Source organism: Osmia bicornis, unplaced genomic scaffold, assembly GCF_907164935.1.
Source record: "Osmia bicornis bicornis unplaced genomic scaffold, iOsmBic2.1, whole genome shotgun sequence".
Lineage (NCBI taxonomy): Eukaryota > Metazoa > Arthropoda > Insecta > Hymenoptera > Megachilidae > Osmia > Osmia bicornis.
In genome coordinates, this window is record NW_025791245.1 from 18,241 (window position 1) to 90,329 (window position 72,089).

General features: G+C 33.9%; 2 protein-coding genes across 2 annotated transcripts; both read left to right on the forward strand.

The window, feature by feature from the left end:
- Positions 1-19,123: 19,123 nt before the first annotated feature.
- On the forward strand, positions 19,124-19,873 carry LOC123988897 (secreted RxLR effector protein 161-like). Its single transcript, XM_046289655.1, has one exon. The coding sequence runs from the start codon at positions 19,124-19,126 to the stop codon at positions 19,871-19,873; it is 750 nt and encodes a 249-aa protein (XP_046145611.1).
- Positions 19,874-25,936: 6,063 nt separating this feature from the next.
- Positions 25,937-52,269, forward strand: LOC123988898. The gene is made up of 2 exons (XM_046289656.1): positions 25,937-27,280; positions 52,105-52,269. The coding sequence occupies exons 1-2, from the start codon at positions 25,937-25,939 to the stop codon at positions 52,267-52,269; spliced, it is 1,509 nt and encodes a 502-aa protein (XP_046145612.1).
- Positions 52,270-72,089: the final 19,820 nt, after the last annotated feature.

Genomic DNA, 72,089 nt, shown 5'->3' on the forward strand with positions numbered 1-72,089 from the left:
GCTTAAGCTCGGAAATTCGGTCCATGTAGGCCTGCACATTCAGTCTTTTGTTTTCGAACCGCTCATCGAGAAGCTTCCAAGCCTTTTGGAAGGCCTCGTTTGTAGCGGGTAAATGCGCGATCACGTGGGCTGCGTTGCCTGATACCGCTCCTTTCAAATAATGGAGCTTGTCAACGTCGGCGAGGTCGTCGCGCTCCAAGATCACCGACGTAAACGCCGACTTGAAGGCCTGCCATTTATTGTACTCCCCTTCGAATTTTGGGAGTGCAATTTCCGGCAAGCGTGATCGCTTGGTCGAGGTTGACTGCGTGGACGTCGTGGGCTGCGTGGGCGCGCTTGGCGCGAGACGGTGTTCCAGCTGCGCTATTAATTTTCGAGCGGTCAACACCACCTTCTCCTCTTGCGAAGCCACCTTGCCCTTGTAGTAGCCGTGCTCGAGCTGGGACACCGGCCAGAGACGGCTAAGAGCCTGGTGTTCTTGATGGAAAAGAAGGTGCATTTCCATCAGCGTGGTCTTTGTGATCTCGACCTCGGAGGCGAGGATCGAGAGCGGCTCCTTTGCAGCGCAGGCCTGAAGGTCTTCGACAATGGACAACATCGTGTCCAGGCGCTCCTCCTACACCTTCGCACGAACCTGAACCTCAGAGGAGAGGCGTGCTGGTGAGCGTGGGCGTGTGGTCTGCGAGGACTGCGTCGTCTCTTCCGGGACTTCTAGAAGCGGGAGCGCCGTGGTCGTTTCCTCGTCCGCCTTGCTGGAGCGGGCCGAGCTGTCGCGCGAGGCCAGTGAGGTGTCCCGCGATTTCGGCATGTTGTTCGTCGAAACTCACTGCGTGGTCACTACACGAAAGCAAACGTTTCAGAAACTTGACTGAGTCACTGCAATCCAGTCACACGTCACTCACAGTGGCACTGCGTGTTCGTTGAACGGGCGTGGCCGTTACGCGTAATGGCGGCTTCGACCGTTACACGTTTCTTCGAAACCGAGTGTGCCTCGTATCCGGCTCGAAGGACCAAAAAATGTTTGCGAGTTCACGTGGGCAGCGAGGACAGAAATGAATGAGGCACACTTGCAGCAAACACAAAGCGTTTATTGCGCGTCAAAATAGTCAAACACTTATCAACGTTTAACAAACAACGTGAAACGATCACACCGCGTGGTCACGAACAAGTTTACAATAAATGATGCGTGGACGAAGCGCGGTCAAACGTACACAAATAACGCGTGGTCGATATAAACTTTACACAAGTAAAGGCGTGGACAATGCGTGGTCAAAGCTTGTTATATTAACAACGGAGACTGTAGCTTGATCTAAGCGTGAGCGTGAGCGTACGAAAAACACGTGCGAGTACTCTGAGCGTTCGATCAAGAAGGAGGAAATCGATCATGGCGTCGATCGTGCCGGTTCCGGCGTGGAAGGGGAACCGTGTGGACAAAGGGGGCCCGTGAGGTGCTGCCGCTATCGGTAACGACGCACCAACGAATTACTTTCGCTGCCAACTTCGTCACGCTGCGTGTACGTAGGGAATTTCGCCAACAGTAATATACTGATTTTTTCCCACAGACCAATGTACATTTAATAACAATATCATTATTACTATATCTACATTGGATACAATGTAATATACTGATACCTTCCCACAGATCAATGTACATATAATAGCAGTTTCGTTATTACTATATCTACAATAGATATAATGTAATATACTGATACCTTCCCACAGATCAATATACATATAATAACAGTATTGTTATTACTATATCTACATTAGATATGTAATATACATTTAATAACAATATCATTATTACTATATCTACATTAGATATAATGTAATATAATGATCCCTTCCCACCGATCAATGTACATATAATGGCAATATCCTTATTACTATATCTGCATTCGATCTGCTGCAGTATACTGATTCCTTCCCACAGATCAATGTACATTGAATAACGGTATCATTTATACTATATCTACATTGGATATAATGTAATATACTGATGCCTTCCCACAGATCAATGTAATTTTGTTAACAACATCATTATTACTATATCTACATTAGATATAATGTAATATACTGATCCCTACCCAGAGATCCATGTACATATAATAACAGTTTCGTTATTACTATATCCACAATAGATATAATGTAATACACTGATACCTTCCCACAGATCAATGTACATATAATAACAGTATCGTTACTACTATATCTGCATTTGATATGTAATATACATTTAATAACAATATCATTATTACTATATCTACATTAGATATAATGTAATATAATGATCCCTTCCCACCGATGAATGTACATATAATGGCAGTATCGTTATTACTATATCTGAATTAGATCTCCTGCAATATACTGATCCCTTCCCACAGATCAATGTACATTGAATAACAGTATCATTTATACTATATCGACATTGGATATAATGTAATATACTGATGCCTTCCCACAGATCAATTTACATATAATAACAGTATCGTTATTACTATATCTACATTAGATATGTAATATACATTTAATAACAATATCATTATTAATATATCTACATCAGATGAAATTTAATATACTGATTTAATCCCACAGACCAATGTACATTTAATAACAATATCATTATTAATATATCTACATCAGATGAAATTCAATATACTGATTTAATCCCACAGACCAATGTACATTCAATAACAATATCATTATTACTATATCTACATGGAATACAATGTAATATGCTGATACCTTTCCACAGATCAATGTACATATAATAACAGTATCGTTATTACTATATCTACATTAGATATGTAATATACATTTATTACTATATCTACATCAGATGAAATTTAATATACTGATTTAATCCCACAGACCAATGTACATTTAATAACAATACCATAATTACTGTATCTACATTAGATATAATGTAATATACTGATCCCTACCCACAGATCAATGTACATATAATAACAGTTTCGTTATTACTATATCTACATTAGATATAACGTAATATACTGATCCCTACCCACAGATCAATGTACATATAATAACAGTTTCGATATTACTATATCTACATCAGATGAAATGTAATATACTGATTTAATCCCACAGATCAATGTACATTTAAGAACAATATCATTATTACTATATCTACATTAGATATAATGTAATATACTGATCCCTTCCCACAGATCAATGTACATTTAATAACAATATCATTATTACTATATCTACATTAGATATAATGTAATATAATGGTCCCTTCCCACCGATCAATGTACATATAATGGCAGTATCGTTATTACTATATCTGCATTCGATCTGCTGCAGTATACTGATGCCTTCCCACAGATCAATGTAATTTTGGTAACAACATCATTATTACTATATCTACATTAGATATAATGTAATATACTGATCCCTACCCACAGATCAATGTACATATAATAACAGTATCGTTACTACTATATCTGCATTTGATATGTAATATACATTTAATAACAATATCATTATTAATATATCTACGTCAGATGTAATGTAATATACTGATTTATTCCCACAGACCAATGTACATTTAATAACAATATCATTATTACTATATCTACATTGGATACAATGTAATATACTGACACCTTCCCACAGATCAATGTACATATAGTAACAGTTTCGTAGTTACTATATCTACAATAGATATAATGTAATATACTGATACCTTCCCACAGATCAATATACATATAATAACAGTATCGTTATTACTATATCCACATTAGATATAATGTAATATACTGGTACCTTCCCACACCTCAATGTACATATAATAACAGTATCGTTATTACTATATCTACATTAGATATGTAACATACATTTTTTACTATATCTACATCAGATGAAATTTAATATACTGATTTAATCCCACAGACCAATGTACATTTAATAGCAATACCATTATTACTATATCTCCATAGATATAATGTAATATACTGATCCCTACCCACAGATCAATGTACATATAATAACAGTTTGGTTATTACTATATCTACAAGAGATATAATGTAATATACTGATACCTTCCCACAGAATAATGTACATACAATAACAGTATCGTTATTACTATATCCACATTAGATATGTAATATACATTTAATAACAATATCATTATTACTATATCTACATCAGATGAAATGTAATATACTGATTTAATCCCACAGACCAATGTACACTTAATAACAATATCATTATTACTGTATCTACATTAGATATAATGTAATATAATGATCCCTTCCCACCGATCAATGTACATATAATGGCAGTATCATTATTACTATATCTCCATTTGATATGTAATGTACATTTAATAACAATATCATTATTAATATATCTACATCAGATTAAATTTAATATACTGATTTAATCCCACAGACCAATGTACAATCAATAACAATATCATTATTACTATATCTAGATGGGATACAATGTAATATACTGATACCTTCCCACAGATCAATGTACATATAATAACAGTATCGTTGTTACTGTATCTACATTAGATATGTAATATACATTTATTACTATATCTACATCAGATGAAATTTAATATACTGATATAATCCCACAGACCAATGTACATTTAATAACAATATCATTATTACTATATCTACATCAGATGAAATTTAATATACTGATATATTCCCACAGACCAATGTACATTTAATAACAATATCATTATTACTATATCTACATCAGATGTAATATAATATACTGATTTAATCCCACAGATCAATGTACATATAATAACAATATCATTATTACAATATCTACATCAGATGTAATTTAATATACTGATTTAATCCCACAGATCAATGTATATATAATAACAGTTTCGTTGTTACTATATCTACATTAGATGTAATGTAATATACTGATACCTCCCCACAGATCAATGTACATATAATAACAGTATCGTTATTACTATATCTATATTAGATATGTAATATACATTTAATAACAATATCATTATTACTATATCTACATCAGATGAAATTTAATATACGGATTTATTCCCACAGACCAATGTACATTTAATAACAATATCATTGTTACTATATCTACATTGGATACAATGTAATATACTGACACCTTCCCACAGATCAATGTACATATAATAACAGTTTCGTTGTTACTACATCTACAATAGATATAATGTAATATACTGATACCTTCCCACAGATCAATATACATATAATAACAGTATCGTTATTACTATATCTACATTAGATATAATGTAATATACTGATACCTTCCCACAGATCAATGTACATATAATAACAGTATCGTTATTACTATATCTACATCAGATGAAATGTAATATACTTATTTAATCACACAGACCAATGTACATTTAATAACAATATCATTATTACTATATCTCCATTTGATATGTAATATACATTTAATAACAATATCATTATTAATATATCTACGTCAGATGTAATGTAATATACTGATTTATTCCCACAGACCAATGTACATTTAATAACAATATCATTATTACTATATCTACAGTGGATACAATGTAATATACTGACACCTTCCCACAGATCAATGTACATATAGTAACAGTTTCGTAGTTACTATATCTACAATAGATATAATGTAATATACTGATACCTTCCCACAGATCAATATACATATAATAACAGTATCGTTATTACTATATCTACATTAGATATAATGTAATATACTGATAACTTCCCACACCTCAATGTACATATAATAACAGTATCGTTATTACTATATCTACATTAGATATGTAATATACATTTTTTACTATATCTACATCAGATGAAATTTAATATACTGATTTAATCCCACAGACCAATGTACATTTAATAGCAATACCATTATTACTATATCTCCATAGATATAATGTAATATACTGATCCCTACCCACAGATCAATGTACATATAATAACAGTTTGGTTATTACTATATCTACAATAGACATAATGTAATATACTGATACCTTCCCACAGAATAATGTACATACAATAACAGTATCGTTATTACTATATCCACATTAGATATGTAATATACATTTAATAACAATATCATTATTACTATATCTACATCAGATGAAATGTAATATACTGATTTAATCCCACAGACCAATGTACACTTAATAACAATATCATTATTACTGTATCTACATTAGATATAATGTAATATAATGATCCCTTCCCACCGATCAATGTACATATAATGGCAGTATCGTTATTACTATATCTCCATTTGATATGTAATGTACATTTAATAACAATATCATTATTAATATATCTACATCAGATTAAATTTAATATACTGATTTAATCCCACAGACCAATGTACATTCAATAACAATATCATTATTACGATATCTAGATGGGATACAATGTAATATACTGATACCTTCCCACAGATCAATGTACATATAATAACAGTATCGTTGTTACTGTATCTACATTAGATATGTAATATACATTTATTACTATATCTACATCAGATGAAATTTAATATACTGATATAATCCCACAGACCAATGTACATTTAATAACAATATCATTATTACTATATCTACATCAGATGAAATTTAATATACTGATTTAATCCCACAGACCAATGTTCATTTAATAACAGTATCATTATTACTATATCTACATCAGATGTAATTTAATATACTGATTTAATCCCACAGACCAATGTACATTTAATAACGATACCATTATTACTATATCTACATTAGATATAATGTAATATACTGATCCCTACCCACAGATCAATGTACATATAATAACAGTTTCGTTATTACTATATCTACATTAGATGTAATGTAATATACTGATACCTTCCCACAGATCAATGTGCATATAATAACAGTATCGTTATTACTATATCTATATTAGATATGTAATATACATTTAATAACAATATCATTATTACTATATCTACATCAGATGAAACTTAATATACTGATTTATTCCCACAGACCAATGTACATTTAATAACAATATCATTATTACTATATCTACATTGGATACAATGTAATATACCGACCCCTACCCACAGATCAATGTACATATAATAACAGTTTGGTTATTACTATATCTACAATAGATATAATGTAAAATACTGATACCTTCCCACAGACCAATGTACATTTAATAACAATATCATTATTACTATATCTACATTGGATACAATGTAATATACTGATACCTTCCCACAGATCAATGTACAAATAATAACGGTATCGTTATTACTATATCTACATTAGATATAATGTAATATACTGATACGTTCCCACAGATCAATTTACATATAATAACAGTATCGTTATTACTATATCTACATTAGATATGTAATATACATTTAATAGCAATATCATTATTAATATATCTACATCAGATGTAATGTAATATACTGATTTTTTCCAACAGACCAATGTACATTTAATAACAATATCATTATTACTATATCTACATTGGATACAATGTAGTATACTGATCCCTTCCCACCGATGAATGTACATATAATGGCAGTATCGTTATTACTATATCTGAATTAGATCTCCTGCAATATACTGATCCCTTCCCACACATCAATGTACATTGAATAACAGTATCATTTATACTATATCGACATTGGATATAATGTAATATACTGATGCCTTCCCACAGATCAATGTAATTTTGGTAACAATATCATTATTACTATAGCTACATTAGATATAATGTAATATACTGATCCCTACACACAGATCCATGTACATATAATTACAGTTTCGTTATTACAATATCTACGATAGATATAATGTAATACACTGATACCTTCCCACAGATAAATGTACATAGAATAACAGTATCGTTATTACTATATCTACATTAGATATGTAATATTCATTTAATAAGAATATCATTATTACTATATCTACATCAGATGAAATTTAATATACTGATTTAATCCCACAGATCAATGTACATTTAATAACAATATCATTATTACTATATCTACATTAGATATAATGTAATATAATGATCCCTTCCCACCGATGAATGTACATATAATGGCAGTATCGTTATTACTATATCAGAATTAGATCTCCTGCAATATACTGATCCCTTCCCACAGACCAATGTACACTTAATAGATATAGTAATGACGAAACTGTTATTATATGTACATTGATCTGTGGGTAGGGATCAGTATATATCATTATATCTAATGCAGATATAGTAATAATGATATTGTTACCAAAATTACATTGATCTGTGGGAAGGCATCAGTATATTACATTATATCTATTGTAGATATAGTAACTACGAAACTGTTATTATATGTACATTGATCTGTGGGAAGGTATCAGTATATTACATTGTATCCAATGTAGATATAGTAATAATGATATTGTTATTAAATGTACATTGGTCTGTGGGAATAAATCAGTATGTTACATTACATCTGATGTAGATATAGTAATAATGATATTGTTATTAGATGTATATTACATATGTAATGTAGATATAGTAATAACGATACTGTTATTGTATGTACATTGATCTGTGGGAAGGTATCAGTATATTACATTATATCTATTGTAGATATAGTAATAACGAAACTGTTATTCAATGTACATTGATCTGTGGGAAGGGATCAGTATATTGCAGGAGATCTAATTCAGATATAGTAATAACGATACTGCCATTATATGTACATTCATCGGTGGGAAGGGATCATTATATTACATTATATCTAATGTAGATACAGTAATAACGAAACTGTTATTATATGTACATTGATCTGTGGGACTAAATCAGTATATTAAATTACATCTGATGTAGATATAGTAATAATGATATTGTTATTAAATGTACATTGGTCTGTGGGATTAAATCAGTTTATTAAATGTCATCTGATGTAGATATAGTAATAATGATATTGTTATTAAATGTATATTACATATCTAATGTAGATATAGTAATAACGATACTGTTATTATATGTATATTGATCTGTGGGAAGGTATCAGTATATTACATTATATCTATTTTAGATATAGTAACAACGAAACTGTTATTATATGTACATTGATCTGTGGGAAGGTATCAGTATATTACATTGTATCCAATGTAGATATAGTAATAATGATATTGTTATTAAATGTACATTGGTCTGTGGGAATAAATCAGTATATTACATTACATCTGATGTAGATATAGTAATAATGATATTGTTATTAGATGTATGTTACATATCTAATGTAGATATAGTAATAACGATACTGTTATTGTATGTACATTGATCTGTGGGAAGGTATCAGTATATTGCATTATATCTATTGTAGATATAGTAATAACGAAACTGTTATTCAATGTACACTGATCTGTGGGAAGGGATCAGTATATTGCAGGAGATCTAATTCAGATATAGTAATAACGATACTGCCATTATATGTACATTGATCGGCGGGAAGGGATCATTATATTACATTATATCTAATGTAGACATAGTAATAATGATATTGTTATTAAATGTACATTGGTCTGTGGGATTAAATCAGTATATTAAATTTCATCTGATGTAGATATAGTAATAATGATACTGTTATTAAATGTATATTACATATCTAATGTAGATATAGTAATAACGATACTGTTATTATATGTACATTGATCTGTGGGATTAAATCAGTATATTCAATTACATCTGATGTAGATATAGTAATAACGACATTGTTATTAAATGTACATTGGTCTGTGGGATTAAATCAGTATATTAAATTTCATCTGATGTAGATATAGTAATAATGATATTGTTATTAAATGTATATTAGATATCTAATGTAGATATAGTAATAACGATACTGTTATTCTATGTATATTGATCTGTGGAAAGGTATCAGTATATTACATTATATCTATTGTAGATATAGTAATAACGAAACTGCTATTATATGTACATTGATCTGTGGGTGGGGATCAGTATATTACATTATATCTAATGTAGATATAGTAATAATGATGTTGTTACCAAAATACATTGATCTGTGGGAAGGCATCAGTATATTATATTATATCCAATATCGATATAGTATAAATGATACTGTTATTCAATGTACATTGATCTGTGGGAAGGGATCAGTATATTGCACGAGATCTAATTCAGATATAGTAATAACGATACTGCCATTATATGTACATTCATCGGTGGGAAGGGATCATTATATTACATTATATCTAATGTAGATATAGTAATAATGATATTGTTATTAAATGTATATTACATATCTAATGTAGATATAGTAATTACGATACTGTTATTATATGTACATTGATCTGTGGGAAGGTATCAGTATATTACATTATATCTAATGTAGATATAGTAATAACGATACTGTTATTATATGTACATTGATCTGCGGCAAGGTATCAGTATATTACATTATATCTATTGTAGATATAGTAACTACGAAACTGTTATAATATGTACATTGATCTGTGGGAAGGTATTAGTATATTACATTGTATCCAATGTCGATATAGTAATAATGATATTGTTATTAAATGTACATTGGTCTGTGGGAATAAATCAGTATATTACATTACAGCTGATGTAGATATATTAATAATGGTATTGTTATTAAATGTATATTACATATCAAATGGAGATATAGTAATAACGATACTGCCATTATATGTACATTGATCGGTGGGAAGGGATCATTATATTACATTATATCTAATGTAGATATAGTAATAATGATATTGTTATTAAATGTGCATTGGTCTGTGGGATTAAATCAGTATATTACATTTCATCTGATGTAGATATAGTAATAATGATATTGTTATTAGATGTATATTACATGTCTAATGTAGATATAGTAATAACGATACTGTTATTGTATGTACATTGATCTGTGGGAAGGTATCAGTATATGTCATTATATCTAATGTAGATATAGTAATAATGATATTGTTAACAAAATTACATTGATCTGTGGTACGCAGCAGTATATTACATTATATCTATTGTAGATATAGTAACCACGAAACTGTTATTATATGTACATTGATCTGTGGGAAGGTATCAGTATATTACATTGTATCCAATGTAGATATAGTAATAATGATATTGTTATTATATGTACATTGGTCTGTGGGAATAAATCAGTATATTACATTACATCTGATGTAGATATAGTAATAATGATATCATTATTAGATGTATATTACATATCTAATGTAGATATAGTAATAACGATACTGTTATTGTATGTACATTGATCTGTGGGAAGGGGTCATTATATTACATTATATCTAATGTAGATATAGTAATAATGATATTGTTATTAAATGTATATTACATATCTAATGTAGATATAGTAATTACAATACTGTTATTATATATACATTGATCTGTGGGATGGTATCAGTATATTACATTATATCTAATGTAGATATAGTAATAACGATACTGTTATTATATGTACATTGATCTGTGGGAAGGTATCAGTTTATTACATTGTATCCCATGTAGATATAGTAATAATGATATTGTTATTGAGTGTACATTGGTCTGTGGGATTAAATCAGTATATTAAATATCATCTGAAGTAGATATATTAATAATGATATTGTTATTAAATATACATTGGTCTGTGGGATTAAATCAGTATATTAAATTTCATCTGATGTAGATATAGTAATAGTGATATTGTTATTAAATGTATATTACATATCTAATGTAGATATAGTAATAACGATACTCTTATTGTATGTACATTGATCTGTGGGAAGGTATCAGTATATTACATTATATCTATTGTAGATATAGTAATAACCAAACTGTTATTATATGTACATGGATCTGTGGGTAGGGATCAGTATATTACATTATATCTGATGTAGATATAGTAATAATGATATTGTTATTAAATGTACATTGGTCTGTGGGATTAAATCAGTATATTAAATTTCATCTGACGTAGATATAGTAATAATGATATTGTTATTAAATGTATATTACATATCTAATGTAGATATAGTAATAACGATACTGTTATAATATGTACATTGTTCTGTGGGAAGGTATCAGTATATTACATTATATCTAATGTATATATAGTAATAACGATACTGTTATTGTATGTACATTGACCTGTGGGCAGGTATCAGTATATTACATTATATCTATTGTAGATACATTTAATAACGGTATCACTTATACTATATCGACATTGGATATGATGTAATATAATGATCCCTTCCCACCGATCAATGTATATATAATGGCAGTATCGTTATTACTATATCTGCATTAGATCTCCGGCAATATACTGATTCCTTCACACAGATCAATGTATATTGAATAACAGTATCATTTATACTATATCTACATTGGATATAATGTAATATACTGATGCCTCCCGACAGATCAATGTAATTTTGGTAACAACATCATTAGCACTATATCTACAATAGATATAATGTAATATACTGATAGCTTCCCACAGATCAATATACATATAATAACACTATCGTTATTACTTTATGTACATTACATATGTAATATACATTTAATAACAATATCATTATTACTATATCTACATCAGATGAAATGTAATACACTGATTTAATCCCATAGATCAATGTACATTTAATAACAATATCATTATTACTATATCTACTTTAGATATAATGTAATATAATGATCACATCCCACCGATCAATGTACATAAAATGGCAGTATCGTTATTTCTATATCTACATTAGATATGTAATATTCATTTAATAACAATATCATTATTACTATATCTGCATCAGATGTAATTTAATATACTGATTTAATCCCACAGACCAATGTACATTTAATAACAATATCATTATTACTATATCCTCATTAGATATAATGTAATATACTGATCACTTCCCACAGATCAGTGCACAGATTGTAACATTATCGTCATTACTATATCTACATTAGATATGTAATAAATACTTAATAACAGTTTCGTTATTACTATATCTACAATAGATATAATGTAATATACTGATACCTTCCCACAGATCAATGTACATATAATAACAGTACCGTTAGTACTATATCTACATTAGATATGTAATATACATTTAATAACAATATCATTATTACTATATCTACATCAGATGAAATTTAATATACTGATTTAATCCCACAGACCAATGTACATTTAATAACAATATCATTATTACTATATCTGCATTAGATATAATGTAATATAATGATTTAATCCCACAGATCAATGTACATTTAATAACAATATCATTATTACTATATCTACATTCGATATAATGTAATAGAATGATCCCTTCCCACCGATCAATGTACCTATAATGGCAGTATCGTTAATACTATATCTACAATAGATATAATGTAATATACTGATACCTTCCCACACATCAATATACATAGAATAACAGTATCGTTATTAACATATCTACATTAGATATGTAATATACATTTAATAACAATATCATTATTACTATATCTACATCAGAGGTAATTTAATATACTGATTTAATCCCACAGACCAATGTACATTCAATAACAATATCATTATTACTATATCTTCATTAGATATAATGTAATATACTGATCACTTCCCACAGATCAATGCAAGATTGTAACAATATCGTCATTACTATATCTGCATTAGAGACGTAATAAACACTTTATAACAGTATCGTTATTACTATATCTACATTAGATCTACTGCAATATACTGATTCCTCCCCACAGATCAATGTACATTGAATACCAGTATCATTTATACTATATCTACATTGAATATAATGTAATATACTGATCCCTTCCCACAGATCAATGTACATATAATAACAGTATCGTTATTACTATATCTACATTAAATATGTAATATACATTTAATAACAATATCATTATTACTATATCTACATCAGATGAAATTTAACATACTGATTTAATCCCACAGACCAATGTACATTTAATAACAATATCATTATTGCTATATCTACATTAGATATAATGTAATATACTGATACCTTCCCACAGATCAATGTACGTATAATAACACTATCGTTATTACTATATCTACATTAGATATGTAATATACATTTAATAACAACATCATTATTACTATATCTACATCAGATGAAATTTAACATACTGATTTAATCCCACAGACCAATGTACATTTAATAACAATATCATTATTGCTATATCTACATTAGATATAATGTAATATACTGATACCTTCCCACAGATCAATGTACGTATAATAACACTATCGTTATTACTATATCTACATTAGATATGTAATATACATTTAATAACAATATCATTATTACTATATCTACATCAGATGAAATTTAACATACTGATTTAATCCCACATACCAATGTACATTTAATAGCAATATCATTATTACTATATCTACATTAGATATATTGTAATATAATTATCCCTTCCCACCGATCAATGTACATATAATGGCAGTATCGTTATTACTATATCTACATTAGATATGTAATATACATTCAATAACAATATCATTATTACTATATCTACATCAGATGTAATGTAATATACTGTTTTAATCCCACAGACGTATGTACATTTAACAACAATGTCATTATTACTATATCCTCATTAGATATAATGTAATATACTGACCACTTCCCACAGATCAATGCACAGATTGTAACATTATCGTCATTACTATATCTACATTGGATATGTAATAAACTCTTAATAACGGTATAGTTATTACTGTATCTACATTAGATCTACTGCAATATACTGATTCCTTCCCACAGATCAATGTACATTGAATAACAGTATCATTTACACTATATCTACATTGGATATGGTGTAATATACTGATGCCTTCCCACAAATCGATGTAATTTTGGTAACAATATCATTATTACTATATCAACATTAGATATAATGTAATATACTGATCCCTTCTCACAGATCAATGTACATATAATAACAGTTTCGTTATTACTATATCTACATTAGATATGTAATATACATTTAATAACAATATCATTATTACTATATCCACATCAGATGTAATGTAATATACTGTTTTATTTCCACAGACCAATGTACATTTAATAACAATATCATTATTACTATATCTACATTAGATATAATGTAATATAATGATCCCTTCCCACCGATCAATGTACATATAATGGCAGTATCGTCATTACTATATCTACGTTAGGTATGTAATATACATTTAATAACAATATCATTATTACTATATCTACATTAGATGTAATGTAATATACTGATTCATTCCCACAGACCAATGTACATTTAATAACAATATCTCTATTACTATATCTTCATTAGATATTATGTAATATACTGATCCCATCCCACAGATCAATGTACATATAATAACAGTTTCGTTATTACTATATTGTTAAGTATTTGCGCGATGCCGAGTTCGTATATGCCGCGGAAATGGTGTTATGCGTACGCAGTCACGTGACGATCGAGAGATCGCCACCTGTTCATCCTTGTTTACCTACGCAAAATCGTTTCGGCCGTCCATTACTACTAGATCTAGCGATAAGAGCGACCACGTGTTCGGCGAATCAAATACTAATTAAACGTATACCTAAATATAAGTAAATATATATATATATATACACCATTATTAGACAGTTGGTGTTATTCAAATCCTATCCCCAACACTGGTTATGGGCCCAGATTACGAAAATAAAGTGAAAAATTGAAATAAAGTGATCATTGAAAGCGAGTGTGCGCCTCGCACATAGTAAAACGTGAACTTCCTATTAGACTAAGAGTGCTACAAGTGCGCAAAAATGAGCGAATTAAAGGGTGAATTTCAAATTACCAAGCTGACAGATTCAAATTACCAGAACTGGAAAACAGAAATGTGCTGGTATCTCAGAGGAAAAGGCCTGCTCGACCACGTGCTGACGAAAAAAGTACCCCCCGAAAATACTACAGAAACGGAGGTAAGACACCATCAAACTAATGAAAATAAAGCGTTCGCGGCTATCGGCCTGCATATCGAAGCAGACCAACAAGTTCATATAGAGGATTGCGCCAACGCGTTTGAGGCATGGGAAACGTTAAAACAAATTCATCAGCCTAAGTCTAGAGTCCGTATCATGCAACTAAAAAAGGAATTTTATCATTTAAAGATGAAAGACGATGAAGGTATGTCCGCTTATGTATCTAGGGTTAAAATAAATGCGAGAAACCTAAGGGAGGCTGGATCAGAGGTCAAAGATGAGGACCTTGCATACACGATGCTAGCGGGACTCCCAGATAACTACGAAAATCTAAATATGGCTTTAGCTAGTCTTCCAGATGAAAAATTCACTTCGGCAGAGGTTAAACGGGTCCTACTAGAAGAATATGAGAGGAGGATGTCCAGGTCGGAAAAAAACGATGGAACACCCCAAGGGAGCTCTGCATGTAAGTAAGATAACTGAGAGGAAAGGGCCTAAGACACCGAGTGACGACGCCAGGCAACCAAGGACGTGTTATAATTGCAACAAAATCGGGCACATGGCAAGGGATTGCCGTATGAGAGTAAACAGAGGTAAAAGAGGACCCGAAATAAGACACAAAAGAAATTACGATGCATTCCTGGTAAGTTTGAACAATGTAGATTTAGACGACTCATGGCTCTTAGACAGCGGGTGTACGCACCACGTATGTAAAAGACGCGATTGGTTTGTAAAGTTCAGATCCATCGATACCGAAGTGGTTAACACGGCAGCTGATCCTGAAAAGGGGGGGAGTACGACCCTAAGAGCGCAAGGTATAGGAGATATAATTGTAAATATGATTGTAGGCAACAGACGGAAGACCGTTATATTGTACAATGTGTACTATGTACCTAACGTACGAAGAAACCTCATGTCGGTGTCTCAAATCGAACAAAAGGGAAAGGAGCTGCTGATAAAAGATGGCGTCATAAAAATACGAAATACCAGAACCAAAGATATTGTTGGCGTAGCATACAGGAGGAACGACCTGTATATAGTCAGGGCGGAAGTAAGTACAAACGCAAACTTACCAATGGAATCGCACGCAGCAAGCATAGAAACGGACCAAATATGGCATCAACGCTTCTGTCACGTGAGTAACGACATAATTAAAAAATTAATGGAAACGAACCGCGTAACCGGGCTAGACAATACTAAAACGAACAAATACACATGCGACGCATGCAGTGTAAGCAAGGCAACGAGAGTTGCCAGTAAGAAACTAAACTTTAAACAAACAAAAGGAATATGCGAGTTAGTTCACTCCGACGTATGCGGCCCTATACCGAATGATTCGATCGGCGGTAACAGATATTTCATAACATTCACAGATGATTTCTCTAGATACACCAAAGTTGTGTGCATTAAATCGAAGGACGAGGCAAAGAACTGCATCAAAGACTACATCGCCAGAGTTGAGCGCGAGAAGGGTAAGAAAATAAAAAGTTTCCGTACAGACAATGGTCTAGAATTCTGCAATAAGGAATTAGACACATACTTCAAGACTTTAGGGATCAAACACGAAAGGTCAAATGTAGATACACCGCAAATGAATGGAGTAGCGGAAAGAATCAATCGAACGCTTCTAGATTTAACAAGAGCAATGCTCAAATCAGCTCATTTGCCGCAAAGGTTCTGGGCAGAAGCTGTGACGACTGCAGCCTACATAAAGAATCGTGTTTGCCACGCCGCTATCAACGATGAAGTACCAATAGCTATATGGACTGAATGCACACCGAGCGTTCGACACCTAAAGGCATATGGATGTTTAGCCTACGCTCGTTTACCAGAACAGCGGAGAAAGAAGTTAGACGACCGAGCAATGGAATGCGTATTTGTTGGCTACGCAACCCAAACGAAAGGGTACCGGTTGTGGTGTCCCAAAACGAACGATATAATGATCACAAAACACGTTAAATTTGCAGAGGATAAAATAGGGTATGAGTGGATTCGTGGAAAGAGCAATGAAACTTGTAGTTATGCTGGGTGGTCGGATGATAACGAATCAGAAGCCGATACCTTAGATGAACCTGAAACAACTGCGCCACGTAATGAAGAGGTCCTTAGTCAAAAGGGGCGTACAAGATATGGATCAAGGAATCAATCGGATTCCGAGATAGTAGGGGCACCAAAACCCCAATCGGCCCCAAGATCTTCCGGTAGACCGAAGAGGGTTGTGCGAAACCCGTATGGGTGTAAGGGAAAGCCAAAAGGTCAAGTCCTAGACTATGAGGAAGACGGCAGTTCAACAACGGGAAGCGATGTAGAAGCAAATTTCTTAGAAATTATAGAACCGCAAAGTGTTGAAGAGGCATTAGCATCACCACAAGCGACGCAGTGGGAAAATGCGATCAAAGAAGAATTAGACAGCCTATCAGACAGAAACACGTGGGAAGTCACGAAATTACCCGAAGGACGAAAATGTAAGTGGGTATTTAAACTAAAAAAGGACGCGAGCGGGGAAGTGTCCAGATATAAGGCAAGATTAGTAGCGCAAGGATTCTCTCAAAAGAAAGGGATGGACTACGATCAAACGTTCTCTCCAGTAGCCAGCTTCTCAGTAATCAGACTGATGCTAGCAATAACAGTAGATTTCCAGTGGTATACAAGACATTTAGACATAAAATGTGCCTATCTCTACGGACAACTGGAAGAGGAGATATACATGAAGAAGGACAAGTGGCCAAACTACTCAAGCCGATTTACGGGCTGAAACAGTCTGGCAGGAATTGGAACAAGGAGTTAGACGATTTCCTAACAAAGCAAGAGTTTAGACGACTAAAATCCTCGAGCTGTGTATACGTAAATGGTTGTTGGACGGTCGTAATAATATATGTCGATGATATTTTTGTTTTTTCCAGAGATCAAGTCTCAATTACGGCTTTAGCCGAGCGTATCTGCCAGACCTACGAAGCAAAGGACCTAGGCGAAATAAACTATGCCCTAGGGGTGAAAGTGGATCGTCACGAGAACGGAGCCATATACTTGTCACAAAGAGCGTATGTAGAGAACATCCTAAAGGAGTACAATATGACAGAGTGTCGTGGCGCGGCAACTCCACTGGACCCGGGGACAAAAGTTTCAAAACGAGACAGTCCCAAATCAGAGGAGGCGAGAAAAAGAATGTCAAGGGTGCCATACAGAAACCTAATCGGGTCGTTAATGTACTTAGCACTGCATACAAGACCCGATCTGATATACGCCATAACGAAATTATCACAGTTCAACAGCGACCCAGGAGAAATTCACTGGCACCAAGCGAAACATGTGTTACGGTACTTACGCAAAACAAAGGGTTACAGATTGGCCTACGTAGCAAATGAGAAACCCTCTATAAGAATATACTGCGACGCAGACTGGGCAGGTGATGTCGACGACAGACACTCTTACTCAGGGATGGCTATGAAGATAGGAAATAATACCGTGCAATGGTACTCTTCCAAACAGAGATGCATAGCAACTTCTACAATGGAAGCCGAATACATATCGTTGTCTCGAGGTGTTAAGGAGGCGATTTGGGTAAGCATGCTACTAGACGAATTACAATTATCAGAATTTATAATTCCAGGAGGTATTGAAATCTACTCCGACAATCGAGCCGCCATAGACTATTCTAAGAACAGGGTGGAGAAAGCCAAAACCAAACACATAGACATTGCCTACCATATCGTAAGGGAAAAGGTCGAAGAAGGGTTGATAAAGATCGATTATGTCGCAACAGAGGAAAACCCAGCGGATATTCTAACAAAAGGGCTGAAATCTTTATCTCACGACCGTTGAACAAGAAATATAGGCATAGAACGCGCAAAAGTAGGGGATTGTTAAGTATTTGCGCGATGCCGAGTTCGTATATGCCGCGGAAATGGTGTTATGCGTACGCAGTCACGTGACGATCGAGAGATCGCCACCTGGTCATCCTTGTTTACCTACGCAAAATCGTTTCCGCCGTCCATTACTACTAGATCTAGCGATAAGAGCGACCACGTGTTCGGCGAAACAAATACTAATTAAACATACACCTAAATATAAGTAAATATATATATATATACACCACTATTAGACAGTTGGTGTTATTCAAATCCTATCCCCAACATATATCTACATTAGATATGTAATATACATTTAATAACAATATCATTATTACTATATCTACCTCAGATGAAATTTAATATACTGATTTAATCCCACAGACCAATATACATTGAATAACAATATCATTATTACTATATCTACATCAGATGTAATGTAATATACTGATTTATTCCCACAGACCAATGTACATTTAATAACAAAATCATTATTACTATATCTTCATTAGATATAATGTAATATACTGATCACTTCCCACAGATCAATGCACAAATTGTAACATTATCGTCAATACTATATCTACATTAGATACGTAATATACACTTAATGACAGTATCGTTATTACTTTATCTACATTAGACCTACTGCAATATACTGATTCCTTCCCACAGATCAATGTACATTGAATAACAGTATCATTTACACTATATCTACATTGGATATGGTGTAATATACTGATGCCTTCCCACAAATCGATGTAATTTTGGTAACAATATCATTATTACTATATCAACATTAGATATAATGTAATGTACTGATCCCTTCTCACAGGTCAATGTACATATAATAACAGTTTCGTTATTACTATATCTACATTAGATATGTAATATACATTTAATAACAATATCATTATTACTATATCTACATCAGATGAAATTTAATATACTGATTTAATCCCACAGATCAATGTACATATAATAACAGCTTCGTTATTACTATATCTACATTAGATATGTAATATACATTTAATAACAATATCATTATTACTATATCTACATCAGATGAAATTTAATATACTGATTTAATCCCACTGGCCAATGTACATTTAATAACAATACCATTATTACCATATCTATATCAGATGTAATGCAGTATACTGATCCCTTCCCACAGATCAATGTACATATAATAACAGTTTCGTTATTACTATATCTACATTAGATATAATGCAATATACTGATCCCTTCCCACAGATCATTGTACATATAATAACAGTATCGTTATTACTATATCAACATTAAATATGTAATATACATTTAATAACAATATCATTATTACTATATCTACATCAGATGTAATGTAATATACTGATTTAATCCCACAGATCAATGTACATCGAATAACAATATCATTATTACTATATCTACATCAGATGTAATGTAATATACTGATTTATTCCCACAGACCAATGTACATTTAAAAACAATATCACTAATACTATATGTTCATTAGATATAATGTAATATACTGATCACTTCCCACAGATCAATGTAATTTTGGTAACAATATGATTATTACCATATCTAGAATAGATATAATGTAATATACTGATACCTTCCCACAGATCAATGTACATATAATAACAGTTTCGTTATTACTATATCTACAATACATATAATGTAATATACTGATACCTTCCCACAGATCAATGTACATATAGTAACAGTACCGTTATTACTATATCTATATTAGATATGTAATATACATTTAATAACAATATCATTATTACTATATCTACTATAGATATAATGTAATATACTGATACCTTCACACAGATCAATGTAATTTTGGTAACAATATGATTATTACTATATCTACTATAGATATAATGTAATATACTGATACCTTCACACAGATCAATGTACATATAATAAAAGTTTCGTTATTACTATATCTACAATAGATATAATGTTATATACTGATACCTTCCCACAGATCAATGTACATATAATAAAAGTTTCGTTATTACTATATCTACAATAGATATAATGTTATATACTGATACCTTCCCACAGATCAATGTACATATAATAACAGTACCGTTATTACTATATCTACATTAGATATGTAGTATACATTTAACAACAATATCCTTATTACTATATCTACATCAGATGAAATTTAATATACTGATTTAATCCCACAGTCCAATGTACACTTAATAACAATATCATTATTACTATATCTACATTAGATATAATGTAATATAATGATCCCTTCCCACAGATCAATGTAATTTTGGTAACAATATCATTATTACTATATCTACAATAGATATAATGTAATATACTGATCCCTTCCCACAGATCAATGTACAGGGTGTAAAAAAATTAAATGTCACGACCTATATGGGGTGATTCTACACCTCTGGATCGGTGGAGATCTGTCAAAGAACGCGACCGCAAAATTGACCTTGACTCCTAATTTCAAGGTCAAACTTTTCTATTGGCTTATCGTATAGTGCTCATCGAGGGGATAAAAAGTCTGAAAGGAACCATGTGCCGGAAATCAACCCTTCTCCTAGAAAAAAGCCGTCAAACTTTCCATATACGTTAATGCATTAAACGTTGAGTCGCCCGGTACCCCTCTTCAGTGATCTTGGCGCGTCAGTCTCGTGTATCGCTCGAATTTCATGGTATAGCACAATTCTTGAATTTCAATCACAATGCCAGCATATAGGAAGGGTAAATTCTAAGAGAGCATATTTAAAAAGACAAAATAACTACTGCGTGTAAAAGAACATAAAAATGAATTTAATTCACTGAAGTTTTGCACTTCGAATATAAGCGCAAGATAAATGTTTAGTTTTATCATTTCACAGTTCGTTAACACATCGCAGATGTGCAGTTAATGCATCAGTTAGTTATTACGCAAAGGACTGCATCAAATATTTATTATTATATTACTTGTTATTATTATTATCTTATATTATATATTATTTTATATAATTATTTTATATTATATTTTTATTTGTTGCGTGAACGCGCGTATAAAGGGTCTCCTCGTTACGCGGGGCCCGTCCGAGAGGTGCTGCCGCCTCGCGTTCTTTTTCGGGAAGTAAATTCCTCGTGCGAACGTCGCGTTCCGCGTAGCCATATTGTCTTTTGTAACCACCACGCGAACATAGAGCTCCGTACAGAATTCAAAGGTTTTGTGGGTTTGCAAGAGAATTGGTGCTATTGTAGATACAGTTTGGCTTTCCTCGACACCTCTTGTGTATTGAAAAACGGATTCCTCGGAAAAGTCGGTGTTGTGTGAATAACGGCGGTTTTCTCACCGGCTTCGTCGACAGCGCCACGTGTTCGCACAGGGCTAACGGACGCCACGGTTTTGCGACCATCGGACTCCTCAAACCTGTTGGTCGCCTCGGTTCGAAACGGAATAATTGTGTGGATACCTCGTGGGACTGGCCGAAACCTATTATTGTACAATTTAGTGATCGCGCGAACCTCGCACGGTGTAACGGCCTCCGCACACCTCCTGTGTTTTTTTTGTTTACCTCGAGACTCTACATTTTAATAAACTGACAAAAATTCGACAACCTCGTGCATTTTTTTTTGTGTTTAATTTTCTGTGTCCGGCCCCCCTCGTTCCCCTCGAAACAAACTGGTCCTTCGAGCCGGATTCGGTGATAACGGTTGTACGTGAGTGAGCCCTCGTGTCGAAAAGTGAAAATGGCCACCTCTAACCTCGAGGGAAAGTTCGACTTGCAAGTGTCGCGGTTCAATGTGATCAAATCAATGGCAAAGGCCGCCCGGGAAGGCGCCTACGAAGACTATTGCCTCTCCGCTTTAATTCAGAAGGAGGAATTCCTTGACGTCTACCTCGCAAAATTCGAGACGCTTCACGAGCGGCTTTGTGAAGCGAAGGTTGAGGGCCTCACGGACTACCCCTACTTTAAGGAGCAGACATACGTGGCCGCCGTCGAAGCCTACGCCGCCGCCAAGTCCATCATCACCACCTTACGGGAAAAACGGGAGGAGAGTTCCCCTCATAAAGCGGATCGCCTCGGCCAGAGCTCCCTCATGCTCTCCTCAGGAGGGGCGCGGCGCTCCCTCCCAAAGATCCAGCTGCCGACGTTTTCGGGAAGTTATAAGGAATGGCGGCCCTACTCGGATCTCTTCTCGTCGATGGTGGGTGAGTGCCCGGACATCGACCCGGTGGAGAAGATGTATTACCTCAAGGCCAGCCTCTCCGGAGAAGCGGCGGGCCTCGTGGCCAATATCCCAGTGAGCAGTGAGGCCTTCTCCCGCGCCTGGGCGACCCTCACGCGGCGATACGAGAATCGGAGGCTCCTCATTTCGGCATAGGTGGACCGGCTGGTCAACAGCACCCCTCTCCCTCCTCGCTCGTCGCAGGCTCTGAACGGTCTCCTCTCCGAGGTTATGGAGTCCTTGGAGGCCCTCAAGGGTCTCGCCGTTCCCCTCGAAAATTGGGACGTTATTTTGGTTCACCTCGTTGTGCGCCGCCTGGATACCATTACCCGCGAGGCTTGGGAAAACCACCTCGGCCACCAGCCTGAGCATCCCTCCTGGAAGGACCTCCAGGAGTTCCTCATGGGACGAGCCCGAGCACGGGAGAACCTCGAGCTCTCCAGGGAAGAAGCGCCAACCTCGAAGGCGCCTATCACCTCAGGACGTCAGCCGGCCGCCTCCAGGCCCCCTCTTGCCTCCGCACGGACTCCCTCACGTCCAACTACCGCTCCAGCCGTCAGGGCTCTTCACACCTCCGAGCTCCCTCCTAATTACAAGGATGGATTGTGTGACATGTGTGGGAAGCGACACTATATAACTGACTGCCCGGACTTCCTCGGCCTCCCGGTGATGGAACGCCGCAAGGTGGCCGTTCAATATCGCCTCTGTTATAACTGTCTCGGTCGGCACGGTACTCTGAACTGCCGCAGCGAACGTCGGTGCCGCACGTGTGGTAACAAGCACCACACCCTTATCCATATCCCTGTTCACCCTATGGAAGACCGCCCAAAGGACAGTGGGTGGCCTGGGATTCCCTCCGGTACTCCGGTTCCGGCTGTCCCGCGGGCCACGGCCCACCACGCTGCCGTGGACACCTCGGCGAAGGAAGCCTCAGTGGAAGATCCAGGCTCCTCGGCGGATCACCATCTGGATGAGGCCTCCCCACCGCACTCTGAAAGACTCCTCCAGGACGAACAACCGCCATCGGCACTCCTCCAATCAACGGTACTCCTCGCCACCTCCAGGGCTCTCCTCGTCGCACCTCATGGCCGGACGCATCCGGTTAGGATGCTCCTGGACTCCGGTTCGGAGCTTTCATTCATCTCGGAAAGGACTGCAACTTTCTGATCCGGACTTCCTCGTTCCCGGTCCCATCGATATCATTCTGGGAGCCGATGTGTTCGGCCAGCTCCTCTTGCCGGAAATGGTCAAGGTTGACCAGACCGCACCAATCGCCCTCGCTACCATCTTCGGATGGGTAATTCTCGGACCCCTCGTCACCGGATCGCCTCCCGGAGAGAAGGTCGCTCTCCATGCAGCAGCTGATCATGAGCTCCACGAACTCCTCACTAAATTTTGGACTCAAGAAGAGGTTCCTTCGAAACCCTCGCAAGCCCTTACTCCGGAAGAGCAAGAATGCGAGGCACACTTCTCTCGCACCCATTCTCGAGACTCCTCCGGTCGCTACGTGGTGCGACTCCCTCTCCTGGGACCTCGGACTAACCTCGGGGACTCTTACGAGACGGCTCTTCGAGGTCTTCGACGGATTCAACGGCGCTGCACGGCCAATCAGGCGTTCGGACGCCTCTACAAGGAGTTTCTGCAGGAGTACGAAGACCTCGGACATATGCAACCAGCCCCGGAATCCTCCTTGGGCACCTCCACGATCTTTTACCTCCCACATCACGGGGTTTTAACCTCTAAGGGTTCGTAGCCGAAACTGATTGTCGTATTCAACGGCTCCAGTGCCACCTCAACCGGGACTTCTCTCAACGACCTCATGCATACGGGTGCGAAACTGCAATTGGAGATTTCGGACGTCCTCTTGCGGTTTAGACGGTTCCGGTATGTGTTCACCACGGACATCGTAAAGATTTTTCGGCAGGTTGCTGTACATCCAGCTGATTGGGACCTCCAACGTATCCTCTGGTCGGACCCTCAAGGGAAGACGGTCAGCTACCAATTGACCACGGTCACCTATGGTACGCGATCAGCTCCATTCTTGGCGGCAAGGGCGCTGCTGCAACTCGTGCACGATGAAGGTCACCGGTACCCCCTCGCTGTGCCTCCACTCCTCAAGGGACGCTACGTGGATGACATCCTCGGTGGAGGCGACACAGCCAAGGAAGCGGAAGCAGTCGCGGTTCAGCTGACTCAGCTCTGCATGGCGGGCGGGTTCCCGCTTCAAAAATGGACCAGCAATTGTCCAGAGCTCCTCAAGGTCCTCTCCGAAGACGGCGACGCTCCTCACTCGACATTGGACTTCTCCGACATCGCCACCAAGATTCTGGGTTTATCTTGGCAACCTCGGGCGGACCACTTCTGGTTCTCCGCTGCACGGACCTTTCGGGATACGGTAACCAAACGAGCCATCCTCTCGGAAGTCGCACGCCTGTTCGATCCTCTCGGATTCCTCGCACCCCTCACAATACGAGCGAAGATTCTCCTCCAGGAGCTGTGGCTGGAACAGCTCGGATGGGACGAACCACTTCCTCCCTCCACGGCTCTCCGCTGGACAACCTTCAGAACCGAACTACAGGACCTGTCGGACCTCCACATTCCTCGTTGGCTCAACCTCACCCCGGAAGTTCGAGTTGAGATACACGGTTTCTCGGACGCCTCACAACATGCGTTGGCCGCAGTTGTATACCTTCGGATTTCGTCCTCCACATCGCCGACGGTCCTATCACTAGTCTGCGCCAAGACCAAGGTGGCGCCCCTCAAGAGGCTTACCATCCCTCGGTTAGAGTTGACGGCCGCTCTCCTCCTCGCAAGACTTGCGAGGTATGTACGGGATACCCTCGAGTTTTCCTCGGCACCGGTACACCTCTGGATGGACTCGGCTGTCGCGCTGACTTGGATCAGCCATCATCCCTCGAGATGGAAGGAGTTTGTGCGAAATAGAGTCGGGGCAATTCAAGACGCCTTACCCGGCGCTCACTGGAAATTCATCTCAGGGCGAGATAATCCTGCAGACTGCGCACCTCGAGGTCTGACACCGACCCAACTGAAGACGCATACTCTGTGGTGGACTGGACCGGAATGGTTACGGGCACCTCCTCATGAGTGGCCGACGGGACAGCCTATTCCTCATCCAGATGCAGCCATGGAAGAAAGACCGAAGGTACTCCACGCTGCCACCGTGGAACAACATCCGTTCCTCCTGCGGCTTCTTGAACGGTGCTCCCCCCTCCCTCGACTCCTCAGGGTTGTTGCAACGTGCCACAGGGCAGCCGCGCGCTTCCGGCGATTACCGAATTCCTCACTGAACAATCCTCTCTCTCCGAAGGACCTCGCACGTGCACAGTTTTCCCTCACGCGAGCCACTCAAGGCTTTCACTTCTCCTCTGAGCTACGGACTCTCCTCAAAGGCGGAACCCTCCCTCGAGCTCATCCCCTCTCTCGATTGACCGCCTTTGTTGACCATGATGGCATCCTCCCAGTTGGCGGCCGACTTCAGCAAGCACCTCTGGACTCTGACGCTCGACATCCGGCGATCCTTCCCCGGGAATCAATCTTGGCGGACCTCCTCATCAAGGACGCTCACCTGCGTACCCTTCACGGCGGTACGCAAGTTACACTGGCCCACCTCAGGCGATCCTACTGAACCCTCTCTCGCCTCTCTAGCCTCCTCCTGGTTATCTCGCTGGCAGCTTATCCAGCAGAAGGTGCAGCATTTTTGGACGCGCTGGGCGGCTGAGTGTCTCCACAATTATCAGACCATCTCTAAGTGGCATCATCCCTCGCATGAGCTGAAGGTGGGCTCGCTGGTGCTCCTCACGGATGAGAGGTTACCGCCATCGAAGTGGCCCCTCGCCAGGATTCTCCAGCTACACCCAGGGAAGGACGGACTCACTAGGGTGGTTACCCTCAAGACGGCGTCCTCCACTCTACAACGGCCCATTACGAAGCTGGCAGTACTACCAACCCACGACGACGTCCAGGTCTCCTCCCCTCATGGTTCGACAACGGGGTCGTCGAAGGCGGGCGGGTAATGTTGCGTGAACGCGCGTATAAAGGGTCTCCTCGTTACGCGGGGCCCGTCCGAGAGGTGCTGCCGCCTCGCGTTCTTTTTCGGGAAGTAAATTCCTCGTGCGAACGTCGCGTTCCGCGTAGCCATATTGTCTTTTGTAACCACCACGCGAACATAGAGCTCCGTACAGAATTCAAAGGTTTTGTGGGTTTGCAAGAGAATTGGTGCTATTGTAGATACAGTTTGGCTTTCCTCGACACCTCTTGTGTATTGAAAAACGGATTCCTCGGAAAAGTCGGTGTTGTGTGAATAACGGCGGTTTTCTCACCGGCTTCGTCGACAACGCCACGTGTTCGCACAGGGCTAACGGACGCCACGGTTTTGCGACCATCGGACTCCTCAAACCTGTCGGTCGCCTCGGTTCGAAACGGAATAATTGTGTGGATACCTCGTGGGACTGGCCGAAACCTATTATTGTACAATTTAGTGATCGCGCGAACCTCGCACGGTGTAACGGCCTCCGCACACCTCCTGTGTTTTTTTTTGTTTACCTCGAGACTCTACATTTTAATAAACTGACAACAATTCGACAACCTCGTGCATTTTTTTTTGTGTTTAATTTTCTGTGTCCGGCCCTCCTCGTTCCCCTCGAAACATTATTATTATTGTATTACTTTTATTATTGTTATTTATATATTATATTACTTATCATACTTGTATCATATTATATTATATTACGAATGTTTTGATTAAATTCATTTTTATTTTCATTTAAACGCAGTAGTTATTTTGTCTTTTTAAATAGGCTCTCTTAGAATTTACCCTTCCTATATGCTGGCATTGTGATTGAAATTCAGGAATTGTCCTATACCATGAAATTCGAGCGATACACAAGACTGACGCGCCAAGATCACTGGAGAGGGGTACCGGGCGACTCAACGTTTAATGCATTAACGTATATGGAAATTTTGACGGCTTTTTTCTAGGAGACGGGTTGATTTCCGGCACATGGTTGCTTTCAGACTTTTTATCCCCTCGATGAGCACTATACGATAAGCCAATAAAAAAGTTTGACCTTGAAATTAGGAGTCAAGGTCAATTTTGCGGTCGCTTTCTTTGACAGATCTCCACCGATCCAGAGGTGTAGAATCACCCCATATAGGTCGTGACATTTAATTTTTTTACACCCTGTACATATAATAACAGTTTCGTTATTACTATATCTACATTAGATATGAAATATACATTTAATAACAATATCATTATTACTATATCTACATCAGATGAAAATTAATATACTGATTTAATCCCACAGACCTATGTACATTTAATAACAATACCATTATTACTATATCTACATCAGATGTAATGTAATATACTGATTTAATCCCACAGACCAATGTACATTGAATAACAATATCATTATTACTATATCTACATCAGATGTAATGTAATATACTGATTTATTCCCACAGACCAATGTACATTTAATAACAATATCACTAATACTATATGTTCATTAGATATAATGTAATATACTGATCACTTCCCACAGATCAATGCACAGATTGTAACATTATCGTCATTACTATATCTACAATAGATACGTTATAAACACTTAACGACAGTATCGTTATTACTATATCTGCATTAGATCTACTGCAATATACTGATTCCTTCCCACAGATCAATGTACATTGAATAACAGTATCATTTATACTATATCTACATTGGATATAATGTAATATACTGATCCCTACCCACAGATCAATGTAATTTTGGTAACAATATGATTATTACCATATCTACAATAGATATAATGTAATATACTGATACCTTCCCACAGATCAATGTACATATAATAACAGTTTCGTTATTACTATATCTACAATAGATATAATGTAATATACTGATACCTTCCCACCGATCAATGTACATATAATGGCAGTATCGTTATTACTATATCTACGTTAGATATGTAATATACATTTAATAAGAATATCATTATTACTATATCTACATCAGATGTAATGTAATATACTGATGTAATCCCACAGACCAATGTACATTTACTAACAACATCATTATTACTATATCTTCTTTAGATATAATGTAATATACTGATCACTTCCCACAGATCAATGCACAGATTGTAACATTATCGTCATTACTATATCTACATTAGATATGTAATAAACACTTAATAACGGTATCGTTATTACTATATCTACATTAGATCTACTGCAATATACTGATTCCTTCCCACAGATCAATGTACATTGAATACCAGTATCATTTATACTATATCTACATTGGATATAATGTAATATACTGATCCCTCCCCACAGATCAATGTAATTTTGGTAACAATATGATTATTACTATATCTACAATAGATATAATGTAATATACTGATCCCTTCCCACAGATCAATGTACATATAATAACAGTTTCTTTATTACTATGTCCACAATAGATATAATCTAACATACTGATACATTCCCACAGATCAATGTACATATAATAACAATATCATTATTACTATATCTACATCAGATGAAATTTAATATACTGATTTAATCCCACAGACCAATGTACATTTAATGACAATACCATTATTACTATATCTACATTAGATATAATGTAATATACTAATACCTTCCCACAGATCAATGTACATATAATAACAGTACCGTTATTACTATATCTACATTAGATATGTAATATACATTTTATAATAATATCCTTATTACTATATCTACATCAGATGAAATTTAATATACTGATTTAATCCCACAGACCAATGTTCATTGAATAACAATATCATTATTACTATATCTACATCAGATGTAATGTAATATACTGATTTAATCCCACAGACCAATGTACATTTACTAACAATATCATTATTACTACATCTTCTTTAGATATAATGTAGTATACTGATCACTTCCCACAGATCAATGCACAGATTGTAACATTATCGTCATTACTATATCTACATTAGATATGTAATAAACACTTCATAACAGTATCGTTATTACTATATCTACATTAGATCTACTGCAATATACTGATTCCTTCCCACAGATCAATGTACATTGAATAACAGTATCATTTATACTATACCTACATTGGATATAATGTAATATACTGATCCCTTCCCGCAGATCAATGTATATATAATAACAATATCATTATTACTATATCTACAATAGATATAATGTAATATACTGATACCTTCCCACAGATCAATGTACATATAATAACAGTATCGTTATTACTATATCTATATTAGATATGTAATATACATTTAATAACAATATCATTATTACTATATCTACATTAGATATAATGTAATATACTGATCCCTTCCCACAGATCAATGTACATATAATAACAGTTTCGTTATTACTATGTCCATACTGATACCTACTGATACCTTCGGACAGAACAATGTACATATAATAACAGTATCGTAATTACTATATCTACATTAGATATGTAATATGCATTTAATAACAATATCATTATTACTATATCTACATCAGATGTAATGTAGTATACTGATTTATTCCCACAGACCAATTTACATTTAATAACAATGTCATTATTACTATATCTTCATTAGATATAATGTAATATACTGATCACTTCCCACAGATCAATGCACAGATCGTATCATTATTGTCATTACTATATCTACATTAGATACGTAATAAACAATTAATAACAGTGTCGTTACTACTGTATCTACATTAGACCTACTGCAATATACTGATTCCTTCCCACAGATCAATGTACATTGAATACCAGTATCATTTATACTATATCTACATTGGATATAATGCAATATACTGCTCCATTCCCACAGATCAATGTAATTTTGGTAACAATATCATTATTACTATATCTACATTAGATATAATGTAATATACTGATCACTTCCCACAGATCAATGCACAGATTGTAACATTATCGTCATTACTGTATCTACATTAGATATGTAATAAACACTTAATAACAGTATCGTTATTACTATATGTACATTAGATCTACTGCAATATACTGATTCCTTCCCACAGATCAATGTACACTGAATAACAGTATCATTTATACTATACGTACATTGGATATAATGTAATACACAGATGCCTTCCCACAGATCAATGTAATTTTGGTAACAGTATCATTATTACTATATCAACATTAGATATAATGTAATATACTCATCCCTTCTCACAGATCAATATACATATAATAACAGTATCGTTATTACTATATCTACATTAGATATGTAATATACGTTTAATAACAATATCATTATTACTATATCTACATTGGATATAATGTAATATAATGATCCCTTCCCACCGATCAATTTACATTGAATAACAGTATCAATGATACTATATCTACATTGGTTATAATGTAATATAATGATGCCTTCCCACAGATCAATGTAATTTGGTAAAAATAGCATTATTACTATATCTACATTAGATATAATGTAATATACTGATCTCTACCCACAGATCAATGTACATATAATAACAGTTTCGTTATTACTATATCTACAATAGATATAATCTAATATACTGATACCTTCCCACAGATCAATGTACATATAATAACAGTTTCGTTATTACTATATCTACAATAGATATAATGTAATATACTGATACTTTCCCACAGATCAATGTACATATAATAACAGTAACGTTATTACTATATCTACATTAGGTATGTAATATACATTTAATAACAATATCATTATTACTATATCTACATTAGATATAATGTTATAGAATGATCCCTTCCCACCGATCAATGTACATATAATGGCAGTATCGTTATTACTATATCTCCATTTGATATGTAATATACATTTAATAACAATATCATTATTAATATATCTACATCAGATGTAATGTAATATACTGATTTAATCCCACAGACCAATGTACATTTAATAACAATATCATTATTACTATGTCTTCTTTAGATATAATGTGATATACTGATCACGTCCCACAGATCAATGCACAGATTGTAACATTATCGTCATTACTATATCTACATTAGATATGTAGTATACATTTAATAACAATATCATTATTACTATATCTACATCAGATGAAATTTAATATACTGATTTAATCCCGCAGACCAATGTACATTTAATAACAATATCATTATTGCTATATCTACATTAGATATAATGTAATATAATGATAGCTTCCCACTCATCAATGTACATATAATGGCAGTATCGTTATTACCATATCTACATTAGACATGTAATATACATTTAATAACAATATCATTATTACTATATCTACATCAGATATTATGTAATATACCGATTTATTCCCACAGACCAATGTACATTTAATAACAATATCATTATTGCTGTATCTACATCAGATGTAATTTAATATACTGATTTAATCACACAGATCAATGTACATATAATAACAGTTGCGTTATTACTATATCTTCTTTAGATATAATTTAATATACTGATCACTTCCCACAGATCAATGCACAGATTGTAACATTATCGTCATTACTATATCTACATTAGATATGTAATAAACACTTAATAACAGTATCGTTATTACTATATCTACATTAGATCTACTGCAATATACTGATTCCTTCCCACAGATCAATGTACATTGAATAACAGTATCATTTATACTATATCTACATTGGTTACAATGAAATATACTGATCCCGTCCCACAGATCAATGTAATTTTGGTAACAATATCATTATTACTATATCTACATTAGATATAACGTAATATACTTATCCCTTCCCACAGATCAATGTACATATAATGGCAGTATCGTTATTACTATATCTACATTAGATATGTAATATACATTTAATAACAATATCATTATTACTATATCTACATCAGATGTAATGTAATATACTGATTTAATCCCACAGAGCGATGTACATTTAATAACAATCTCATTATTACTATATCTTCTTTAGATATAATGTAATATACTGATCACTTCCCACAGATCAATGTACATATAATAACAGTATCGTTACTACTATATCTACATTAGATATGTTATATACATTTAATAACAATATCATTATTACTATATCTACATCAGATGAAATTTAATATACTTATTTAATCACACAGACCAATGTACATTTAATAACAATACCATTATTACTATATCTACATCAGATGAAATTTAATATACTGATTTAATCCCACAGACGAATGTACATTTAATAACAATATCATTATTGCTATATCTACATTAGATAAAATGTAATATAATGATAGCTTCCCACCAAACAATGTACATATCATGGCAGTATCGCTATTACCATATCTACATTAGATATGTAATATACATTTAATAACAATATCATTATTACTATATCTAAATCAGATGAAATTTAATATACTGATTTAATCACACAGACCAATGTACATTTAATAACAATACCATTATTACTATATCTACATCAGATATAATTTAATACACTGATTTAATCCCACAGACCAATGTACATTGAATAACAATATCATTATTACTATATCTACATCAGATGTAATTTAATATCCTGATTTAATCCCACAGACGAATGTACATTGATTAACAATATCATTATTACTATATCTACATCAGATGTAATGTAATATGCTGATTTAATCCCACAGATCAATGTACATTGAATAACAGTATCATTTATACCCTATCTACATTGGATATAATGTAATATTCTGATCCCTTCCCACAGATCAATGTAATTTTGGTAACAATATCATTATTACTATATCTACATCAGATATAATGTAATATACTGATCCCGTCCCACAGACCAATGTACATATACTAACAGTTTCGTTATTACTATATCTACAATAGATATAATATAATATATTGATACGTTCCCACAGATCAATGTACATATAATAACAGTATCGTTATTACTATATCTACATTAGATATGCAATATACATTTAATAACAATATCATTATTACTATATCTACATCCGATGTAATGTAATTACGGTGGGAAGTGATCAGTATATTACATTATATCTAATGTAGATATAGTAATAATGATGTTGTTACCAAAATTACATTGATCTGTGGGAAGGGATCAGTATATTACATTATATCCAATGTAGATATAGTAACTACGGAACTGCCATTATATGTATATTGATCGGTGGGAAGGGATCATTATATTACATTATATCTAATGTAGATTTAGTAATAATGGTATTGTTATTAAATGTACATTGGTCTGTGGGATTAAATCGGTATATTAAATTTCATCTGATGTAGATACAGTAATAAATGTATATTACATATCTAATGTAGATATAGTAATACCGAGACTGTTATTATATGTACATTGATCTGTGGGAAGGTATCAGTATATTACATTGTATCCAATGTAGATATATTAATAATGATATTGTTATTAAATGTACATTGGTCTGTGGGAATAAATCAGTATACTACATTACATCTGATGTAGATATATTAATAATGATATTGTTATTAAATGTATTTTACATATCAAATGGAGATATAGTAATAACGACACTGCCATTATATGTACATTGATCGGTGGGAAGGGATCATTATATTACATTATATCTAATGTAGATACAGTAATAATGATATTGTTATTAAATGTACGTTGGTCTGTGGGAATAAATCAGTATATTACATTACATCTGATGTAGATATATTAAAAATGATATTGTTATTAAATGTATATTACATATCTAATGTAGATATACTAATAACGATACTGTTATTATATGTAAATTGATCTGTGGGAAGGTATCAGTATATTACATTATATCAAATGTAGATATAGTAATAACGATACTGTTATTATATGTACATTGATCTGTGGGAAGGTATCAGTATATTACATTGTATCCAATGTAGATATAGTCATAATGATATTGTTATTAAATGTACATTGTTCTGTGGGAATAAATCAGTATATTACATTACATCTGATGTAGATATAGCAATAATGGTATTGGTATTAAATGTACATTGGTCTGTGGGATTAAATCAGTATATTAAATTTCATCTGATGTAGATATAGTAATAATGATATTGTTATTAAATGTATATTGGTCTGTGGGATTAAATCAGTATATTAAATTTCATCTGATGTAGATATAGTAATAAATGTATATTACATATCTAATGTAGATATACTAATAACGAAACTGTTATTATATGTACATTGATCTGTGGGAAGGGATCAGTATATTACATTATATCTAATGTAGATATAGTAATAATGATATTGTTACCAACATTACATTGATGTGTGGGAAGGGATCAGTATATTACATTATATCCAATGTAGATATAGTATAAATGATACCGGTATACAATGTACATTGATCTGTGGGAAGGAATCAGTATATTGCAGTAGATCTAATATAGATATAGTAATAACGATACTGTTATGAACCGTTTATTACGTATCTAATGGAGATATAGTAATAACGCTACTGCCATTATATGTACATTGATCGGTGGGAAGGGATCATTATATTACATTATATCTAATGTAGATATAGTAATAATGGTATTGTTATTAAATGTACATTGGTCTGTGGGATTAAATCAGTATATTAAATTTCATCTGATGTAGATATAGTAATAACGAAACTGTTATTATATGTACATTGATCTGTGGGAAGGGATCAGTATATTAAATTACATCTGATGTAGATATAGTAATAATGGTATTGTTATTAAACGTACATTGGTCTGTGGGAATAAATCAGTGTATTACATTTCATCTGATGTAGATATAGTAATAATGATATTGTTATTAAATGTATATTACATATCAAATGGAGATATAGTAATAACGATGCTGTTATTATATGTAAATTAATCTGTGGGAAGGTAACAGTATATTACATTATATCTAATGTAGATATAGTAATAACGATACTGTTATTATATGTACATTGATCTGTGGCAAGGTATCAGTATATTACATTCTTTCCAATGTAGATATAGTAATAATGATATTGTTATTAAATGTACATTGGTCTGTGGGAACAAATCAGTATATAATAAATTACATCTGATGTAGATATATTAAAAATGATATTGTTATTAAATGTATATTACATATCTAATGTAGATATAGTAATAACGATAATGTTATTATATGTAAATTGATCTGCGGGAAGGTATCAGTATATTACATTATATCTAATGTAGATATAGTAATGCCGATACTGTTATTATATGTACATTGATCTGTGGGAAGGTATCAGTATATTACATTGTATCCAATGTAGATATAGTCATAATGATATTGTTATTAAATGTACATTGGTCTGTGGGAATAAATCAGTATATTACATTACATCTGATGTAGATATATTAATAATGATATTGCTATTAATTGTATATTACATATCAAATGGAGATATAGTAATAACGATACTGCCATTATATGTACATTGATCGGTGGGAAGGGATCATTATATTACATTATATCTAATGTAGATATAGTAATAATGGTATTGTTATTAAGTGTACATTGGTCTGTGGGATTAAATCAGTATATTAAACTTCATCTGATGTAGATATAGTAATAAATGTATATTACATATCTAATGTAGATATAGTAATAACGATACTGTTATTATATGTACATTGATCTGTGGGAAGGTATCAGTATATTACATTATATCTAATGTAGATATAGTAATCACGAAACTGCTATTATATGTACATTGATCTGTGGGTAGGGATCAGTATATTACATTATATCTAATGTAGATATAGTAATAATGATGTTGTTACCAAAATTACATTGATCGGTGGGAAGGGATCATTATATTACATTATATCTAATGTAGATATAGTAATAATGGTATTGTTATTAAATGTACATTGGTCTGTGGGATTAAATCAGTATATTAAATTTCATCTGATGTGGATATAGTAATAAATGTATATTACATATCTAATGTAGATATAGTAATAACGAAACTGTTATTATATGTACATTGATCTGTGGGAAGGGATCAGTATATTAAATTACATCTGATGTAGATATAGTAATAATGGTATTGTTATTAAACGTACATTGGTCTGTGGGATTAAATCAGTGTATTACATTTCATCTGATGTAGATATAGTAATAATGATATTGTTATTAAATGTATATTACATATCTAATGTAGATATAGTAATAACGAAACTGATATTATATGTACATGGATCTGTGGGTAGGGATCAGTATATTACATTATATCTAATGTAGATATAGTAATAATGAAGTTGTTACCAAAATTACATTGATCTGTGGGAAGGCATCAGTATATTACATTATATCCAATGTAGATATAGTACAAATGATACCGTTATTCAATGTACATTGATCTGTGGGAAGGAATCAGTATACTGCAGCAGATCGAATGCAGATATAGTAATAACGATACTGCCATTATTTGTACATTGATCGGTGGGAAGGGATCATTATATTACATTATATCTAATGTAGATATAGTAATAATGATATTGTTATTAAATGTCCATTGGTCTGTGGGATTAAATCGGTATATTAAATTTCATCTGATGTAGATATATTAATAATGATATTGTTATTAATTGTACATTGGTCTGTGGGATTAAATCAGTATATTAAATTTCATCTGATGTAGATATAGTAATAATGATATTGTTATTAAATGTATATTACATATCTAATGTAGATATAGTAATAACGATACTGTTATTATGTGTACATTGATGTGTGGGAAGGTATCAGTATATTACATTATATCTATTGTGGATATAGTAATGACGAATCTGTTAATATATGTACATGGATCTGTGGGTAGGGATCAGTATATTACATTATATCTAATGTAGATATAGTAATAATGAAGTTGTTACCAAAATTACATTGATCTGTGGGAAGGCATCAGTATATTACATTATATCCAATGTAGATATAGTGCAAATGATACCGTTATTCAATGTACATTGATCTGTGGGAAGGAAGCAGTATACTGCAGCAGATCGAATGCAGATATAGTAATAATGATACTGCCATTATTTGTACATTGATCGGTGGTAAGGGATCATTATATTACATTATATCTAATGTAGATATAGTAATAATGATATTGTTATTAAATGTACATTGATCTGTGGGATTAAATCATTATATTACATTATATCTAATGTAGAAATAGTAATAATGATATTGTTATTAAATGTACATTGGTCTGTGGGAATAAATCAGTATATTACATCACATCTGATGTAGATATATTAATAATGATATTGTTATTAAATGTATATTACATAATTAATGTAGATATAGTAATAACGATATTGTTATTATATGTAAATTGATCTGTGGGAAGATATCAGTATATTACATTATATCTAATGTAGATATAGTAATAACGATACTGTTATTATATGTACATTGATCTGTGGGATTAAATCAGTATATTAAATTACATCTGATGTAGATATAGTAATAACGATATTGTTATTAAATGTACATTGGTCTGTGGTATTAAATCAGTATATTACATTTCATCTGATGTAGATATAGTAATAATGATATTGTTATTAAATGTACATTACATATCTAATGTCGATATAGTAATAACGATACTGTTATTATATGTACATTGATCTGTTGGAAGGTATCAGTATATTATATTGTATCTAATGTAGATATAGTAATAACGATACTGTTATTATATGTACATTGATCTGTGGGAAGGTATCAGTATATTACATTGTATCCAATGTAGATATAGTAACAATGATATTGTTATTAAATGTACATTGGTCTGTGGGATTAAATCAGTATATTACATTTCTTCTGATGTAGATATAGTAATAATGATATTGTTATTAAATGTATATTACATATCTAATGTAGATATAGTAATAACGATACCGTTATTGTATGTACATTGATCTGTGGGAAGGTATCAGTATATTACATTGTATCCAATGTAGATATAGTAATAATGATAATGTTATTGAATGTACATTGGTCTGTGGGATTTAATCAGTATATTAAAATTCATCTGATGTAGACATATTAATTATCTACATATCTAATGTAGATATAGTAATAACGATACTGTTATTATATGTACATTGATGTGTGGGAAGGTATCAGTATATTACATTGTATCCAATGTAGATGTAGTAATAATGATATTGTTATTAAATGTATATTACATATCTAATGTAGATATGGTAATAACGATACTGTTATTCTATGTATATTGATCTGTGGGAAGGTATCAGTATATTACATTATATCTACTGTAGATATGGTAATAACGATACTGCCAAAATATGTACATTGATCGGTGAGAAGGGATCATTCTATTACATTATATCGAATGTAGATATAGTAATAATGATATTGATATTAAATGTACATTGATCTGTGGGATTAAATCATTATATTACATTATATCTAATGTAGATATAGTAATAACGATATTGTTATTAAATGTACCTTGATCTGTGGGAAGGTATCATTATATTACATTATATCTAATGTAGACATAGTAATAATGATATTGTTATTAAATGTACATTGATCTGTGGGATTAAATCATTATATTACATTATATCTAACGTAGATATAGTAATAATGATAATGTTATTGAATGTACATTGGGCTGTGGGATTTAATCAGTATATTAAAATTCATCTGATGTAGATATATTAATTATCTACATATCTAATATAGATATAGTAATAACGATACTGTTATTGTATGTACATTGATCTGTGGGAAGGTATCAGTATATTACATTATATCTACTGTAGATATAGTAATAACGAAACTGTTATTATATGTACATTGATCTGTGGGTAGGGATCAGTATATTACATTATATCTAATGTAGATATAGTAATAATGGTATTGTTATTAAATGTACATTGGTGTGTGGGATTAAATCAGTATATTAAATTTCATCTGATGTAGATATAGTAATAAATGTATACTACATATCAAATGTAGATATAGTAATAACGATACTGTTATTATATGTACATTGATCTGTGGGAAGGTATCAGTATATTACATTGTATCCAATGTAGATATAGTAATAATGATATTGTTATTAAATGTATATTACATATCGAATGTAGATATAGTAATAACGATACCGTTATTGTATGTACATTGATCTGTGGGAAGGTATCAGTATATTACATTGTATCCAATGTAGATATAGTAATAATGATAATGTTATTGAATGTACATTGGTCTGTGGGATTTAATCAGTATATTAAAATTCATCTGATGTAGATATATTAATTATCTACATATCAAATGTAGATATAGTAATAACGATACTGCCATTATATGTACATTGATCGGTGGGAAGGGATCATTATATTACATTATATCTAATGTAGATATAGTAATAACGATATTGTTATTAAATGTGCATTGATCTGTGGGAAGGTATCAGTATATTACATTGTATCCAATGTAGATATAGTAATAATGATAGTGTTATTAAATGTACATTGGTCAGTGGGATTAAATCAGTATATTACATTTCTTCCGATATAGATATAGTAATAATGATATTGTTATTAAATGTATATTTCATATCTAATGTAGATATAGTGATAACGATACCGTTATTGTATGTACATTGATCTGTGGGAAGGTATCAGTATATTACATTGTATCCAATCTAGATATAGTAATAATGATAATGTTATTGAATGTACATTGGTCTGTGGGATTTAATCAGTATATTAAAATTCATCTGATGTAGATATATTAATTATCTACATATCAAATGTAGATATAGTAATAACGATACTGCCATTATATGTACATTGATCGGTGGGAAGGGATCATTATATTACATTATATCTAATGTAGATATAGTAATAACGATATTGTTATTAAATGTACATTGTTCTGTGGGATTAAATCAGTATATTACATTTCATCTGATGTAGATATAGTAATAATGATATTGTTATTAAATGTATATTACATATCTAATGTAGATATAGTAATAACGATACTGTTATTATATGTACATTGATCTGTGCGAAGGTATCAGTATATTACATTATATCTATTTTAGATATAGTAATAACGAAACTGTTATTATATGTACATTGATCTGTGGGAAGGCATCAGTATATTACAGTATATCTAATGTAGATATAGTATAAATGATACTGTTATTCAATGTACATTGATCTGTGGGAAGGAATCAGTATATTGCAGGAGATCTAATGCAGATATAGTAATAACGATACTGTTATTATATGTACATTGATCTGTGGGAAGGTATCAGTATATTACATTATATCTATTGTAGATATAGTAATAACGAAACTGTCATTATATGTACATTGATCTGTGGGATTAAATCATTATATTTAATTACATCTGATGTAGATATATTAATAATGATATTGTTATTAAATGTATATTACATATCTAATGTAGATATAGTAATAACGATACTGCCATTATATGTACATTGATCGGTGGGAAGGGATCATTATATTACATTATATCAATTGCAGATATAGTTATAATGTTATTGTTATTAATGTATATTACATATCTGATGTAGATATAGTAATAACGATACCGTTATTGTATGTACATTGATCTGTGCGAAGGTATCAGTATATTACATTATATCTATTGTAGATATAGTAATAACGAAACTGTTATTATATGTACATTGATCTGTGGGAAGGCATCAGTATATTACATTATATCTAATATAGATATAGTATAAATGATACTGTTATTCAATGCACATTGATCTGTGGGAAGGAATCAGTACATTGCAGGAGATCTAATGCAGATATAGTAATAACGATACTGTTATTATATGTACATTGATCTGTGGGAAGGTATCAGTATATTACATTATATCTATTGTAGATATAGTAATAACGAAACTGTCATTATATGTACATTGATCTGTGGGATTAAATCAGTATATTTAATTACATCTGATGTAGATATATTAATAATGATATTGTTATTAAATGTATATTGCATATCTAATGTAGATATAGTAATAACGATACTGCCATTATATGTACATTGATCGGTGGGAAGGGATCATTATATTACATTATATCTAATGTAGATATAGTTATAATGTTATTATTATTAAATGTATATTACATATCTAATGTAGATATAGTAATAACGATACCGTTATTGTATGTACATTGATCTGTGGGAAGGTATCAGTATATTACATTGTATCCAATGTAGATATAGTAATAATGATAATGTTATTGAATGTACATTGGTCTGTGGGATTTAATCAGTATATTAAAATTCATCTGATGTAGATATATTAATTATCTACATATCAAATGTAGATATAGTAATAACGATACTGCCATTATATGTACATTGATCGGTGAGAAGGGATCATTATATTACATTATATCTAATGTAGATATAGTAATAACGATATTGTTATTAAATGTACATTGTTCTGTGGGATTAAATCAGTATATTACATTTCATCTGATGTAGATATAGTAATAATGACATTGTTATTAAATGTATATTACATATCTAATGTCGATATAGTAATAACGATACTGTTATTATATGTACATTGATCTGTGGGATTAAATCAGTATATTAAATTACATCTGATGTAGATATAGCAATAATGATATTGTTATTAAGTGAATATTACATATCTGAAGTACGTGTAGTAATAACGATACTTCCATTATATGTACATTGATCGGTGGGAAGGTATCATTATATTACATTATATCTAATGTAGACATAGTAATAATGATATTGTTATTAAATGTACATTCGTCTGTGGGATTAAATCAGTATATTACATTGCATCTGATGTATATATAGTAATAATGATATTGTTATTAAATATATATTACATATCTAATGTAGATATAGTAATAACGATAGTGTTATTATACGTACATTGATCTGTGGGAAGGGATCAGTATATTGCATTACATCTGATGTAGATATAGTAATAATGATATTGTTATTAAATGTATATTACATATCTAATGTAGATATAGTAATAACGATACTGTTATTATATGTAAATTGATCTGTGGGAAGGTATCAGTATATTACATTATATCTAATGTAGATATAGTAATGACGATACTGTTATTATTTGTACATTGATCTGTGGGAAGGTATCAGTATATTACATTGTATCCAATGTAGATATAGTAATAATGATATTGTTATTAAATGTACATTGGTCTGTGGGAATAAATCAGTCTATTAAATTTCATCTGATGTAGATATATTAATAATGATATTGTTATTAAATGTATATTACATATCAAATGGAGATATAGTAATAACGATACTGCCTTTATATGTACATTGATCGGTGGGAAGGGATCATTATATTACATTATATCTAATGTAGATATAGTAATAATGATATTGTTATTAAATGTACATTGGTCTGTGGGATTAAATCAGTATATTAAATTTCATCTGATGTAGATATAGTAATAAATGTATATTACATATCTAATGTAGATATAGTAACAACGATACTGTTATTATATGTACATTGATCTGTGGGAAGGTATCATTATATTACATTGTATCCCATGTAGATATAGTAATAATGATATTGTTATTGAATGTACATTGGTCTGTGGGATTAAATCAGTATATTAAATCTCATCTGATGTAGATATATTAATAATGATATTGTTATTAAATGTATATTACATATCAAATGCAGATATAGTAATAACGATACTGCCATTATATGTACATTCATTGGTGGGAAGGAATCATTATATTACATTATATCTAATGTAGATATAGTAATAATGATATTGTTATTAAATGTATATTACATATCTAATGTAGATATAGTAATTACGATACTGTTATTATATGTACATTGATCTGTGGGAAGGGATCAGTATATTACATTTTATCCAATGTAGATATAGTAATAATGATATTGTTATTAAATGTACATTGGTCTGTGGGATTAAATCAGTATATTACATTTCACCTGATGTAGATATCGTAATAATGATATTGTTATTAAATGTATGTAACATATCTAATGTAGATATAGTAATAACGATACTGTTGTTATATGTATATTGATCTGTGGGAAGGTATCAGTATATTACATTGTATCCAATGTAGATATAGTAATAATGATATTGTTATCAAATCTACATCGGTCTGTGGGAATAAATCAGTATATTACATTACATCTGATGTAGATATATTAATAATGATATTGTTATTAAATGTATATTACATATCAAATGGAGATATAGTTATAACGATACTGCCATTATATGTACATTGATCGGTGGGAAGGGATCATTATATTACATTATATCTAATGTAGATACAGTAATAATGATATTGTTATTAAATGTACATTGGTCTGTGGGATTAAATCAGTCCATTAAATTTCATCTGATGTAGATATAGTAATAATGATATTGTTATTAAATGTATATTACATATCTAATGTAGATATAGTAATAACGATACTGTTATTATATGTACATTGATCTGTGGGAAGGTATCAGTATATTACATTGTATCCAATGTAGATATAGTAATAATGATATTGTTATTAAACGTACATCGGTCTGTGGGAATAAATCAGTATATTACATTGCATCTGATGTAGATATAGTAATAATGATATTGTTATTAAATGTACATTGGTCTGTGGGATTAAATCAGTATATTACATTTCACCTGATGTAGATATCGTAATAATGATATTGTTATTAAATGTATGTAACATATCTAATGTAGATATAGTAATAACGATACTGTTATTATATGTATATTGATCTGTGGGAAGGAATCAGTATATTACATTATATCCAATGTAGATATAGTAATAATGATATTGTTACCAAAAATTACATTAATCTGTGGGAAGGCATCAGTATATTACATTATATCCAATGTAGATATAGTATAAATAATACTGTTATTCAATGTACATTGATCTGTGGGAAGGGATCAGTATATTGCAGGGGATCTAATGCAGATATAGTAATAACGATACTGCCATTATATGTACATTGATCGGTGGGAAGGGATCATTATATTACATTGTATCCAATGTAGATATAGTAATAATGATATTGTTATTAAATGTACATTGATCTGTGGGTAGGGATCAGTATATTACATTATATGTAATGTAGATATAGTAATAATGATATTGTTACCAAAAATTACACTGATCTGTGGGAAGGCATCAGTATATTACATTATATCCAATGTCGATATAGTATAAATGATACTGTTATTCAATGTACATTGATCTGTGGGAAGGGATCAGTATATTGCAGGAGATCTAATGCAGATATAGTAATAACGATACTGCCATTATATGTACATTGATCGGTGGGAAGGGATCATTATACTACATTATATCCAATGTAGATATAGTAATAATGATATTGTTATTAAATGTACATTGGTCTGTGGGATTAAATCAGTATATTAAATTTCATCTGATGTAGATATTGTTATTAAATGTATATTACATATCAAATGTAGACATAGTAATAACGATACTGTTATTGCATGTACATTGATCTGTGGGAAGGTATCAGTATATTACATTATATCTAATGTAGATATAGTAATAACGATACTGTTATTATATGTACATTGATCTGTGGGAAGGTATCAGTATATTACATTATATCTATTGTGGGTATAGTAATAACGATACTGTTATAAAGTGTTTATTACGGATCTAATGTAGGTATAGTAATGACGATATTGTTTCAATCTTTCATTGATCTGTGGGAAGTGATCAGTATATTACATTATATATAATGTAGATATAGTAATAACGAAACTGTTATTATATATACATTGATCTGTGGGATTAAATCAGTATATTACATTATATCCAATGTAGATATAGTAATAATGATATTGTTATTAAATGTACATTGGTCTGTGGGATTAAATCAGTATATTAAATTTCATCTGATGTAGATATTGTTATTAAATGTATATTACATATCAAATGTAGACATAGTAATAACGATACTGTTATTGCATGTACATTGATCTGTGGGAAGGTATCAGTATATTACATTATATCTAATGTAGATATAGTAATGACGATACTGTTATTATTTGTACATTGATCTGTGGGAAGGTATCAGTATATTACATTATATCTAATGTAGATATAGTAATAACGATACTGTTATTCTATGTATATTGATCTGTGGGAAGGTATCAGTATATTACATTATATCTATTGTAGATATAGTAATAACGAAACTGCTATTATATGTACATTGATCTGTGGGAAGGTATCAGTATATTACATTGTATCCAATGTAGATATAGTAATAATGATATTGTTATTAAATGTATATTACATATCTAATGTAGATATAGTAATAACGAAACTGTTATTATATGTACATTGATCTGTGGGTAGGGATCAGTATATTACATTATATCTAATGTGGATATAGTAATGACGATACTGTTATTATTTGTACATTGATCTGTGGGAAGGTATCAGTATATTGCATTATATCTAATGTAGATATAGTAATAACGAAACTGTTATTATATGTACATTGATCTGTGGGAAGGGATCAGTATATTGCATTACATCTGATATAGATATGGTAATAATGGTATTGCTATTAAATGTACATTGGCCTGTGGGATTAAATCAGTATATTAAATTTCATCTGATGTAGATATAGTAATAATGATATTGTTATTAAATGTACATTGATTTGTGGGATTAAATCAGTATATTAAATTACATCTGATATAGATATAGTAATAATGGTATTGTTATTAAATGTACATTGATCTGTGGGATTAAATCAGTATATTACATTACATCTGATGTTGATATAGTAATAATGATGTTGTTATTAAATGTATATTACATATCTAATGTAGATATAGTAATAACGATACTGCCATTATATGTACATTGATCGGTGGGAAGGGATCATTATATTACATTATATCTAATGTACATATAGTAATAATAATATTGTTATTAAATGTATATTACATATTTAATGTAGATATAGTAATAACGACACTGTTATTATATGTACATTGATCTGTGGGAAGGGATCAGTATATTGCATTATATCTAATGTAGATATAGTAATAACGAAACTGTTATTATATGTACATTGATCTGTGGGAAGGGATCTGTATATTGCATTACATCTGATATAGATATGGTAATAATGGTACTGTTATTAAATGTACATTGGCCTGTGGGATTAAATCAGTATATTAAATTTCATCTGATGTAGATATAGTAATAATGATATTGTTATTCAATGTACATGACATACTTAATGTTGATATATTAATATAGATACTGTTATTATATGTACATTGATCTGTGGGAAGGTATCAGTATATTACATTATATCGAATGTAGATATAGTAATAACGATACTGTTATTATATGTACATTGATCTGTGGGAAGGTATCAGTATATTACATTGTATCCAACGTAGATATTGTAATAATGATATTGTTATTAAATGTACATTGGTCTGTGGGATTAAATCAGTATATTACATTTCTTCTGATGTAGATATAGTAATAATGATATTGTTATTAAATGTATATTACATATCTAATGTAGATATAGTAATAACGATACCGTTATTGTATGTACATTGATCTGTGGGAAGGTATCAGTATATTACATTGTATCCAATGTAGATATAGTAATAATGATATTGTTATTGAATGTACATTGGTCTGTGGGATTTAATCAGTATATTAAAATTCATCTGATGTAGATATATTAATTATCTACATATCTAATGTAGATATAGTAATAACGATACTGTTATTATATGTACATTGATCTGTGGGAAGGTATCAGTATATTACATTGTATCCAATGTAGATGTAGTAATAATGATATTGTTATTGAATGTACATTGGTCTGTGGGATTAAATCAGTATATTAAATTACCTCTGATGTAGATATAGTAATAATGATATTATTATTAAATGTACATTGGTCTGTGGCATTAAATCAGTATATTAAATTTCATCTGATGTAGATATAGTAATAATGATATTGTTATTAAATGTATATTACATATCTATTGTAGATATGGTAATAACGATACTGTTATTCTATGTATATTGATCTGTGGGAAGGTATCAGTATATTACATTATATCTACTGTAGATATGGTAATAACGATACTGCCAAAATATGTACATTGATCGGTGAGAAGGGATCATTCTATTACATTATATCGAATGTAGATATAGTAATAATGATATTGTTATTAAATGTACATTGATCTGTGGGATTAAATCATTATATTACATTATATCTAATGTAGATATAGTAATAACGAAACTGTTATTATATGTACATTGATCTGTGGGAAGGTATCAGTATATTACATTGTATCCAATGTAGATATAGTAATAACGATACTGTTATTATATGTACATTGATCTGTGGGAAGGTATCAGTATATTACATTATATCTAATGTAGATATAGTAATAATGGAACTGTCATTATATGTACATTGATCTGTGGGATTAAATCAGTGTATTAAATTACATCTGATGTAGATATATTAATAATGGTATTGTTATTAAATGTGCATTGGTCTGTGGAAATAAATCAGTATATTAAATTTCATCTGATGTAGATATAGTAATAATGATATTGTTATTAAATGTATATTACATATCTAATGTAGATATAGTAATAACGCTACTGTTATTGTATGTACATTGATCTGTGGGAAGGTATCAGTATATTACATTGTATCTAATGTAGATATAGTATGATATTGTTATTAAATGTACATTGGTCTGTGGGAATAAATCAGTATATTACATTTCATCTGATGTACATATAACAATAATGATACTGTTATTAAACGTATATTACATATCTAATGTAGATATAGTAATAACGAAACTGTTATTATATGTACATTGATCTGTGGGAAGGGTTCAGTATATTACATTATGTCCAATGTAGATATCGTAATAATGATATTGTTACCAAAATTACATTAATCTGTGGGAAGGCATCAGTATATTACATTATATCCAATGTAGATATAGTATAAATGATACTGTTATTCAATGTACATTGATCTGTGGGAAGGCATCAGTATATCGCAGGAGATCTAATGCAGATATAGTAATAACGATACTGCCATTATATGTACATTGATCTGTGGGAAGGTATCAGCATATTACATTATATCTAATGTAGATATAGTAATAACGAAACTGTTATTATATGTACATTGATCGGTGGGATTAAATCAGTATATTAAATTACATCTGATGTAGATATAGTAATAATGGTATTGTTACGTCCCACCTGACGGGTGGTTCTTACTCTGTTACTCTGATCTTTGGGGTTCTGCCGATTTAAACGCTAAAGCGTACCTTGACCTTCCTTGCGGATAATAAAGGATGCAGGATAGGGCGTTTAGTAATTGTCGATACGTGTATGGGTTTTCAATAATATATATATTCTCGTTTGTCGTTACATACCCTTCGGTGACTTCAGGTGTTGTACGTCACTCGTTCGTTCTTGTATTCACTCACAGTTCATTCACTCGAGAGGTCTCGTTTTACGCTATGTTCGCGGTTCGGACGTTACACTAGACTCGCGGCGCGTGGCTACGACTCGACCTTGGAGATACAAGCGGTTGGTGGTGGTCCTGCACAGCACACGGGTGCACTCCTGGACTTGGTCCTATTATGAATCTGGTATCTCAGATTGCGGCGATACACTCGTGTTGAACCGTCGGCCGAGCACGTCGTTGATGATCTTCCTGGTTTCGAGTAGCCTTGAACACGGATCTACATGCGGGTCGCGAACGGACAGAACTTCGGTCTTTGCTTTACGCTATCACGGAACTGGCGTACTTGCGTTGCACCGATAACTTATACTCCCAAAAGGGGAGTAGGTCACGCTCTTTGCTTGCGAAAACCTGCAAGCAAAGAGTTTTCGCCCTCGCATTCCGCAAGTTCCCTGATTTCGTATCGCGGTCGTCGCTAAGCGAGAAAACGCTGATGATTTGCGGATTCCAGAGCAAGACCTCTTTGAAATGGCGAAAGACGAAAATGGGTTATAACTAGGGACGTAACACCCCCCACGTTAGACACAAAATGCTCTCGCGAGGGCACTTTGTGCAAGGTGTTTTCGTCGTTCGCCACTTCATTTGCTCAATCACACATACTTTTCATGCATTCACAAAGTATACATATAATAGTGAAAAATTTACAATAAAAGGTGGCTGTTCAAAATATAAAAGTAAAAGGTGCCGAAGAGAATACAATGGTGCGCAGCTGTTGAAAATATAGAGAAAAGAAATATGTATATAAAGTGTCGAGGATATGTACAGGTTTTGTGTTGTTGTTCTTATGTATAAAGTGGAAAAATTTGTGCGGGAAGTGGCCACAGGGCACACCCCCCCCCCCGCTAGACAGACGATAATTTTGAAAAGGATGCCGAGTGAAAATTTATGTGACCATAAAAGGCTTGGTTTTGGAACGAAGTGTCTATGAATACGCTGAGTTAACTATTCCACGATGGCTGTTGAAAAATTGTCGACGTAGAATTCGAACGTTGCTATGCTCCTGGTAAACTTGGTGGGGAGTTTGTGGTATATATAAAGTGGTCGGTCGAATGGTGATCGTTAATTTTATTCTGAATTTTTTCTTTTTAAGACACACTCATTTACTGTTTAACATGGATCTATCTCTTCTTAAAAAGGATGTATTTCGATCGTGGGTAAGTGGCCTTGTTATTTCGTCTTTATTATTTATTTATTTACTTTTTTTTTTTTTTCTTTTGTTTTTCAATAATACTTTGTTTGCAGCGTGAGGATGGTACGCATACCGTCCATCCTGGGCACATAAGCATCGCCTACAGGGAAGCCGTCCGTTGGTATAGGGCATATTTCCGCCGAACCCTCCGCGACCTGTGGGAATGGGATGAGGACTCATTGCTGGACCTCGCGCCTCTCTTCCGGGAGCAGGCCTGACTCCCCTCCCTTATATAAAAGGAAAGCTTGTATACAAAAAAAAAAAAAATAAATATGTTTTTCTTTCCTTTCTACCACATGATGCGTTTTTTTTTTTTTTTTTTTTTTTTTTTTTTTTTTTTTTTTTTATCTGTGTTTCCTGATTCCGTTCCTTAGTTTTAATAGAAAAGTGTTGATTTTTCCTCGAAACCAGGGTTCGTTGTTTCGTTTGGTATTTGTATTTCTGGTAGTTCTGCTATCTGCAAATCTGGTGGACCTGTTGCTGTAGTGATGGTCGGTTGGTTCTGCATTTCGATGTCCTTTAGCGTAAACTGGTGGCATTTGGGTTGGCTTCTGTTCTCCGCTCGTTTTTTGTAGAATTTGTATCCTATTATCGCTATTATTATCATAAGGACAATACTTATGGCTGACAATGACCCATAGGTGATGTAAGCTGTGTGGGCTAGAGCACGGTGGTGCTGTGCTATATCCTGCGCTTGGTTGTCCACTTCTTGTAAGGTTATAAGGTTGTCTGGGTCTATGTTGATGGGTGTGAAATTTGGCTGGTTTTCTTGGTTCTTTGTTAGTATTTGTATATGATGTGGGGTTATGTCTGGGATGAGGTTAGATATGTTTAGGCTGAAACTTGGTTTGAATGTGTAATCGTATTGCTGGGTTTTTATTCCGGATGCCATTATTCTGGTGTGATCAATGGTTGCTTCACAGTGGCTTTGTAGCTGTAATATTCCTGCGCCTTGGATTTGTTCGTATCCAGCCGATTTTTTATTGCATTTTATTTGTATTTCTTCCTTACGTTTCATCGAAAATAGCCATGTATTTGGAGCTTCTAGCTTCGTGATCTGTATGTTATTCGTTGGGGCCGCTTTCACGATGCACTGTTTCCACTGTAGGTGTTCTGGACGCAAGATGAGATCGATTTCACAGATATGACTTTGCTCATAGTTTTGGAGCGGGAACATGATTTCGCAGAGGAGTCTTCCGTTAGGGTTTTTACAGGTTCTGAGGTATGTTTTGTCAGGGGAGAAGAAGGTGGTGGTTGTTTGATCTATTGCAAGAAATTCTGTTTGTGGTTGGATCATTAAAGGAGTAAAGGTGTTTGCATTCAGTTGCTGGAAAGATGGGCAGGGATATAGGTGGTAAAGTTCATAGGAGTTTGGTTCTAGGAGAGGAAAGTCTATCGTGATGATCACTCTTCCTTTTGCGTATACAGCACTCATTGTTGTCGTGCCCTGGAGTTGCTCCGATCTCAACTCTTCCATTGAGAGCGGGAATTCCAGATGTGTAGAAGTTTGGATGGCCTTGCATGCTGTGACTAGTTGGTCTGGTGATAAGATCATTGGATGTAGGATTCCTAATTTTGCGAACATTATTGCGTCGGTCATGGTGGATAGCGTTAATACATATTCGTCAGTTTGCCGGATCAATCTGGTTCCCCAGGAGGACATAGCTAGTTCTAATTCTAGTTTGTCTTCGCGTCTGCCAATTTCTGCAGTTTTATAGAGGATGTGTTCGATTCTAGTGTTCATATTTGTTGCCGATTTGGAAAGAGTGTTCAGCGTATTATATGCTTTACGGAATTCAGATTTAATTACGTGGGTTTGGTTATGAATTAGAGATGTTATTTGCTTTTGGTCGTTATAAATTTTGTCGATTTCGCGGTTATAATATTCCGCGTCGGTTTCGTCGAGTGTTCCGAACAGAGTTTTGCTGATCGAGCCGATGAATCCGAAAGGGGCTCGTCTTACTCTAACCGTGTTTTTCCCGAGCGCGTGTGCTAATAAATTTTCGTATCGTACTGCCTCCGCTAGTTTTCTGTCTAAGTCTTCTCTTAGGGTGTCCGCGGGGCATGATGTTATGTTCTGGGCCCTGCACATGACCTTCATGCGGTTTACCGCGAAGGTGGTGTCTGGGCGGCTGGTTAGGATTTCCGCTACATCCAGAGCTGTTACTAGTCTCCACGTTGTCCGAAACGTGCGGATCGGGGATAGCTTCTCTGGATACAGTCCGGGGTTGTACCTTAACCGGGTAACGGAATAGTCGCCCTCCATATGGCTCGCGATCGTGAACTGGATGGAGGCGATTCCCAGCAGCAGGTACCAGGGGCCCATGGTGGTTTGGTTGTTTTATCTAGTGGTTTGCTATAATTTACTGGACTTCCTAAAATAAATACTTTGTCTTTCAGGTAGGGTCGAAAGGGGGAGGCTTCCAGGTGTTATCGGATTTGTTTTCAAGGTTTTTCGAATGAGCGAGTTTTAATTTGTTAAGATGTTTTGCAAATTTTCTTCCCTGTTCGTCCCTGAGGATTGCGTTGCTATTGTCAGTTATTTCGCAAATTTTGAACGGGCCGATATAATGAGGGTCGAATTTACTAAGACGTGGCTCTTTTAATACATAAACTTGATCGTTGGGCGAGAATTGGACTTCATTACTTTTCTTGTCGTATTGTATTTTTGAACGTTCTTTGCTTTGTTCAAGATTTTTCCTTGCTATTTGCCGTATCTCTTCTAATTTCTGTACTAAATTTTGAATGTATACCGGATAGGTCAGGAGTTCTTCGTGGGTCATAGGAGTGAAGGGGTCTCTTGCTAGCTGGCCGAAAACTACTTCGTAAGGCGAAAAGTTTGTTGCTTCGTGTGTTGATGTGTTATATGAGTACGTTGCGAATGGGAGGAAAATATCCCAGTCATACTTGTTTTCAATGAAATGTTTTAAGTATTCGATCAGTACGTGGTGACTTCGCTCAAGGGAACCGTTAGTTTGAGGCCTGTAACCGGAGGTGGTAACGTGTTCAATATTAAAAGTTTTTGCTATTCCTTTAAGAACTTGGTTAATAAACGACGTTCCGCGATCCGTGAGGATTGCCCGTGGCGCGCCGAACATTGCAATAAAGTAACGCGAGAAGGCGTCTGCTACGGTCTCAGCTCGAATATCTGGTAATGGAATAGCCATGCAGAATTTTGAAAGTTGACATTGCAGTGTGAGAATATGACGGTTTCCGCTTGGCGTGAATGGAAGAGGTCCGACTGTGTCTAATGCTATCTTGTCAAATGGTTTTGCTGGGGTATCGGTAATAAGCATTGGTTCACGAGTTTTTATTCTTACTAGTTTCTGCTCCTGGCAGTTTTTGCAGGAACGTATGTAATCCTCTATGTTTCGATGCATTTTCGGCCATTCGAATCGGTCTCGAATGCGGCGGTAGGTTTTGGTCACTCCCTTGTGACCTCCTATCAGGCTCTCGTGGTAATGACGGATAATATCTTCGCGTTGGTCCTCTGGTGGAGTCTGTACCTCGCCCGTGCAGATTGTGATAGTTATGGGATAGTCATGAAATACTTCATATAAATGCTGTTGGAGCATTGGTATGCTAACTTGAAGCAAGGTTTCTCCGCTTGCCGGAATGCGGAGGTTATCTATGCCTTCTATTTTGGCGCTGAGTTTTAATGCGTGTAATATGTAGGGTAATTGATGTGGTTCGATTGTGTGAAAAAAATGTCTTGCTCCCACAATGCTAAAGATTCGCCTTTCCTCGGCTTGGGTAATAATTACGCGGCCTTCAGTTAGATCTTCGTTGAGTAGGTTTGTCTCTGATAGCATTCCTAGAGCTTTTAAAGTTCTGCAAATAGGGCTGGTGAGAATTTTATCGGCAGGGATAAAGTGCGCGATATTACCAGGGCCCTCCGTGAGAGGAGCCTTAGAAATTACTATTTTGCAATGAGTTGCCGTTGTTGTTGGGCCGGCGGTGACCTGAGGGTCCGGTGCGTAAATATTATCTATCTCCTTCCATTCGCGAGTGAATTTGGGGGTCCTAAACGTAGACTGCGGTATATCTAGTATTTCTGAAGGAGATGGCAAATCCCATGAGGTGCGTGTTGGTTGTTCGACGGTATCTGTTTGCGTGAGCTCGTGCGAGGATGGTTCATGTTCTGAATCACCTTGATCTGTGGATGGCTCCGCAGGTTCCCGGGTGGAGAGAGGTGACCCCCAAGATACACGTTTTCTTGGTTTTGGGGTACTACTCGCCAATGCCTCATGCTCTTGCTCCGTGGTGAGGTTGTCATCCCTCATGGTGGAGTTTGCGTTGGGCTCGATTTCTTCCGGTTCTATATTCCCTATGGATTGTGTTTCATCCAGGATCAAGGATGGTGGTTCCTCATAACTTGGCCTAAGTTGGGCCGCACGGCGTGCGCTTACCCGGGTTGCTATGGGTTCTTCTGAAGGCGTTATTGGTAACGAAAAAGGTACCGGATTCCTTGACAAGGCGTCTGCGTTTGCATTTACGCGACCCGGTTTGTATATGATTTCATAGTTATAATCCTCTAAGAGTATTCGCCATCGGGCTAGACGTGACACCGGGTCTTTAACCGAGAATAGCCATTGTAGGGGGCGATGATCAGTTACTAACGTGAATTTTCTGCCATAGATATATGTTCTGAAATGTTTGACAGCAAAAATGATCGCGAAGCATTCTTTTTCCGTTGTAGAATAGTTTTGCTGAGCCGGCGTAAGAGCTAACGATGCGTAGGCGATAGGTGGATCTTCGCCTATTTTGCCCTGACTTAGGACAGCGCCGACAGCGATGTCTGATGCGTCGGTGGTGATAATGAAGGGCTCATCAAAATTCGGATAGCGTAAGACAGGTTCTTTGCACAACGTCTGTCGTAATTCTTCAAAACTTTTCTGGTGGGCTTCGGTCCATGCAAATGGTTTCTTGGGACTCGTTAATTCTGTCAGAGGTTTGGCCTGTTGTGATAGATCCGGGATGAATCGCCTATAGTAGTTTACCAATCCTAAAAATTGTTTGAGTGTTTTGCGCGTGGTTGGAGTCGGAAAACTTTCTACTGCTCGAATTTTCTCCGGGTTTGGTCTTATTCCCTCGGATGAGATGATATGGCCCAAATAGGTTACCTCCTTTTTCAGGAATTCTGCCTTATCTGGTTGTAATGTGAGGTTATTTTCGCGTAGGCGTTGGAATAACGTTTCGAGTCGTGTTTCCATTTCCTCCAAGGTGCGTCCGTAAACTACTATGTCGTCAATGTATACGTACAGGATTTTCCCAATTAATCCCTTTAAAACAAGTTGCATGAGCCTTTGAAAAGTGGCAGGTGCATTTTTCAAACCGAACGGCATGCGCGCGTATTCGTAATGTCCATCCGGAGTTGAGAATGCCGTTTTCTCCTGATCCTCCGGGGCCATGCGTATTTGATGAAATCCGTTTGCCAAGTCAAACACAGCGAAATATTTCGCACCTCCTAACCGGTCGAAAATATCTGAAATGCGGGGAATCGGGAAACGGTCGTCGATTGTTTTCGCGTTTAATTTACGGAAGTCTACAACCATTCTCCAGCGCACATTTCCTTTCGAATCTGGTTTTTTTCGGAACTAGCCAGAGGGGCGAATTGTATGGTGAGTTCGAGGGAACTATTACTCCCAAATCCTCTAAATTTTGAATTTGCTTCGATATTTCTTTCTCCTGGTCAACGCTGAAGGGATACTGTCGCGTGAATACCGGAGTTTTGTCGTCCACAGGGATGTTGTGAACGATTGTTTTCGTATCTCCCAGGGGATCGCCGGGAATAAAAAATCTATCCGCGTAACGTGTTACGATACTTTCAACCATGCGTCGCGGTTTGTCTTCTAAGTGATCTAATTTTAACGCTTTATTAATTTTATGGATTCTTTCAATGTCAGAGTGTTGCGTGACGACATAGTCTCCTAGGTCTTCGCCTTGAAATTCCAGCTGTTCGTCTGTCAGCGGTGTCAGCGGTCTAGGTAGGTCAGTAATGTCGGTCACGATGCGCGTTTCGTCACTGGACTCCTGCGGATTCTGCTGGGTCAGCCGTTCGACGGCGCGGTCCGCGTCTTCGTCGTTATCGTCGGTGCAATCGGCTGGCGCAATTTTCGTACATTCCTGTTCACCGAGGAGCGCTCGTGGGGCTTCCTGGTTGCGTTGAGAAGTTGTCAGCGTTTCTTTTATCTCCCGTGAGTTCGAGAATCCGGTAGGATGAATCGGCCGTTTGCTCGTTACTAGGGTTCTATGATGGAAAGAAATTTCGCTCTCTTCTTGTAGGAGGTACGGGCTACCTAATAGTCCTATAACTCCGTCAGGGAAATCCGGGTTGTCGACGACATAGAAGAGGGTTTGGCTTTCGTTTATTTTGATGCTTATGATACCGGCAGCAATGATGTATCCTTGCAGTCCTTTTACGCTGACGCTCTCGCATTTAATGATCGGCGCGTCGGTCCGTAGCGCGTTTGACTTAATCAAGTTCAACATCGAGCCGGTGTCTATTATAAATTCTCCGTTTCCCTTCCTTAGTTCCTTTGAGCGGATCTTGATTCGCGGCGAAGGAGCCTGTAAGAGTCCTGGGGACTCGCTTGGGGCTGGTGGTGATCGCGGTGAGGCGTAAAAGCTGCGCCCGCTCGATGGTCCGCGGGTGAACGGGCGCGAGTGAAGTTTAAATTTTCCCTTTCTGGCGTACTATTTCGCGACGGTCTGTCGTCTAGTCTCGGCGGAGGATCGCGCCCACGTTCAGGATAGCTATTTCCTAGTGGTCGGCGCGGTCCTTGGCGCCGATTAGGTCCGCGTGAATAATTATTTGAGTAGTTTGTTGGACCTGAATACTGAGTTCCGTGTGCGTTATGGTAATTATGGTGATTATGACAATATGGATCTTGGGGTGGTGCCCTTTGAGCGTGGCCGCACCCGCAGAAACAAGACGGCTGCGGGGGTATGTATGGTGCACAGCCGTGTGGGCATCCGGAGCCGCATGGTGGAGTTGCGTACCGAGATTGGCACGTGTTTGCCGGAGGGGCCGCGGGCTGGACCGTGTTCGTATAGCAAGAGCCACATGGATGGCTAGGGTATTCTGGTTGTACCTGCGGTGGCGGTTCTCGCCATTCAGACCAGGTTCGATTGTAGTCGTATGGTGAAGGAGGGGTTGCTGGTAAAGGATGAACGTGAGAATTTGCCGGAGGTGCCAATTTTCTCATTTTCGCATCATTCTTATCTATCAAAAGAGCCTCGTCCATGATACCGGTGAGCGTTGTTTTTCTTGCGGTCATTACGGCCTGAGCTAATTTTGCTGGCAAGCCTCGGATGTAGGCCCGCCCTGCTAAGACGTCGAATTTTTCGGGGTCAAAGTTTTTGCCCTTTTCGTCGCGACCGCTTGCTGATGCCTTATAAAGGAGCCTGGTGAAACGGTGGGTATATTCCAGAACGGTTTCATTTTCTCTCATTGGGAGATTCGCGAGTTCTAAGCAGAGTTCCTTATACGTTTTGTTAGGGGCATATCTTTTCCGGAGCAATTTTAACAGATCTACAACGCTATTACATTCTTGTTGTTCTACGTAAAATTTAACGTGCAGGACCAATTTATCCATGAGACCTTCGAGAAAAGTGGCCTCCTGGCCAGGGGGGACTCGTGATTTTACTTTGTGTATCGCGTTTAAAAACTCTTCGAACGAAACCTTGTCAGGGTCGAAATCAGGGATTTTTTCTAAAATCCGATCCACCCTTCTCTCCTCCCTTTCGGTGATAAACCATGATTCAATATGCGATGTCCCGGATTGACCGAGGCTCCTCGTGTCTCTTATGGACGGCGAGGCGGTCGGAGGCAGTGGTGAGTTGCGAGGGGGAATCGTGTCGTGAACGAGAGGCATAGTGAGCGTTGTGAGTGGGCAAGGGTTTGATCAAGTTACGGCGCGTTAAGCAACGGAAATTAATGAATTTAATATTACGTGAATCCGTATGGTTAACGGGTATCCCACTTCTGACACCAAATTGTTACGTCCCACCTGACGGGTGGTTCTTACTCTGTTACTCTGATCTTTGGGTTCTGCCGATTTAAACGCTAAAGCGTACCTTGACCTTCCTTGCGGATAATAAAGGATGCAGGATAGGGCGTTTAGTAATTGTCGATACGTGTATGGGTTTTCAATAATATATATATTCTCGTTTGTCGTTACATACCCTTCGGTGACTTCAGGTGTTGTACGTCACTCGTTCGTTCTTGTATTCACTCACAGTTCATTCACTCGAGAGGTCTCGTTTTACGCTATGTTCGCGGTTCGGACGTTACACTAGACTCGCGGCGCGTGGCTACGACTCGACCTTGGAGATACAAGCGGTTGGTGGTGGTCCTGCACAGCACACGGGTGCACTCCTGGACTTGGTCCTATTATGAATCTGGTATCTCAGATTGCGGCGATACACTCGTGTTGAACCGTCGGCCGAGCACGTCGTTGATGATCTTCCTGGTTTCGAGTAGCCTTGAACACGGATCTACATGCGGGTCGCGAACGGACAGAACTTCGGTCTTTGCTTTACGCTATCACGGAACTGGCGTACTTGCGTTGCACCGATAACTTATACTCCCAAAAGGGGAGTAGGTCACGCTCTTTGCTTGCGAAAACCTGCAAGCAAAGAGTTTTCGCCCTCGCATTCCGCAAGTTCCCTGATTTCGTATCGCGGTCGTCGCTAAGCGAGAAAACGCTGATGATTTGCGGATTCCAGAGCAAGACCTCTTTGAAATGGCGAAAGACGAAAATGGGTTATAACTAGGGACGTAACAGTATTGTTATTAAATGTACATTGGTCTGTGGGAATATATCAGTATATTAAATTACATCTGATGTAGATATATTAATAATGGTATTGTTATTAAATGTGCATTGGTCTGTGGAAATAAATCAGTATATTATATTTCATCTGATGTAGATATAGTAATAATGATATTGTTATTAAATGTATATTACATATCTAATGTAGATATAGTAATAACGCTACTGTTATTGTATGTACATTGATCTGTGGGAAGGTATCAGTATATTACATTGTATCTAATGTAGATATAGTATGATATTGTTATTAAATGTACATTGGTCTGTGGGAATAAATCAGTATATTACATTTCATCTGATGTACATATAACAATAATGATACTGTTATTAAATGTATATTACATATCTAATGTAGATATAGTAATAACGAAACTGTTATTATATGTACATTGATCTTTGCGTAGGGATCAGTATATGACATTATATCTAATGTAGATATAGTAATAATGATATTGTTACCAAAATTACTTTGATCTGTGGGAAGGCATCAGTATATTACATTATATCCAATGTCGATATAGTATAAATGATACTGTTATTCAATGTACATTGATCTGTGGGAAGGGATCAGTATATTGCAGGAGATCTAATGCATATATAGTAATAACGATACTGCCATTATATGTACATTGATCTGTGGGAAGGTATCAGTATATTACATTATATCTAATGTAGATATAGTAATAACGAAACTGTTATTATATGTACATTGATCTGTGGGATTAAATCAGTATATTAAATTACATCTGATGTAGATATAGTAATAATGGTATTGTTATTAAATGTACATTGGTCTGTGGGATTAAATCAGTATATTACGTTTCATCTGATGGAGATATAGTAATAATGGTATTGTTATTAAATGTACATTGGACTGTGGGATTAAATCAGTATATTACATTTCATCTGATGTAGATATAGTAATAATGGTATTGTTATTAAATATACATTGGACTGTGGGATTAAATCAGTATATTACATTTCATCTGATGTAGATATAGTAATAATGGTATTGTTATTAAATGTACATTGGTCTGTGGGATTAAATCAGTATATTACATTTCATCTGATGTAGATATAGTAATAATGCTATTAATATTAAATGTATATTACATATCTAATGTAGATATAGTAATAACGCTACTGTTATTGTATGTACATTGATCTGTGGGAAGGTATCAGTATATTACATTGTATCTAATGTAGATATAGTATGATATTGTTATTAAATGTACATTGGTCTGTGGGAATAAATCAGTATATTACATTTCACCTGATGTAGATATAGTAATAATGATATTGTTATTAAATGTGTATTACATATCTAATGTAGATATAGTAATAACGATACTGTTATTATATGTACATTGATCTGTGGGATGTGATCATTATATTACATTATATCTAATGTAGATATAGTAATAATGATATTGTTATTAAATGTACATTGGTGTGTGGGAATAAATCAGTATATTAAATTTCAGCTGATGTAGATATAGTGTTGTGATTAGTCAACGCATAACAGTATGTATGTGTGTGTGTGTGTGCAAGTATGATGATGTGTGAAGTCCGCTGTATGCTTCTTACGGGTGTGTGTTTATAGAGTGTGCCACGTGCTGTATGGCTAAACCTTGTAACAGACTAAAAATAAATATATACATAATTGCACTAATTGGGTGGTTATTGAATCCTGTAACTAAGTAAATAGGAAATATCAGCTGGTTTTGTGCACAGATTTTAACTGGTTATGGGCCCAGGTTTGTAAAAGAAAAGAATTCTAGTGAAGAGGTTAGGTTGACCACGTGCGTCGCATATCAAGATGAGTTTAAATTTGGCGAAAATTGAGGCTTTAAATAAAAACAATTATGACACGTGGCGAATGCAAGCCGAGGCATTACTGGTAAAAAATGATCATTGGCAACATGTATCTGGTGAAGCAGTTAAGCCAGAAATTATGGAAGGTGATGCAACTTCCGTCGTAGCCCATAATAAATGGATAAGCGAGGATAGAAAAGCCAGATCTGATTTAATACTCAGTATTGCACCAAGTGAACTAAAACAGTTGAAGGGATGCGAGACAGCACGTGAAACATGGTTAAAGCTGGAATCAATATATGCATCAAAGGGGGCTGCGAGAAAGGCCACGTTGTTAAAACAGTTAACACTGCAAAAGATGCAGGAAGGGGAAGATGTGAGGGAACATATTAACAAGTTTTTTGATGCAGTGGACAAGTTGGAGGCAATGAATGTGGAAATTAACCCTAACTTGTTGTCAATTATGTTACTGTATAGTCTGCCAGGAAGTTATGAAAATTTCAGATGCGCAATTGAATCCCGTGACAACTTACCTGGTGTTGAAGCTCTGAAAATAAAAATCCTAGAAGAGAGTGATGCCCGAAAACAAAGTTGTAGCCCAAGTGGGATTTCAAACGCAATGTGGGTAACATCAAAAAAGAGTCAAACTGGGGGGCAGAACTTTCAGAGAAGGAAAACTGGTGAAGAAACCAACAAAATTGACTGTAAAGATATGTCGAAAGGAAGTCTGAATTACAACATAACATGTTTTAGATGTAATAGAAAGGGGCACATTGCTGCAAAATGTTATGCGAGGATTCCGCCAAGAGGAAATAAAACCTTCAGAAGCAATGAACGAAGTGCAAAGATGGTGGAGGAAACATTCTATGCAGCAGTTGCAAATAAAACCATGGCTGGGGAGCTAGAAGAAAGATGGTGCTTAGATAGTGGATGCACTGCTCATTTGTGCAAAAATGAAGATATGTTTCATGAAATGGAACCAGTAAATGAAAATCTGCATCTAGCTGATAAAAACTCCACCACTGTTGAAGGCAAAGGAAGAGTTAGAGTAAAGGTCATGGATGAAAACACTGAAAAGTTCATAAACTTTGAAAATACACTTTTGGTGCCAACCTTGAGGACCAATTTGGTGTCAGTGGCACGAATAGTCGACAAAAACTATGAGGTAGTATTTAATAAGCATGCGGCCACGGTGAGAGATTATGAAGGTAATGTAAGGCTGGTGGCAAATAGGATTGGTAACCTGTATTTTATAAAACAACCGGAAGTACAAACGGCTCAAAAGATTGGTGGAGATGACATAAGGTTAAAATTATGGCATGAACGGTTGGGACACTTAAATGTAAAAGACCTAATAAAGATATTGAGAGATGTGAATATTAATACAGGTGATGGCAGTAAAATTTTAGAATGTCGAGTATGTGCTTTAGGTAAACAAACAGTATTACCGTTTAAGTCGTCACATGAAAGGGCCAAGAACAAATTAGAAATAGTGCACAGTGACATATGTGGACCGTTCAGGCAACAATCTTTGGGGGGTGCAAGATACTATTGTACCTTTATTGACGATTACTCCAGATATTGTAAAGTGTATTTTCTAAAGAACAAAAGTGATGTATTCGAAAAGTTTAAAGAATATAAGAAGATTGCAGAAAATCTGTGTGAGAAAAAGATTAAGTATCTACAAACGGATAATGGAAAAGAATACTGTAATGATAAATTCGACAAATTTTTAAAAGACTGTGGAATACAAAGAAGGACGTCTACTCCATACACTCCACAGCAAAATGGGGTTGCCGAAAGGAAGAACAGAACACTGTTAGACATGGCAAGATGTATGTTGATCAAATCGGAATTGGCAGCTGGTTTCTGGGCAGAGGCAGTAATGACGGCAAATTACATAAGAAATAGGTGCCCTACGAACTCATTAGATGGTAAAATACCATATGAGCTCTGGTCTGATCGAAAGGTAAACATAAATCACTTACGGGTTTTTGGAACAAAGACTTTCATTCTAGATAAAACTGTAACCAAAGGAAAATTGGAAGAAAGGTCGATACAAGGTGTTATGGTAGGATACTCTGAACAGACAAAAGGATACAGAGTATATGTTCCGAAAATGAGGAAGATCATAGTATCAAGAGATGTGAGATTCATGAGTGAAGCAGAAGAATGCACAGTTATAAACCAGAATGAAATGATCGCTGAAGAAGAAGAAGACACAGATGCTGATTCATCAGAAATATTAATTCCGATAAATGAAAGCCAACAAACTGACAATAATGATGAAAACAAATGTCTCGAAAGAAGAGTACGCGGAAGACCAAAAATAATCCGCACGGGAAGGCCAGGGAGGCCGAAAAAATCGTACAGAACTACATCATGCAATGAATATGAAGAAAATCAGCGAGCAGATAGAGACGATGCAACAGACAACGGTGATAATGGGGTATTTGAGGATGCAACGGCAAACTACGCACAGATAGACTTGCACGAAGCAGTTAAAGGTGAAAACAAAGAAGAATGGTATGAAGCAATTGTGAACGAGTTCAAAAGTCTGTTGAAAAATGACACGTGGGATGTAGTTGAAAAGCCATGTAATAAAAACATTATTGACTGCAAAATAGTGTTAGCGAACAAATTTAATAGTCGCGGTGAAATATATAAGAGAAATGCTAGGTTAGTAGCGAGAGGTTTCAATCAGAAAAAGGGATATGACTATGATCAAACATTCGCACCAGTTGCTAGACTAGAATCTTTCAGAATGTTAATAGCTTTAGCAGTACAATATAACTTAATAATACATCAAATGGATGTAACATCTGCTTTCTTAAATGGAAAGCTAGATGAGGAGGTTTACATGGAAATACCGGAGCTGTTGGAAGATTCTTTATGTTACATAATAGAAACAGAAAAGGGGGATATTAAAAACAAAGCATTATTGATGTTAAGGAACATACAGAACAAAAATAGAAATTGTTGTAAACTGAAAAAGGGGTTATACGGACTAAAACAAGCGAGTCGACAGTGGAACATATTATTAGACTCTAAATTAAAGGAACTAGGTTTAAAGCAGAGTAATTCTGATCCGTGTATATATTTCATTAAGAATAAGGAAACATTTATATTAATTTTAGTATACGTTGATGACATGTTAATTGCGGGAAATAATGTTAATAAAATTGCGGAAATTAAAGAAGGACTTAAAGAAACGTTTGAAATCAAAGACATGGGAGAAGCAAATTATTGCTTAGGGATAGAAATTTTGCGAAAAGGAAATGAAATTACATTAATTCAAAGAAAATATATTAGAGATGTATTAAATAGATTTGAGATGGAAAACGCAAATGGACTAGATACACCTGCAAACATAAATGAAACTTTTCATTCAGATATAGGAAACTGCGAAGCACCTTATAAAGAACTAATTGGTGCATTAATGTACCTGGCCGTGGTGTCGAGGCCAGATATAATGAATAGGGTTGTATTTTTGGCACAATTTGCATCGGCATACAACAAAGCACATTGGATCGCTGCAAAGAGAATTTTAAGATATCTCAAACAAACAATTAACTTGGGTTTAAAGTATCAAAGAGGGAATTTTGAAATAATTGGGTATGCTGATGCAGGTTGGGGATCCAATGCAATAGACAGGAAATCATATACTGGTTATGCATTTGTAATGTGTAATGCTGCGATTTCATGGAAATCACAGAAACAAAAAACAGTAGCGTTGTCTTCAGCGGAAGCTGAATACATGGCAATTGCTGAAGCTGCCAAGGAAGCAATACACATTAAAAACTTTCGGGAAGAACTTGGGTTAGACATAAACATCAAAGTATTTAATGATAATCAAAGTGCGAATCTGCTCACAAGGGATGCTGTATTTCATGCAAGATCTAAGCATATAGATCTAAGATATCATTTTGTAAGAGGTGCAATAAAGGACAAAAGGTTTGAGTTGGAATATCTCCCAACAGAAAGAATGGTAGCGGATGTACTAACGAAACCGCTAAGCAAACCAAAACATATATTGTGTTGTACAGGAATGGGGCTACAGGAGATGGAAAAATAAATCGTTAATGTAATGTATGCGTTGAGGGGTGTGTGTATAGATTAGTCAACGCATAACAGTAGGTATGTGTGTGTGTATGTGCAAGTATGATGATGTGTGAAGTTGGCTGTATGCTTCTTACGGGTGTGTGTTTATAGAGTGTGCCACGTGCTGTATGGCCAAACCTTGTACCAGACTAAAAATAAATATATACATAATTGCACTAATTGGGTGATTATTGAATCCTGTAACTAAGTAAATAGGAAATATCAGCTGGTTTTGTGCACAGATTTTAATATACAGTAATAATGATATTGTTGTTAAATGTATTACATATCTAATCTAGATATAGTAATAACGAAACTGTTATTATATGTACATTGTTCTGGGGGTAGGAATCAGTATATTACATTATATCTAACGTAGATCTAGTAATAATGATACTGTTATTAAATGTACATTGGTCTGCGGGATTAAATCAGTATATTACATTTCTTCTGATGTAGATATAGTAATAATGGTATTGTTATTAAATGTACATTGGTCTGTGGGATTAAATCAGTATATTACATTTCATCTGATGTAGATATGGTAATAATGATATTGTTATTAAATGTATATTACATATCTAATGTAGATATAGTAATAAAGATACTGCCATTATATGTACATTGATCGGTGGGAAGGGATCATTATATTACATTATATCTAATGTAGATATAGTAATAATGATATTGTTATTAAGTGTATATTACATATCTAATGTAGATATAGTAATAACGATACTGTTATTATATGTACATTGATCTGTGGGAAGGTATCAGTATATTACATTATATCTAATGTAGATATAGTAATAATGAAACTGTCATTATATGTACATTGATCTGTGGGATTAAATCAGTATATTAAATTTCATCTGATGTAGATATAGTAATAATGATATTGTTATTAAATGTACATTGGTCTGTGGGATTAAATCAGTATATTACATTATATCTGATGTAGATATAGTAATAATGATATTGTTATTAAATGTATATTACACATCTAATGTAGATATAGTAATAACGATACTGACATTATATGTACATTGATCGGTGGGAAGGGATCATTATATTACATTATATCTAATGTAGATCTAGTAATAATGATATTGTTATTAAATGTATATCACATATCTAATGTAGATATAGTAATAACGATACTGTTATTATATGTACATTGATCTGTGGGAAGGTATCAGTATATTACATTATATCTATTGTAGATATAGTAATAACGAAACTGTTATTATATGTACATTGATCTGTGGGTAGGGATCAGTAGATTACATTATATCTAATGTAGATATAGTAATAATGATATTGTTATTAAATGTACATTGATCTGTGGGATTAAATCAGTATATTAAATTACATCTGATGTAGACATAGTAATAATGGTATTGTTATTAAATGTACATTGGTCTGTGGGATTAAATCAGTATATTACATTTCATCTGATGTAGATATAGTAATAATGATACTGTTATTAAATGTATATTACATATCTAATGTAGATATAGTAATAACGAAACTGTTATTATATGTACATTGATCTGTGGGAAGGGTTCAGTATATTACATTATGTCTAATGTAGATATAGTGATAATGATATTGTTACCAGAAGGCATCAGTATATTACATTATATCCAATGTAGATATAGTATAAATCATACTGTTATTCAATGTACATTGATCTGTGGGAAGGAATCAGTATATTCCAGTAGATCTAATGTAGATATGGTAATAACGATACTGTTAGTAAGTATTTATTACATATCTAATGTAGATATAGTAATGACGATAATGTTACAATCTGTGCATCGATCTGTGGGAAGTGATCCGTATATTACATTATATCTAATGAGGATATAGTAATAATGATATTGTTATTAAATGTACATTGGTCTGTGGGATTAAATCAGTATATTACATTATATCTGATGTAGATATAGTAATAATGATATTGTTATTAAATGTATATTACACATCTAATGTAGATATAGTAATAACGATACTGCCATTATATGTACATTGATCGGTGGGAACGGATCATTATATTACATTATATCTAATGTAGATATAGTAATAATGATATTGTTATTGAATGTACATTGGTCTGTGGGATTAAATCAGTATATTAAATTACCTCTGATGTAGATATAGTAATAATAATTTGGTTATTAAATGTACATTGGTCTGTGGGATTAAATCAGTATATTAAATTTCATCTGATGTAGATATAGTAATAATGATATTGTTATTAAATGTATATTACATATCTAATGTAGATATGGTAATAACGATACTGTTATTCTATGTATATTGATCTGTGGGAAGGTATCAGTATATTACATTATATCTATTGTAGATATAGTAATAACGATACTGCCATTATATGTACATTGATCGGTGGGAAGGGATCATTCTATTACATTATATCGAATGTAGATATAGTAATAATGATATTGTTATTAAATGTACATTGATCTGTGGGATTAAATCATTATATTACATTATATCTGATGTAGATATAGTAATAATGATATTGTTATTAAATGTATATTACATATCTAATGTAGATATAGTAATAACGATACTGTTATTATATGTACATTGATCTATGGGAAGGTATCAGTATATTACACTATATGTAATGTAGATATAGTAATAACGAAACTGTTATTATATGTACATTGATCTGTGGGATTAAATCAGTATATTAAATTACATCTGATGTAGACATAGTAATAATGGTATTGTTATTAAATGTACATTGGTCTGTGGGATTAAATCAGTATATTACATTTCATCTGATGGAGATATAGTAATAATGGTATTGTTATTAAATGTACATTGGACTGTGGGATTAAATCAATATATTACATTTCATCTGATGTAGATATAGTAATTATGATATTGTTATTAAATGTATATTACATATCTAATGTAGATATAGTAATAACGATACTGTTATTATATGTACATTGATCTGTGGGAAGGTATCAGTATATTACATTATATCTAATGTAGATATAGTAATAATGATATTGTTACCAAAATTACATTGATCTGTGGGAAGGCATCAGTATATTACATTATATCCAATGTAGATATAGTATAAATGATACTGCTATTCAATGTACATTGATCTGTGGGAAGGAATCAGTATATTGCAGTAGATCTAATGTAGATATAGTAATAACGATACTGTTATTAAGTATTTATTACATATCTAATGTAGATATAGTAATAACGATACTGTTATTATATGTACATTGATCTGTGGGTAGGGATCAGTATATTACATTATATCTAATGTAGATATAGTAATAATGATATTGTTATTAAATGTACATTGATCTGTGGGATTAAATAAGTATATTAAATTACATGTGATGTAGATATAGTAATAATGGTATTGTTATTAAATGTACATTGGTCTGTGGGATTAAATCAGTATATTACATTTCATCTGATGTAGTTATAGTAATAATGATATCGTTATTAAATGTATATTACATATCTAATGTAGATATAGTAATAACGATACTGTTATTGTATGTACATTGATCTGTGGGAAGGTATCATTATATTACATTATATCTAATGTAGATATAGTAATAATGATATTGTTACCAAAATTACATTCATCTGTGGGAAGGCATCAGTATATTACATTATATCCAATGTAGATATAGTATAAATGATACTGTTATTCAATGTACATTGATCTGTGGGAAGGAATCAGTATATTCCAGTAGATCTAATGTAGGTATGGTAATAACGATACTGTTAGTAAGTATTTATTACATATCTAATGTAGATATAGAAATGACGATAATGTTACAATCTGTGCATCGATCTGTGGGAAGTGATCCGTATATTACATTATATCTAATAAGGATATAGTAATAATGATATTGTTATTAAATGTACATTGGTCTGAGGGATTAAATCAGTATATTACATTATATCTGATGTAGAAATAGTAATAATGATATTGTTATTAAATGTATATTACACATCTAATGTAGATATAGTAATAACGATACTGTTATTGTATGTACATTGATCTGTGGGAAGGTATCAGTATATTACATTATATCTATTGTAGATATAGTAATAACGAAACTGCCATTATATGTACATTGATCGGTGGGAAGGGATCATTATATTACATTATATCTAATGTAGATATATTAATAATGATATTATTATTAAATGTATATTACATATCTAATGTAGATATAGTAATAACGATACTGTTATTGTATGTACATTAATCTGTGGGAAGGTATCAGTATATTACATTATATCTATTGTAGATATAGTAATAACGAAACTGTTATTATATGTACATTGATCTGTGGGTAGGGATTAGTATATATCATTATATCTAAGGTAGATATAGTAATAATGATATTGTTACCAAAATTACATTGATCTGTGGGAAGGCATCAGTATATTCCATTACATCTGATGTAGATATATTAATAATGATATTGTTATTAAATGTATATTACATATCTAATGGAGATATAGTAATAACGATACTGCCATTATATGTACATTTATCGGTGGGAAGGGATCATTATATTACATTATATCTAATGTAGATACAGTAATAATGATATTGTTATTAAATGTACATTGGTCTGTGGGATTAAATCAGTATATTGAATTTCATCTGATGTAGATATATTAATAATGATATTGTTATTAAATGTATATTGGTCTGTGGGATTAAATCAGTATTTTAAATTTCATCTAATGTAGATATAGTAATAACGATACTGCCATTATATGTACATTGATCGGTGGGAAGGGATCATTATATAACATTATATCTAATGTAGATATAGTAACAATGATATTGTTATTAAATGTATATTACATATCTAATGTAGATATAGTAATAACGATACTGTTATTATATGTACATTGATCTGTGGGAAGGTATCAGTATATTACATTATATCTATTGTAGATATAGTAATAACGAAACTGCTATTATATGTACATTGATCTGTGGGAAGGTATCAGTATATTACATTGTATCCAATGTAGATATAATAATAATGATATTGTTATTAAATGTACATTGGTCTGTGGGAATAAATCAGTATATTACATTACATCTGATGTAGATATAGTAATAACGATACTGCCATTATATGTACATTGATCGGTGGGAAGGGATCATTATATAACATTATATCTAATGTAGATATAGTAATAATGATATTGTTATTAAATGTACATTGGTCTGTGGGATTAAATCAGTA

Bases quoted from the DNA above. Each gene is read 5' to 3' on its own strand.
- LOC123988897 (XM_046289655.1), top strand. From the start codon at position 19,124: ATGACAGAGTGTCGTGGCGCGGCAACTCCACTGGACCCGGGGACAAAA.
- LOC123988898 (XM_046289656.1), top strand. From the start codon at position 25,937: ATGCATACGGGTGCGAAACTGCAATTGGAGATTTCGGACGTCCTCTTG. The intron at 27,281-52,104 runs GTACTCCACGCT...CTTTGTTTGCAG, and splicing joins CCATGGAAGAAAGACCGAAG to CGTGAGGATGGTACGCATAC.